Source organism: Eumetopias jubatus, unplaced genomic scaffold (genome assembly GCF_037043125.1).
Source record: "Eumetopias jubatus isolate StellerSeaLion01/CBP00866 unplaced genomic scaffold, mEumJub1_p1.0 scaffold_9, whole genome shotgun sequence".
Lineage (NCBI taxonomy): Eukaryota > Metazoa > Chordata > Mammalia > Carnivora > Otariidae > Eumetopias > Eumetopias jubatus.
In genome coordinates this window covers 57,227,998-57,289,176 of record NW_028274815.1, presented here as the reverse complement: position 1 = coordinate 57,289,176, position 61,179 = coordinate 57,227,998, and the positions used below count along the sequence as shown (strand labels likewise).

Genomic DNA, 61,179 nt, shown 5'->3' with positions numbered 1-61,179 from the left:
TTCACACATGTATGTTTATGTCGAATTTAAAAACTGTACATTTTAAATACATGCCGTTTATGTGGAAAGAGCCAAGATGTCCATCGACAGATGAATGGATAAAGAAGATGTGGTATAAATACACAATGGAATATTATGCAGCCATCAAAAGGAATGAGATCTTGCCATTTGCAACGATGTGGATGGAACTGGAGGGTGTTATGCTGAGTGAAATAAGTCAATCAGAGAAAGACATGTATCATATGACCTCACTGATATGAGGAATTCTTAATCTCAGGAAACAAACTGAGGGTTGCTGGAGTGGTGGGGGGTGGGAGGGATGGGGTGGCTGGGTGATAGACATTGGGGAGGGTATGTGCTATGGTGAGCGCTGTGAATTGTGCAAGACTGTTGAATCACAGATCTGTACCTCTGAAACAAATAATGCAACATATGTTAAGGAAAGAAAAGAAGAAGAAGAAGATAGCAGGAGGGGAAGAATGAAGGGGGGGAATCGGAGGGGGAGACGAATCATGAGAGACGATGGACTCTGAAAAACAAACTGAGGGTTCTTGGGGCGCCTGGGTGGCTCAGTTGGTTAAGCGACTGCCTTCGGCTCAGGTCATGATCCTGGAGTCCTGGGATCGAGTCCCACATCGGGCTCCCTGCTCAGCAGGGAGTCTGCTTCTCCCTCTGACCCTCTTTCCTCTCGTGCTCTCTATCTCTCATTCTCTCTCTCAAATAAATAAATAAAATCTTAAAAAAAAAAAACCTGAGGGTTCTAGAGGGGAGGCGGGTGGGGGGATGGGTTAGCCTGGTGAATGGGTATTAAAGAGGGCACGTTCTGTGTGGAGCACTGGGTGTTATGCACAAACAATGAATCATGGAACACTACATCAAAAACTAATGATGCAATGTATGGTGATTAACATAATAAAAAATTTTAAAAAACATAAATACATGCAGTTTATTGTAGGTCAATTATACATTCATAAAGTTCTTAAAAATAGTAATGCAACTCAACAATAACAAAACAATAGAACAAAAATGTGCAAAAGATTTATAAGACACTATACCCAAAAAGATGGCAAATTAAGGACACGAAACCATGTTCAACAGTAGGGAAATGCAAATTAAAACCACAATGATGGGGTGCCTGGGTGGCTCAGTAGTTAAGCGGTTAAGTGTCTGCCTTCGGCTCAGGTCATGATCCCAGGGTCCTGGTATCGAGCCTTGCATTGGGCTCCCTGCTCAGTGGGAGGCCTGCTTCTCCCTCTCCAACTCCCCCTGCTTGTGTTCCCTCTCTCACTGTGTCTCTCTCTGTCAAATAAATAAATAAAATCTATTTTTTTAAAGATTTTGTTTATTTATTTGAGAGAAAGAGAATGAGAGATAGAGAGCACGAGAGGGGGGAGGGTCAGAGGGAGAAGCAGACTCCCTGCTGAGCAGGGAGCCCGATGCGGGACTCGATCCCGGGACTCCAGGATCATGACCTGAGCTGAAGGCAGTCGCTTAACCAACTGAGCCACCCAGGCGCCCTAAATAAATAAAATCTTAAAAAAAAATAAAACCACAATGATGTATCACCACACACTTATCAGAATGACTGCAAAAACACTTACCATATCTAGTTCAAGTTCCGGAGAGGATGCAGAGCTGCTGGAGCGCTCAGATGTTATTTGGTTTTGGAAAGCAATTGACTATTTCTTATAAAGTTAAATGTACACCAAGGATATGACCCAGCAAGCCTATTCCTAGATATTTACCCCAAATAAGCTATGTTCATTTAAAAACCTGTATGTGAATGTGTATAGCTGCTTTCTTCATAACTGTCAAAAACCACAAACAACTCAAATGTTTTCCAAGGGGTGAGTAGATAAACCACAGACATCATACAATGGAGTACTGCTCAGCAGTAAAGGAATGAACTCCCGAAGCATGCAACAACACGAATGAATCTCAAACGAATGATGTCGAGTGAAAGAAGCCAGACTCAAAAGGCTACATACTGTAAGATTTCCATTTCTATGACATTCTGGAAAAGGCAGTCTAGCATGACGGAGAATAGCTCACTGGTTCCAAGGATTCGGATAGAGGGATATATGTTTTTTCTAGGTGATTGTGGTGATGGTTACACAATTCTGTACACTTGTCAAACCTTGCAGAACTCTACACCAAAAAGAGTGAATTTTACTAACTGTATGAAAATTAAAGAATGAATTTTAAAACAATAATTCACAGTGTTGTAGAAGTCTGAAACAATAAGGAAGTGTGGGCAGGAAAAAGTGTAAGGGCTCTTTACACAAACATGACACAGAGCCTTGAGCCTCCACATTGTTAGCTGTTTACCAAGCATCCTCTCATATTACTTCCTACGAATACAAATGAATTTATATAGAGCTTTCAGTTACACAGAAACAGATTATACCATACATATGGTTCTGCAGCTGCTTTTTCGTGCAAAGTTGAGAGGGTCTTAGAGCAGTAAATCTTAACTCCAATGTACAATTTGGTGTAACTTAAAACCACTGTACCATTTTCTAGTTTACATAAGTTATGGTGCTATTCCTGTGTCACCAGTCTGGGGAGAAATTAGGCTGGGCCTAAGCCAAGTCAGGAAATCCTTAAAGAAAATTTAGAGTTAAATACCCATCTCCCCCCCTTTATTAGATTCTCCATAGGGATGATAGTTGATGCGCTGTAGGGAAGGAGGCACAAACTTCTCTCCAGACTTGGGGATGGGGTGGGAGTGTCTTTAAAGAAGCCCGATGAGCATGGCAGGGGCTAACCGTGATCAGGGTGGGTAGAGCCAATGCCAATTTTCTAAGGTGAGAAAGAAAAAATAATTTTTTTTAAGATTTATTTATTTATGAGAGAGAGTGTGTGTGCACACACAGGTGCATGCACACTGGGGGAGGGGAGGAGGGGCGGAGGGAGAGAATCTCAAGCTGACTCCCCTCTGAGCACAGAGCTTGAGGTGGGGCTCTATCCCACAACCCATGAGATCATGACCTGAGCCAAAATCAAGAGTCAGACGCTCAACCAACTGTGCCACCCAGGCGCCCCGGGAAAGAAAGTTATTAACACAACTGAATGTTTTAAATCTGTTCTTTGAGAACCTAAGATATGCTCCCATTCCTTGATTCAGCGTCTAAATCACGTTCTTGTCCTCTTTGGGAACTGGCACTGTGGAAGGAACCAGGCTCTGTATTGGGGTAGGTGGGCTGGAATCACAGCTCTCAACTCTACCAGTTGGATAACCTTGGGCGACTCGTATGACCTTCCCCTGTTGGATTCACAAGCTTGTTGTGAAGATTACCAGGCAAATGCCTGGTAACCAGTAGCCACTCAGTAGGATCAGTAATTTTACTGCTGTTCTATCTGAATCCTGTGCCTTACCTCCTGTGGAGGCCACAGACCTCAGGTCTAAGAAAGATTAGGTGGCTGTCTCGTGGGGACTCCCCTCAGTGGCTACTAAATGGGTTTTGCCGGTAGCCTGCCCCTCCTTGCAAGGCAGCTGGGGCCCCTCTCAACTTTCCAGTTCGGCACCCACCAACAGCTGAAACTTGCTATGAAATCGTGGCTCATGCGGCCTGTATTGATTTCGTTCTCCAAGCCTTTCAAGGGGCCGCTGCCTCTACTCTCCCTGTCATGCCCGGTTACAAAACATGGCGGCTTCCCTCCACAGCTGCGGAGACTCGGATCTTTTGGGGAAGAAACCGGGCCGCTGCAGCCCTAGGGTCGGCCTTGTGTTCATCTTCAGACCGCAAGGTCTCGGAGCTCAGCACCTTCCACCAGGTTATGAAACAGCCACGCCGATAAGGGCTAATTGGTGTGGTCCAGGACTCGTGCCTCATCTCTACCTGCCTTCCCCCATCAGTTGGCAAATATTGATCTCACCCTGCTGTGTGCAAGTGGGGAACAAAACCCTACCCTACGCAGTGCTCTCAAGACCTTTTATGGCCCGGTGCTGCTCATTGGCTAGGTTAGCGGGAAACCAAGGGCCGACAACCTCAGCTGAGCCCCCTGCCCCATTCGTGCCAGTATTTAAACCAGGTCAATTCTTCTGGCCTAGCGCGCCAGTTAACTCTTGTGGTGGCTGAACTATTTGCTAGTCCTGACAGCTAAGTAAGGGCTTGGGAGGCCAGGAGGTTCTGGAAAGAAACCCAGACCTAGGGTTAGCCTTGTGCTCATCTTGAAACCACAAGGTCTCAGATCTCAGAACTGAACCTACGGAGATGAGGCATACCGCCCAGCTGGGAGCCTACAGCTGCCCTCACCCCCACCTCCCCGCCCACGCACTGCCAACCAGGTGTGTGGCCTTGAAGTCACATACCTCTCTGGGCTGCTTTCACTTGTCATTTTTCTAGTTTTTATTGAAATAAAGCAATAGGCTCAGAATATTTTCAAATGTGACTTGTGCTGTTTACAGTGAGGGGAAATAGCCACCAACCCAAAGGGGTAACTATGTTTTCTGTTTTTAACCTGGCATTTTATGGGTCCTCATTTGCATAAAAGATCCCCTCAAGGGGCGCCTGGGTGGCTCAGTCAGTTGGGTGTCTACTTTCAGCTCAGGTCACAATCCCAGGGTTCTGGGATTGAGCCCCACATTGGGCTCCCTGATCAGCTGGGGGGCCTGCTTCTCCCTCTCCCTCTGCCTCTGTCCCTCCCCCCACTCATGTGTGTGTGCGCACTCTCTCTCTCTCTCTCTCTGTCAGGTAAATAAAATCTTTAAAAAAAAAAAGAGGTCTCCTCAAGATCTCTCCATAGACACCTCCCACCCTGTCACACCCACTTTTACAGAAATGATATTGGGATTCACAGAAGAGGGAAGTCTTGTACTTACAAGTACACAAATTTTTATTATACACTTGAAAAATAATTCAAGTAGCTATTTTGAAAGCAGGTAGAGAGTCATAGTAAACAAAATAAAATACACTCTTGAAAAGAGATTCTATATAAAATAAGAATCTGCAAACAAGGCAAAGCAAACATCTGAAATAATTCAATTATACTATAAATTTAATTTTATAAAGGGGTCATGATCATTAAAGACTTGTAAATTAAAACGACAGCGAGGGGCGCCTGGGTGGCTCAGATGTTTAAGCATCTGCTTTCGGCTCAGGTCATGATCCCAGGGGCCTGGGATCGAGCCCCGCATTAGGCTCCCTGCTCAGTGCAGAGCCTGCCTTTCCCTCTCTCTCTGCCATTCCCCCTGCTTGTGCTCTCTGACTCTATCTCTCTGTCAAATAAATAAAATCTTTATTTATTTATTTTTTAAGATTTTATTTATTTGACAGAGGGAGACACAGCGAGAGAGGGAATACAAGCAGGGGGAGTGGGAGAGGGAGAAGCAGGCTTCCCACGGAGCAGGGAGCCCAATGTGGGGCTCGATCCCAGGGCCCTGGGACCATGACCTGAGCCGAAGGCAGACGCTTAACTACTGAGCCACCCAGGCGCCCCAATAAATAAAATCTTAAAAAAAAAAACGACAGCGAGATACCACTACATACCTATTAGAATGGCTAAAACCCAAAATACCAACAATACCAATTGCTGGCGAGGATGGGGAGCAATAGAAACTCTCATTCTTTGCTGGTAGGAATGCAAAATGTAACAGCTACCTTGGAAGACAGTTTGGAGGTTTCTTACAAAGCTAAGAATACGCTTACCATATGATCCAGAGATCACCTCATTAATATTTACCCAAATGAGTTAAAAACATACATCTACACAAAAACGGCACACGCATATTTATAGCAGCTTTATTCAGAATTGCCAAAACTTGGAAGCAACCAAGATGTCTTTCAGTAGATGAATGGATAAATCATAGTACATTCAGACATTGGACTATTTTTCGGTTCTAAAAAGAATTGAGCCATCAAGCCCTCAAAAGCCATGGAGGAACCTTAGAGGCATATTACTAAGTGAAAGAAGCCAGTCTGAAAACGCTGCATGACCGCTAAACCTCAGCAGCCTGGAGTACTGCTCTAGACTTCTAATAGGTTTTGGTTTTCATTTTCTACACTGTGGCCAAGTAATCCTTTTGACATGCAAGTGAGTACAATTACTCCCCCTGCACAAAACCATACCGTGGCACTGGCTGCCTCCAGGATAAAGCCCAACTCTGTCCATCTTCGATCTTCATGATCTAGCCCCTGCTCGGCTCTCCAGACTCATGTGTCCCCACTTCCTCCCTCACCCTCTCTGTTCGTTGGGCGGTCATGGAACTGTGCTGCTGAGATCTGCTGCTGCAGGGGGCAGAGTGGACTGATGGCCTCAGCTTCCATCCTTCTGGACACTTCAGTGCGTTCACACCAAGGCCACACGTCCCTTGAGCTACTCCCAGTCAGGGGTCAAGCACACCAGGGCTCTGGATCAGACCCATTGCCTATCGAATCTCTTCTTGGCTTCTGCTTCTCAGCAGACCCAGGCTAACACACACTTGCCATATTGAATTACTTTCTGTAATGTTCTGCTCCCCTTCCACCAGGCTTTGCCATGCTGTTCCCTCCATCTGGAAGATCTTCTCTTCCCTCCCTGATCCTTTCCTTGACCAACCCCTACCCGTCCTTCAGGATCCAGCCTAGAGGTCACTTCATTCATCAGAGACATTTATCCATGGCTCCCTGTGATCCAGGCATTGTTCTGTGCACCAGGGATACGTAAGGGCTAAAGAATGGTCAGTCCCTGCCTCATCAAGCTCACTGTATAGAAGATAAATCAGGATGCCTGGGTGGCTCAGTCGGTTGAGCAACTGCCATCGATTGAGCGTCTGCCTTCGGCTAGGTCATGATCCCAGGGTCCTGGGATCGAGCCCGGCATCAGGCTCCCTGCTCAGTGGGGAGTCTGCTTCTCCCTCTGTCTGCCCTTCCCCCTGTTTATGCTCTCTCTCTCTCTGACAAATAAATAAACAAAATCTTAAAAAAAAAAGTTAAGGTATTAGAATAACAAAGGGGGTGGCATGGGGGGAAGTTATTTCAGACAGAAAGATCAGGGAAGGCTCCTTGGGAGGAGGTGATATTTGATCAGAGTCTTATATGATACAAGGGAGTAGGTCATGCAGATGTCGGGGGGAAGATATTTCCGGGCAAGGAGAGAACACTCCAGACCACAAGAGGGAGGCTGCTGGGGCTGGAAACCCCAGCTCTGGGGAAGGTGTCCCTGGTATGTGCTCCTACCCCACCTCCTGCGTCCCTAGTGGAGTGAGTGTGTACTAGTTAATGTGTTATGGTTAACTTGCCTGCCTCCCCTCCACACAGTAAGTCTGAGGACAGGGACCCTGCTTGCCAGGCTCATAGGTAAGCACTGTATGCCCCAAGCCTAGCGCAGGGTGGGCACTCAGTACTGACGGCAAATGCTTAATTATGGTAATAGCCATCAGTTAATTGAGCGCTTACAGTGTGCCTGGCTCTGTGTTAAATGTTTAATGGGTCTTTTCTCAATATGCCTAAAAGCAAATTAGGTAGCATTATCATCCCCACTGTATAGGGCCACAGTGGGGCCCACCACGCTTTCTCCGCAGGCACGAGGAAACTGAGGCACAGAGAGTCCAAGTCACTTACCATGGCGATATAGCTGAAAGTGAATAAAAAGTGCATAGAAAGGGGTCAGGCTTTGAAGCCCACCAGGCCAAGGACTTAGCCACAGCACTCAAGAACCTCTTCCATTTCTAACACAAGGCAGGGCCTGAAAAACATATCAGGGGCTCAGCTCCAAGGCAGGGAGCACCCCGGCTCGGTGTGGGGTCTCCAAGGCAGGGTTCTCTGCCAGTAAGTCAAGGTCAGGGGGACCTTTAGGAGATCCACACCAGAACTTGCCTACAAGGAGATTGAGCTAGATGGCCAGAGTGATTTTGAAGCCAACTTACTGTTCACTCTTTCCTGCTCCCTAGTCCAAGGAGATAGGGATATTTCACCAGGGGTATTTCACCAGGGATATTTCACCTGGCACAAGGGGAATAATTGGCAGTAGGTACTCTGTGTTCTAACTGCTTAGTACCACATGTAGGTACTTGTGGTTTGACAGGCAAAAGCACTAGTTTCATGAATGCCTTTTACCACATTCGGAAGTGAGCAGCAAGCAGTGCCATAGCTGCAGGGGATGGCCTCTGTGAGCTTCACGCTGAAGGCAGATTCCAACCTGCCCTGAGAACCTGGAAGCCGTCGGTTCATTAGGATGTCTACTCACCCATCCGTCCATCCATCCTTGCATCCATCCATTTATCCAGAGTACATTAATTCTGCCTCTCTCTTGTTTATTACCAAATAAGACATTGTAGAAGAATACTATAGACTGAATGCTTGTGTCCCCCAAAAGTCATAGTTGAAGCCCCAGTCCCCAATGTGATGGTGTTTGGAGGTAAGGCCTTTGGGAGGTGATTACACTTAGATGGCCTCATGAAGGTAGAATCCTGATGGTGGGATTAGTGCCCTTATAAGAAGAGGACACAGGGGGCGCCTGGGTGGCTCAGTCGTTAAGTGTCTGCCTTTGGCTCAGGTCATGATCCCAGGGTCCTGGGATCGAGCCCCACGTCGGGCTCCCTGATCAGCAGGAAGCTGGCTTTTCTCCTTCTCCCACTCCCCCTGCTTGTGTTCCCTCTTTCTGTGTCTCTTTCTGTCAAATAAATAAATAAAATCTTAAAAAAAGAAGAGAGGATGCCAGGTGCCTGCCTGGCTTCCTCAGTTGGTTAAGTGTCTAACTCTTGGTTTGGGCTCAGCCCCCGTTGGGCTCTGTGCTGAGTGCGGAGTCTGCTTCAGATTCTTTCTCCCTTTCCCTCTACTCCTCCCTGCTTCTTGCTCACACTCGTACTCTCTCTCTCTCTAAAATAAATAAAAATAAAATCTTAAGAAGAGGATGCAATAGGATGGTGGCTGTCTGCAAAGCAGGAGGAGGACCCTCATCACACATGGATTTTTCTGGATTCTTCTGGCACCTGAAGATTTTGATTTTTAACTTGCCAGCCTCTAGACCCCTGAGGAAGAAATATTTGTTGTTTAAGCCACCCACTCTGTAGTATTTGGTTATAGTAGCCTGAAGTGACTGAGACAAAGGACAAGGAAAATCTGAAAAGCAGACTAGCTCTCCAAACTCATTGCGATCCTTCCTTCCACTCTTTCTGTTTCCTTCCCTGATTTCTTCTTTCCTGACGACGGGCAGGGAGTTGCTAAGATGATAAGTTACAAATAAGGTAAACTCAGGGGCGCCTGGGTGGCTCAGTTGGTTAAGCGACTGCCTTTGGCTCAGGTCATGATCTTGGAGTCCCGGGATCGAGTTCCGCATCGGGCTCCCTGCTCGGCGAGGAACCTGCTTCTCCCTCTGGCCCTCCCACCCCTTCTCATGTGCTCTCTCTGTCTCTGTCTCTCTCTCTCTCATTCTCACTCTCTCAAAATAAATAAATAAATCTTAAAAAAAAAAACAAATAAGGTAAACTCAGTCCTTTTCTCCCTTTATTGCAGCTAATCTTTTAGCTTATGAAGTGTTTCAAACATATGGAAAATTGGGGAGAATAATGTTAACAGTCACCCCGCTACCCATCACCCACTCTAATGAACATTCACCTTTTACCATATTTGCTTTGAGGTTTTGGTTTTTTTTTTTTTTAAAGAAACGAAATGTCATGGCTCAAAGTTGCCTCCTTCAATCCCACCGCACCCCCTTCCATGACAACTCTCCGCAGCTAGTATGTAGTGTTTGGGCAGGTTCGGAGCTTTTACTATGTAGGTAGAGCCCCATACACAATGCACAGTATTGTTTTTTGTAGTTTTGGATTTTATATACATGATATCATACCGTATGCAACCTTTTACAACTGGCTTTTTAATTTTATTGCATTTTTTTAAAATGGCATGTGTTGTGGATGCAGGTTGTAACAAGTCCAGCAACACAGAGGTGGGTGCAGGACAAGTTAATCGTCTCCATCTGCCCCCTCCCATCCCACCACTCAAGGGAACCACTGTTAACAGGTGACACAAGGATTTCTGCGCCTTTCCACTGCCCGCGCAAACACACAGAAGGGCTCCGCTGCTGAGGGAAGAGCCAGGGAAGGTTCTGGGCAGGCTGGAGCAGGGAGGGGTGGCCACATGAACAGATGTTGCCTCTCTGGTACCACAGCTGGAAGAGGAAGGGCAGTCAGAGGCTGTGTGTGTGTGTGGGGGGGGGGCGGTTTGTGTGCAACTTCCCTGCCGGCCGTTAGGCCACAGCCGGCGGGTTTCGCCACCCATAGCCCTCTGCCCACCGGCCCTGCCGTCTGAAGGCTGTCCAGGTCAGTTGATGAACGGTGTCTTTTCTATAAAGTGCCCCTGGGCTGGGACATGAACAGGGTCTGCCTCTGGACAGCTGGGTGACCATAGCAAGCCACGTAACCTCTAGAGTGAAGAGACCACAAGGCCTCTCCAGTCCTTTCCCATTGATGACTGTCTCCCAGATTGTCTTAGCTGGAAGCTGACCTGCCAGTGGGCCCGAGATGTTGGAGAAGCTTTGGGAGGCCAAGCTGGCTGTAGCTGTGACCGAGAAAGGGTTCACAGATGATATGTGTTTTCCGACCCATTCAGGAACCTGGAATGAGAACACAGAATGCCAAGAAAGTTTCCAAGTTTGGGGTTTTTGTTTTGTTTTGTTTTACTTTTTACAAGTGAATAGGATCAGACACGTCACGCTTAGAGCTGGACTGGAATGTTTTTGTTTTGTTTTTTTTCTTGCCTAAAAAGAGCCAACTAGAGCTTAATTTATTTGTCTTCAAAATGCAAAGCAATGAGAGAACATGAACAGGAGACCTGAGTTGCTCCATGGAGGAGGCCTGCCGGTGCCGGACTCCTGAGCCTACTGCGGTGTGAGGAGAAATATGAACCTTGCTAGGGCTTACAAATCGGGATCTGAGCTTGACCCTAGGACCCCTCCCGTTGTTAAATTCTATGATTCTATGTTTTTTCTTTTTCCCACTCATTCATTCAACAATTTTTTTGAGTGCCTATGATGTGTCAGTCATTGTGCTAAGAGCTGGGGATATCAGTGAAAAATCAGACAAACTCTCGCCCTTGTGGAATTCAGAACTTCTTACAAACAATCTCAAAACACAAAGACTTCTACTCTTTATCAAAATTCCAATAATTCATTCATTCATCTTTCAAATGAAATGATTTCCACAACACCCTTATGCCAATTAGATACAGGTATTCCTGGTCACATCTCCCCATTGGGCAGACCAAGAACTAATAAATATGAGAGAGAAGCATCAGCATGAACGTTGCAGACTTGAAGGAAACACACACAGAGCTGGAAAGGTCCAGATCTCACTTCCTGGAAACTCTATCAAGCTCCTCTCATGAGCTGGGAAAAAACTTGAATGTACGGATCTCCTGATTTAGTACCAAGAAGAAAGCTGAGTTTCCAGACCTGACTGAAGAAGCATGTGGCAAATTTGGAAAAATGTTACTGGGGTAAGACAGGTGAGGCTTCCTGACTCCTTGGGCAAATAAACATTCCCTAGCCTGCATTTCTCCAAAATGTTGAAATCCCTATCTGGCATCCCGAACAACACTGACCTGATGCCCCTCTCCAGGATGGGATACTGACACCTCCTCGGGTCCCACCGAGGGCCTGGCGGACATCCGGTCCCTTCCATTGACACCATCCAATAACAAGCTCCCTAACTTGCCCAGTGGGACTTTCGCAAGGCACTTAATAACTTACCCATGGCTCTGCTCCCCCAGCTCCAGGCTCCCAGCCCAGTTCTCCAAACTGTGTTCATTAGCAATGAAAGGGCTTTTTAGCCTTGCAGCAGAATGCGGGGGGCTTTTGTCTCTTTTCCTCACAGGGCTGTGAAATCCCTTTCAGGCTGCTCTTCTCTCCCAGCACAGCTCACCCATCAGAAGGTATCCAGTCCTGAATGTGGGCCTGCTGGGCCAGAAGGTGGCTCCCAACAAACTCCCCAGGTGGTCTCAAGTTGGCAGCACAGGAATAACAGATTATCTGAATCTAACCTGTTCCTAAAAATATGCTGGAGATTTTAGGATATCAAATGTCTATACTGCATTAGTTATAAGATGGGGAAAATAATAATGCATTCCCAAGCAAACAAAAAACCTCAACCAACATCCTCTCAATCACTAAAAACACTCAAACACTTATAAACAACCTACATGGAGCTCTAAATAATATGAATCAGTGGTTCCTAAAAGTGTGGTTCAGACCAGCAAGGATCAGCATCACGTGAGAACTTAAAAATGTAAATATTCAGACCCCAAACTAAACCTACTAAGTCAGAAACTCTGGAATAGCGTCCGGCAATTCCGAGTTTTAGCAAAACCCCCCAAGAGGTTTAGATGCAAGCTGAGGTCTAGAACCACTCATAGAAAGCATTTAACAATTACCTAATTATTTAACACTTAAAGAATTCCTTATGGGTGGCTTTGGGGGTATTTTTGTTTTTAAAATTTTATTTATTTTAATTTTTGTATTGTGGTATAATTAAACTACTATGTTCAGGGGTACAACATCGTAATTTAACATTCATAAACATTGCAAATAGTCACGGCAATCAGTTTAGTTACAACCTGCACCTTACAAAGCTGATACAATGTTACTGACTATATTCCATGTTCTGTATGTTCCATCCCCACGACTTATTTATTTCATGACTGGAAATTTGCACTTCTTTCACCCATTTTGCCCCCAACGCCCCTCCCCTCTGACAATCACTAATCTGTTCTCTGTATATATGTATCTGGGTTTTGTTTTGTTTGTTTTGTTTTTTAGATTTCATACTTAAGTGAAATTATGTGGTACTGTTTTTCTTTGTTGGACTTATTTCAGTTATCCTAATACCCTCAAGATTCATCCATATTGTCACAACCGACAAAATTTCATTCGTTTTTGCGGCTGAATAATATTCCAGTGTGTGTGTATATATACCACATCTTCTTTACTCATTCTTCCATCGAAGGGCACCTAGGTTGTTTATGTTGTTTCCATATCTTGGCTGTTGTAAATAATGCCACAGTGAACATAGGGGTGCATATATCTTTTTGAATTAGTGTTTTCATTTTCTTTGGGGAGATACCCAGTAATGGACCTACTGGATCATATGGTATTTCTATTTTTAATTTTTTGAGGAAACTCCACATAGTTTTCCATAATGGCTGCACCAATTTACATTCTCATCAAGAGTGCATGAGGGTTCCTTTTATTCCACATTCTCACCAATACTTATTTCTTGTCTTATTGATAGTAGCCATTCTGACAGGTGTAAGAGGATATCTCATTGTGATTTTTACTTGCATTTCCCTGGTGATTAGGGATGTTGAGTGTCTTTTCATATGCCTGTTGGCTATCTGTATATGTTCTTTGTAAAAATGTCTATTCAGATCCTCTGCCCATTTTTTAATCAGATTTTTTGTTTTTTGTTATTGAATTGTATGAACTCTTTATATATTTTGGATATTAAGCCCTTATCAGATGTATCATTTGCAAATCTTCTTCATTCAGTAGGTTGCCTTTTTGTTTTGTTGACTATTTCTTCATTGTGCAGAAACTTCTTAATTTGATGTAATCCCACTTGTTTATTTTTGCTTTTGTTTCCCTTGCATTTGGAGTCAGATCCAGAAAATCATGGCCAAGACCAATGTCAAGGAGCTTACTGTATATGTTTCATTCTAGGAGTTTTACATGCTTGAGCTTTACAAAACAAAGGCCTATTAATTGCCCCATGAGGCAAGAGAAGTTGCTAGTTCCAGGACATAGCATGGGGGTGGGGAGGCTCGCAGAAACGTGGATACAATTTATTCCTCAGTGAGCCTTAAAAAACAGACACCATTGATTTCTTCACCAGCAGAAGCTGCCAAAGCCACCCATTTGCACAGTACCTCACAGTTTTCCCACTCCAGAAAGGAGAGGAAGTTATCCATCCAGATCACAGACTACAGACTTGGAATGGGAAGATCCCGCCACCCTCCCCAAGCACACACACACACAGCCCCTTACCCCCCGAGGCCACCCGAAGCAGCAGTACCAAGGTACGGACTCCCTCACTATGCAGCTTCTTATGGGAAACAGTGAGCCCAAGAGTTTCCATTTTGTTTTTACAAAGAATGCAATGCATTCTTTATAATGATTATTTATAGTGATTATGCATTAAATCATAGTTATTATTTAACACATAATGAATGAGAGGTATTATGTGGTGAGTATAGCCTTCCCAGGAGACAAAAGGCTTGAGTCTTCAGAATTTCTCTTACGACTCCTCTAAACTGCAAGCCCTCAGAGGTCAGTGTCCCTAGTCTTAATCATTTCTGTTTTCCCACACTCAGATACTACTAGCCTCTGTAATGATTTAGTGAATTAACTCCTTTCTGTTGCTGGTTCTTCATGGAAGTGCCCAAGTGAAGATAAAAGATAAAGCCCTTGCGGACAATTCTCTGTGGACCTGTGAGTGAAAGCATTTGGGATGTCTGCATCTGAAATGAGACCACTGTGGCGTGACTGGCCAAACTCTGTGAGCGAAGGGGTTGGGAGTATCCATAATCCTTCCAGGGAGTAAGAGTTAGCCCCTGAAAAGAGCCCACTGTACGTGGCAGGTCCAGAATGGAGGCCAGCAGCTATCTATCCAATGGAGAAGCTTTGCTCAAAGAGGGAAACCATTGTTCCTCTTCATCATTATGTCCCCAGCACCATATGAACGCTCACTCTCCAAATGTTTGCTATAACAACTTGGCAACATCTTTACTAAAAATTCACTATGTGAATCAAAAGTCACTCCATTAGAGAATTGCTGTTGCTTCAACAACAATGTTGAGGTTTTGGTGATTCTTGGCAGAGGCTGTGCCATAGACCCATCTCTGCTCTCCTAGCAGTAGAAGCACCTCTCTGCCTATACATTCATACATATTGTGAACCTATCTTGTAAAAAGTTGAGAAGCCTGTAAATTAAGTAGTTAGCCTAAGAGGCCTAAAAATCCCATAACTTAGAAGAAGAAAAGTTGGGGGGCGCCTGGGTGGCTCAGTCGTTAAGCGTCTGCCTCCGGCTCAGGTCATGATTCCAGGTCCTGGGATCGAGCCCCACATCCGGCTCCCTGCTCCGCGGGAAGCCTGCTTCTCCCTCTTCCCACTCCCCCTGCTTGTGTTCCCTCTCTTCCGGTGTCTCTCTCTGTCAAATAAATAAATAAAATCTTAAAAAAAAAAAAAGAAGAAGAAGAAGAAAAGTTGGGAAGTGATAAAGTATATTGCAAGAGGTGAACACATGAGAGGCACAAATGTAGCCATGCACATATCCCATCTAACGTGTGTATTTCTGTGCCTTCTATGCATTAATTTTGGATCTTTAACAAATAATTTCATTATTTATTTATATTATATTATATAAAGGGACTGCCTATAAACTTCTTGAGGGAAGGTGTGATGTAAAATGGGGATCATATGAATGCAGGTCTAGGTGTAAAGCTATTTGTGATGTTTAGCAAAAAGATGAAATCAAAGCAAGTGTCCACTTGAATTTTATCAAACAGCCCAAATTTTTATAATGAGCATAGTTAACTGGAACCCTTCGGGAACCATATTTTTCTAAACTCTAAAATTATGAGGAAGAAGCAAGTTCCCTGACAATAAATTCAAATTAGGAATATAACTAAGATGAATGAGCCCCAAAGCCATCTCAAAGTGCTGGAATATGGCACCACCTTAGTTCATGCTCATAAACTACAATGAAGGATCTTACATCATGAAGGATCCTGATTAAGAAAATGGCAAGAAGAACTGGAGATGGATGGTAGTTGTAGAACAGTGAGAATGCCACAGAACTGTACCCTTAAAAAATGCCTAAAATGGTAAATTTTATGTCTGTATATTTTACCACAATAAAAAAAGAATATGGTGAGTCATTGACTTTCTTGGTTTTGTATGTATTATTACAGGTGTTTGTTAAGACTCTTGGGGAGTAAGACTCTGTGATTGCGAACAAGGAACATTATAAGGATTCAGGGGTATATCTCAGAACCCAAGGGCAGGAATGCTGACAGATCTCAGGGAGGAGGGGAATCAGGAACTGGAGAGCCGCTGGGACTCTTCGTCTCTGCATTTCTCTGTGATTCTGTTTCATCCTCATTCTCAGTACAGCTTGGTTTCTCTGTCTCTTGGGCTCACAAAATGGAATATGCTCATTGCCTTCCTCTCTCTGTGGCTCCCAAGTTCACTCACCATACTATACTCCCACGTTGAGAAACTTGCAGTCTCTCACTCCCGGCTCCACCTTTGGAAGAAAGGGAAGCTGATTGGCCCACCCTGGGTCAGGTGACCTCCCTGGTCCATTCAATCCTACATTAAGGGGTGATACAAACATGGCCAGTTTCTCTGGAGAACCTGGACTAATACACCATGTTATACACGTTTTTTCCATTTTGCTCCTTTCCTTCACAGTTAAATACAAAAGTCAACTACCATAAGCAAAACAAATATCCAAATTGAGGTTAACTATTCCTGGCATTCAGCATGCCTAATGATTTCCATCGTTGCCTTAGCTGAATCAAGTCTAAGCTCTTTATTTTTGATCACCAGGATGAGCATTCCCATTTTCCACTTTACATTTGTTTTATAAAAGAACCACTGCAAATATAATATTTAAATAATGATCCCCAAACTGTCACATTGACAAAAACGATAAAGCTAGAGAACAGAGCAGTTGGCTAGCAAGCAACTCTACTGCGTGATAGCTGGAAATGTTCATTTTTCTCAGCTGATGCATGAGAGTCTGAATTTGGTGTATAACCCTCCATTTAGGAGTGTCCATTAGAATGTAAAAAGGAAATTTAGGTTGTCTTAAAGCCCAACCATTGAAGTTGAGAACAACCTATGCTACGTAGCAGTGAGGTATAAGCACACAGCTCACTCTCAAGTCAAATTTGGCAAGTGACCACAAGTGAGGCAAGGACATTGAAGAGTCTAGAGCAAGGACAGATTGTGTCCGCTTTCAGGAGGAGGGGTACTAGGGATGGCATTTGGTCTGGGCCCAGGGATGGGGAATATTCTGACACATAGATAAAGATTATTAGGGTTTTAGGAGGTCAAAAATGTAATATCCTTTTTTTCCCCCTCCCTCCTGAGTTTTGAACGATTTGAGATGCAGACACAGGAGTCTGGCTGGTGGAAATGAAAATATCACTCTTATTGTCTGTAGAGCTGTTAAGATAACATGACTAAAGTCTGTGGCCAGTGGGTTTAGGAAGGCTTAACCTCTGAATTAGACACACTCCCCAGTCTGGGGCCCAGTTGGGTGAAGGCTTTATTCTGCACAGCAGAGATGTCAGAACACAGGTCTATTGCAAAAGAGGAAGGGGCTGGGGCCAGTGTGCCCAGATCTTAGAGCCACCTACCAGATACTACTTCTGAGATGAAGATTAAAGGGGGGTGGGTGGGAAGAGAGTTAACAGTTATCTATGAGAGGGAGCTTGTGCTAGCTAAGACATAAACGTGTGTTGTTTTTTTACAATGAGCATGTATTACTTTCATAACATGATTATTTCTATCTTAAAAATGAAGTCAGTCAGAATTAAGTGTAAGAAAGGAGGATCAGTTTCACTCAGGACAGGGACTAGTGTCAGTGGAAAGAGTAAAAGAAGACTTGTGACTTTAGCCAGGAGAATGTCAAAACCATGAAGCAGAGACTAAAAAAGATCCAGTTTATCAAGCACACATTACTGTTTTTAAAAGAGTTACCCAGGAAGTGAGCAATGTGTTACTATTTATCCATTGGGAATTTGGAAATGAAAATCTGTAGTCCTAGGGAGGATATAATAGGTTTGGTGCGGAGAAATAGAAATCAATTTTTAAATTTTAAACTAGGTTAAAATTTTAATCTAAGAGAGGATATACTTTAAAGAAATCTTGAGGTAAGTTTTCAGTTTTTTTAATGTAAACTGTATCTGTCATACAGAATAAGTTATTTCTGACTTAGGCCAGAATTTTCCTGAACCGTGCTCTGAAGAAATTTAATGATGTTCCATGAAAATAATTTATATTGATGCTATTTTCCTACCAAAATTTATTCTAGAAAAACATATACGTAAAAAATCAACTAAACAAATATCATTATTTAACGATCTGCCTTTAGCACACCCCGCTGGAGCCATCCCTGGAGGATATTTGCTCTTTGCTTTGAGGGAGGGGCAGCATTTTCCCACTGACATGTAAGCTCATGCTCGCATGCCCAGAAACTGCCTCCACAACACGCACTCTAAATGCCTTCCTTACCAGTAGAACCCTCGTGTTGTTGCCTCAGGCTATAAGACTCAATTTTTCTGAGCTCCTTCACAGTTAGTAGCAGCCACGTAAAAGAGTTTGGCGGATGCAGTGAAATGTAAGAATGTATCTACTAAATGGGCTTCTGGAAAGATGTTTTCCTGATGAAAGGGAAAGACTCAGCTGCTTTGCAACCTTTGCCTTTTGTCCTTGCCCTTTCTCCTGCCTGAGATCCAGACTTCACATCTGGAGCTGCAGCAGCCACCTTGTGACTATGAGGACAAAAGTCACATGCTAAGGATAGTGACCCAAGGAATGAGACACAGTTTCGGTCCTTCATGACATCATAGAGTCACTGTACCAGTTCTGGTCCGCTCACCTCCAGATTTCTTGGTATGGGGGAAAAAACAATTTAGTTAAACCATTGTAAGATTCTTGTTAAATGCAGGCAAACGCAATCCTACTGTATGCCCATGTACATCATTTATTGATTGATTACCATAAATGTCACATCCCTGGTCACATAATTTCAGCATATATTCATGTTATTAAGCACTGCTTATTCAATAGCAAACAATTATACAGTACTAACATGTTTAACTTTAATCTATGGCCAGAATAAGAGAGCTTTAAATGCAAAGAAGGGCCTTGGGGTTCTAAATGGTATCTGAACCTAACACAAATTGAGAATACTTTAAAGTGAAGATAAACAAACTGAGCTTGAACTTCCTAAAAGAAAAAAAAAATTTAGGTGTGTGTTGCCCGAGCTGAAACAAGGAACATGATCTGGAGTAGCCTAATTTAAGAGGACACAAATATCACACAACATATAGCTGACATCCTTTCTGCCTTTGCTCCAAAGTATTTGGCCAAGGTGGGGCTTTTCACAGCACGCTGCGCTGAAACCAGAGGCCGGGGGTTGCACCTGGTAGACCTCTCCACCACAGCAAGGCTGTTCCCAATAGAAAGAGAGGTGATTTTTAAAAGACATACAATACTTAAAACACAATATAAAAGACACAAAATATACAAAAAATTAAAACACAGAAAGGACACGACATATAATAAAATTATTTTACAAGTTTTACAAGAACATGAAAAATAGAAAGCCATTTTGCTTGAAGGTTTTTCCTTAAGGAAATTCCTCTGCGAGACTCTTTCCCCCTGCTTTCTGTAGTATCAGCTTGTATTACAGCGGATCCACGTCTGCTGCTATTCTGGCAATACATTATCCTTTTCAGTGTATTCCGCAGTCAAGGTTAAGGAAGTTTGGGAAACTCTATCCTAAACTGAAATCTTTCTAGTTTAACATAAAAAAAATGTATAAAAATCAATGTCCAAGGGGCACCTGGCTGGTTCAGTCAGAAGAGTGTGCGACTCTTGATCTCAGATCATGGGTTCAAACCCCACATTGGGTGTAGAGATTACTAGGAAAAATAAATAAACTTAAAAAAGAAAAAACATAGTCCAAGAATAAGAGTCAGTGTGGTCCAGAAAATCCAGGTTAATATTCATAAGGAGAACCTGCTAGTTGTCACTTTTATTCGGCTTCCTATTACATTTTTTTATTCACAAAAGATCAGATTATGAAAGTGGGTCATGTTCATTGAGAAAAATTCCAGCAATGCCAAAGTATACAAAGCCCTTCCCTGCCACACTGAACACTCTGCTAGGGCAGGACAACTGTTTTATCTACTCCAATCCCTAACCCTGCACATAGTAGGGCTTCAAAGTGGCAGCACCCCCTTTCCACAGTTAACGAGCTAAGGTGTTGCTTTGCAGACCTCTCCTTGGCAGGATTTTTAAAATGAACTTTTAATTTTAGAGTGGTCTTAGATTTACAGAAAAGACTGTGATGGTAATACAGAGTTCCCATATACCCACACCTGCTTTCCCCTATTTTTACCATCTTACTTTAGAATGGTACATTTGTTACAATTAACGAACCAATATTGACACTGTATTCAAATTTCCTTAGTTTTTACCTAATGTCATTTTCTGCTCAGGATCCCATCCAGGACACCACACTACATTTAGTCCTCATGTCTCTTTAAGCTCCTCTTTGGCTGTGATAATTTCTCAGACTGTCATTGTTTTTGATGACCCTGGCAGTTTTGAGTACCGGTTATGTATTTTGTAGGATGCCCCTCTTTTGGGATTTGTCTGATCTTCTTCACATGATTAGACAGGGGTTATGGATTTCAGGAAGGAAAACCATAGAAGTAAAGTGCATTAAATGTATATATTATTGGAGCACCTGGATGGCTCAGTCGGTTAAGCGTCTGCCTTGGTCTCAGGTCCTGATCTCAGGGTCCTGGGATCAAGCCCCGCAGGGGCTTGCTGCTCAGCTGGGGTCTGCTTCTCCCTCTCCTCCCTGCTCCTGCTCTCTCTCACTATCTCCGTCTCTCAAATAAATAAAATCTTTTTAAAAAGGTATATATTATCAATATGACTTACCACTGTTGATGTTGACCTTGACTCCTGTATAAATTTAACCATTCCTCATATACTACTAAATGGAAACTTCTGTCTCTCACATCAAAATGAACGTCTGGTTCCAGTTTAGAACAGTCAGTGTTCCCAGTTAGCTTGGACTTGGGCAACCTAAACACGGAGATGATTCAAAAGAGAGATGTGTGAGATGTGTGACCTTCACACAGGCCCTGGGCGTGGGAGGAGGTACAGGGTTGAGAGGAGTCAGGATGACCTGCCCACTTCTACAGCATGCCAAACCCATGGGGGAGGCTTGCCAAGGGCCAAGGTCAGCTGCCAAGCACGGCCAAGTGCCCAGTCTTCTTCCCGTTCACTGGAGATGACCTTTCATGGTACAGTTTGGATTTTCAACCCCCTCTCTTTTGCAAGTGACTTCCTGAGGGTGGTGAGTTACACCCCCCAGCACTCTCAGAGGCAATAAGAAAAAAGCAAAGGATTTACATTTGCCAAGTTCACCAGAAGATGTCTGCCTGCCTTTCTGTTACACTGCAAGGCTTTGCTGGATTCTTCCTTGCAATAATCAGACAAGAATTCAAATGCATTTTCCTTGGATGGAATTAGGATTTTGAGTGTTGTTTTTCCTTTTCTCTTTATTCTGATACATTAACTAGTTCAAGTAATTGCACTAGACCACACAAAATAGTAATAAAGATATGTTGTACAATTATTACTTTAGGCAACATTTATTAAGCATTTTACAATGTACCAGGAGCTATGCTAATTATTTTATGTATGTAGCTCATGCAATTCTCAGCAACACATTGTGGTTGTTAGCTCTATTTTCTAGATGATTATATGTGGCACAGGAAAGTTAAGTAACTTGCCCAAGATCACATAGCTAATAAATAGCCAGGAAAGACAGAAACACAGTCTGACTTCTCATTCCATATGCTATACCATTTAACCAACCAGAACTCCGTACTTCCACACAGTTCAGCAAGCCACCATACCACTGCTCCATGCTGCTGCACAGCTCAACAAGCCCCATACTGTATCGTAGTATCAATAATGCTCTCAGCAACCTGCAAGGTGCTGGGAAAAGGTGGATAAATAAAACACAGTCCTGGCCAAAAAGATCTCACTGTTGCTTCACTCTTTCCCAGAAGTGCAAGGGATCCAGAAGTCCCCACATGCTTATGAGCAGATTCAGGGGTGCTGGGAGAGTCGGCTCTCCAAAAGAGACCTCAGGTCAGGATAAAGAACTTCAGGCTGCGGTGACTTTGAGACCAAAGGAAATGGCCATGGAATTTGACCATGATCAAAAATAACTAACAATATTCAAAACGTTGACTAGTCAGTCCCAACCCGTTAGAAAAGACATACACCCATCAAGATAGAGGATAGGCCAATCAAAACAGTGGAAGCTATGAACAGGTAGGAGGGACTGGACATTAGCCCTGAGACAACCCTCAGAGATGGAGCAGTGCATGCCCAAGAGGCCCCTTTATCACCACAGGATCACTAGGTTCCCTCCAGCCATCACGAGGACAACCGAAGGAGGAAGAGGGTTGCTTGGGTTTTCAGCATCCACGGCTTTTTTCTGTCAAAAAGAACACTATGGGGGCGCCTGGGTGGCTCAGTTGGTTGAGCAACTGCCTTTGGCTCGGGTCAGGATCCTGGAGTCCCCGGATCGAGTCCCGCATCGGGCTCCCTGCTCGGCGGGGAGTCTGCTTCTCCCTCTGACCCTCCCCCCTCTCATGTGCTCTCTCTCTCTCAATCTCTCTGTCTCAAATAAATAAATAAAATCTTAAAAAAAAAAAAAGAACACTATGGGGCGCCTGGATGGCTCAGTCAGTTAAGCAGCTGCCTTCAGTTCTGGTCGTGGTCCCAGAGTCCCAGGATCAAGCCCGGTCATGGTCCCAGAGTTGGGCTCCCTGCTCAGTGGGGAGTCGGCTTCTCCCTCTGCCCCTCCCCAACCCATGCACGAGCCCACGCATGCGCACTCTCTTTCTCGCTCGCTCGCTCGCTCTCAAATGAATAAAAATAAAATCTTAAAAAAAAGAACACTGGATGTTACTTGTGTTTTCATTAATATTGTGTTAGCTTGTAAACCTATAAACCTATTTTTTTCCTAAAGACTCTAAGCCCAACATACAGATTTTTTTATTTATAAATTCCATACCTTTTGTGTTAAAATGAAAAAACACTCACTTTCACTTTTTCTTTGATTTATTCTCAATGAGTTTATACATGTGAAAGATTAATTTTTCCCTAAACATTGAACACATTTACAAACTTGAGTCCTTAAATTACTTTAGAGATGTCAAACCACAGTCACAAATATAACATGCCTGATTCTCTCAAGAACTTCAAACCCTAAACAGCAGACTGATAAATCTAAAAAGTAAAATCTTCCTAATTACTCAAGTGACTCATAAATTGAAGCAGATTTACAAATTTCATAAAGAAATCAGATTAACTTTGATCACTTTAAAGCATCAAAACCAACAAACCATACATTAGCCGCACAATAATTTAAAAACTTGGTGTTGTACTATTTAAGCTCAATTTACACTAAGGTATCAATGTTGTTGATTCATTACTTCATCCTATAGTAACAAATTACTCCTGTAACCAAGGAAAATTGCCATGTAAGGCTTGTTATATTGGCTGAAGTCAATGGGATCTGGGTATTGGTGGTCCTCAGAGCTCAGCCCTTGGACTTCTCATTTTCTCTATCTGTGATCACTTCCTGGCTGTCTCATCCAGTCCTCTGGCTTTAAATGCCAAGTTTGTGCCAATGACTCCCTATTGTGTACCTTCAGCTCTAGTTGGCATTAATGCTGCTCACCCATACTTCCGGGTCTTCTTTTTCCAGGAACACAAGAGAACTGCACTTCCTCACCCCTTTCAGGTGAACTGTGGCTACAGGACTTACACTGGCCAAGGAAATGTGAGTGGGAGGTAGGGACCACTTCAAGGTGGAAGCATTTCATTGCTAGTGTGAGGCTCTCCAGCTCTTTTTTCCCTCTGGCCACAGCAACAGCCCCAGTAGTGAGGCCTCTATTAGTCTGGATTCCAGGGTGAAAAGGACATGGAGCAGAGCCCTTCAGTGCAAGAAATCCACTTTTGTTGTGTTCATCTAGTGAGAGTTTGCAACTGTTTGTTACTGCGGCCTAGCCTTGCCCATCCTGACTAGTATTCATCAGCCCACCCCTCTCTCCTGAAATTTAGATACTGACTCAGCAGCTCCACTGGATATCCAGATAGATATTTCAAACCTAACAGGTCCACAACTGATTTTCCTATCTTCCTCCCTAAAAATCCTGCTGCTCTCAACCTTCCCCAGCTCAGGTGGATGTCAGTCCCATCTTTCTAATTGCTTAGGCCAGAAACTCAAGAGTCGTCCCTGTCTTTTCCCTTTCTCTCACATCCTGTGTCTAATCCATTAGCAAATGCCTTTGGCGCTACCTTCAAAAATACATTCAGATTTGAACCATTTCTCACCCCCTACTGTACCACTGCCCTGAACTAAGCCACCATCACCTCATGCTTGGGTAATTACAACAGCCTCCCAGCAAGCCTCGCTGCTTCTATTCTCGGTCCCCTGACGGTCTTATTCTTAACACAGCAGGTCATTTTAAACCAGCTGAATCATGCCCCCAAAGCTCTGCAGCCGCTCTCCATCTCCCAATAAAAGCCAAAGTCATAGTCATGCCCCGTGAGGCCCTGCCCGGGCAGCTCTCTCGACACCTCTCTGACCACAGCTCCTGTCACTTTCCCTTATTCATTTTACTCCAGCCGCACTGGCCTCCTTGCTGTTCCTTGAACACGCCAGGTACTTTCCCAAGTGAGGGAATGCTGCGGCCATTCTCCATGCCTGGAATGTTCTCTCCAGATACCCACTTGGTTAACTTCCTCATCTCCTCCGGTTTTTGCTCAGATCTCATGTTCACAACGAGGGCTTCCAGCTTCATACTGCAAATTGGCCACCTCTGCACCCTTTTCACCCTGTTCCACAGCGTTCACCGCACTCTAACCTACCGTGAGTCTACTGCTTTATTAGGCTTATTGCACACTGACCTCTGTTAGCTACAATGTAAGCTTCATGAGGACAGATGTTTTTGTGTTGTTTTTTTCTTCACTGTTGCATCCCAGCTGCCTAGAATAGTGCTTAGAATAATAGCCACCCAATAAATATTTGCTGAAATAATTGGTTGAATTACCAAATACCTGAATTAACGATTTGGGACTGAAACACAGGATCAAAGTTCTCTTTCCAGGGTGATCTTGTCCCAAGCAAGTATTTTGGGGGGCTAAGCTGAATTGCTACTTCCTGGATCTTCCTGATGGTGCTTAGTGGCTAACTAAATCTGATGCTACTGTGTATATGGTTTGCATTAGCATAAAGAGCATTTTCTACAAATACTATTTGAGACTCAGAATTGCCTTTTCCTTGAATATACTATATTTTAGTTGTTTCTTTTTTTTTAAGATTTTATTTATTTATTTGAGAGAGAGAGAGAAAGCAAAAGAGGGAACACAAGCGGGGGAGTGGGAGAGGGAGAAGCAGGCGTCCCCGCCAAGCAGGGGGCCCAAAGCAGGGCTCGAAGCAGGGATCATGACCTGAGCTGAAGGAAGCTGCTTAACCAACTGAGCCACCCAGACGCCCCTTAGTTGTGTCTTTTTGAGTATCATTATGTACTTTTGTTTTGCACAGAATTTTTTTTTTCTTTTCAATGCTCAAGTTGTTAGAGTCTGGCCAATGGAAGTCCCTGAAATCTCTGCAAGCATTTTTGCTTTTTCACAACAATGAGATTTTCCAACCCATTTCTACTTTCTGCTCCAAACAGAGTCATAAAGTCAGTCACTCTCCAAGGAGCCCCGATTCCTTTTAGTAGAAAATAATATTAGAGGGGCGTCTGGGAGGCTCAGTCGGTTAAGCACCCCACTCCTGGTTTCAGCTCAGGTCGTGATCTCAGGGTAGTGAGATCGAGCCCCATGTCAGGCCCTGCCCTGAGTGTGGAGCCTGGTTAGGATTCTCTCTCCCTCTCCCTCTGCCCCTCCCCACTCTCACTCGTTCTCTCTCTCTCTCTCAAAACAAACAAACAAACAAACAAACAACTTTGAAAATAGTATTAGAGTATTTGAAAATCTTGCTGCTCTAGGGATCCCTAGCAGACTGTTCCCTAGGAACACAGCATCACTAACAGATCACTTCACTGACAGACGTGGTACATCTTTCAAAGATTTCATCAGTCAGGATCCAGGCAGGAAAACAGCAATCACAGTAGGAATTCCTACTGGATGAAAGATAATGCAGGCAGTTGATTACAAAGGTGTTAGATAAGGGGGGTGGTAGTGAAAGCAAAAAGGGATGCTGAGGTAAACCAGAGATTAATAACCTAGCCACTACTGCTAGGCGGGGGAGCAAATGGGAAGAGGTGGTATTTCTAGAAACCAAGCCTTCCGAGGAGGGCTCAGCAGGGCTGACGGCCAGAGCTCTCTCTGCAGGTGCATGCTCCATCCTCCCTGAGGGGGTGCAGCTCCGAGGGAGCTCCAGTTGCTGAGAACCTGTGAGGGGCTGTGCAAGCCTGGGGACTGTGGTGGGGACCGTGGAGAGAAGCTAGAAGCTGGAGCTAGAGCTGTCTGCTGCTGCCAGTCATCTCCCAATGGGAGGGAGGAGCAGGAGAACCCCTTTTTCTTCTGCCCTTCCATTTCCCACCACTGCCTCCCAGAACCATAGGGAGCGGTCTGGGAATGTGGGAAATGTGGAAAATGTGGCTCAGCCCTGACACCCCCAGCAGCGGAGAAGGGTGGGCCTGATGTGGGCAACAATAGCTGGACAAATAGCACAAAGGTCATGAGGTCACCAGGACTTTCCAGTTCAATTCCAACTTCTTTCAGTAATTTTTAAAAAAATTTTGTTCTGGTATAAAATATTTCCTGAGTTACCAGTTCTCCATGTGTCATATTTCTTATCAATTTTGATATGCCATCGAATATATATGTATACACATTTACATGAAACTATGTATTTAAATATCAGTATAACATTAATGGACACTATCACAGGCTAGTGTCCATTTATAGTTTACTCAGGGTCTGACCTGGGGACTGGAATTACACTCCCTTTCTTTTTCTTTTCTTGTGGTAAAATATATGTAATATAAAATTTACCATCTTTAAGTTTAGTAGTGTTAAGTATATTCATACTGTTGTGCAACTGATCTCCAGAACTCTTTTCATGATGCAAAACTGAATCTCTGTACCCATGGAACAATAACTCACAATCTCCCTCTCCCCAACCAATGGTAGCCACCATTCTACTTCCTGTCTCTATGAATATGCCTACTCTAGGTAACTGGTTTTAGTAGAATCATACAATATCTGTCCTTTTGTGACTGGCTTATTTCACTTAGCATAATATCTTCAAGGTTCATCTCTGTTGTAGCCTATGTCAGAATTTCCTTCTCTCTCTCTCTCTCTTTTTTTTTTTTTTTAAGATTTTACTTTTAAGTAATCCCTGCACCCAAAGTGGGGTTTGAACTCACAATCCAAAGATCAAGAGTCACATGTTCTTCCGACTGAGCCATCCAGGCACCCCTTAACGCCTTTATAATATTCTGTTATGTATATGCGTATATACACCACATTTTATTTATCCATTCATGTGTCAATAGATACTTGGGTTGCTTCTACCTTTTTGGCTATTGTGAATAATGCTGCTATGAACATGGGTATATTTCCTTTCTCTTTGATAATTATTATAGAGCTTTTTGATCCTCATTCTACAGGAGTGGGTCTTAACCATGTCAGACCTGGCACTTTCTTTCATCCAAAAGTGAAGTTTGAAAATAGGGGTGCCTGGGTGGCTCAGTTGGCTAAGCATCTGACTCGATTTCAGCTCAGGTCATGATCTCAGGGTCGTGAGATCGAGGCCCATGTGGGGCTCTGCACTGGGCGTGGAACCTGCTTAAGATTCTCTCTCTCCTCCCTCTGCTCCTCCCCCCTTCTCTCTCTCATTCTAAAAATAAAAAAATAAAGTTCACCTACCACATAGTTTCCGGAAAAATCATTATAATGAAATAATATATATTTTATTGTGAGTAAATACCTGGGAATGATCACACAGAGAATGTAATGAAATAATCAAATGTTTGCATGTTGCACATGGTGGTCGCAGCCATAAATGTAGCCTGTCTCAGGAGCATTGTATTGGTGACTCAAATACCACAAGTAATGTTGCTTGGTGGCATGATTTACAATCCACAGTAATTGTAATCACAGAAACACAGTGCATATTTGTAGTGAGCAAAAAATATTTGATGTTTCTGTCTAAAACAGTATTGGGTTCTTGGCTCAGATCATTTTCAACAGCTTCTTCCCCTTGTGGATATCATATAGGACACCGAAACTTTGTGAAGGACACAGGATGATTGGTTGTGCAGGAAGGTCCAGGGATTTACGGGATATCAAGCATCTTTGGCCCATGCCCGCTAATTGCCAGTAGCACCCCCTCAACCATGATGACAGTCAGGAAATGCCCCCATTCACTTTCAGAACTCCCCCTAGGATGCAGTACCACCCACATTAGGAACTGCTCTTCTGCAAGTAAGTAAACTCTCCATGCCTCTATCTGTTAAGTCTTACCACAAGAATGCTGTGTAATTTTGGCAGCCACAAGAAAAAAACCTCGCAGACTTATTAGTCTAACTGGCCAATTAGTGTGCTCTGAAACCCACTGCCCATTTTGTGCCAAGGCCATGCTGCCCCCAGGTTTCTCCCAGCCAATGGCTGAGTATCGTGGGCATACTAAGGCAGACCTGTTCCTAGGAGGCTCGAGACTCCTCTGACAGCTGAGGCTGAACTTTCCTTAAACTGCATGGCAGACATGTCTACCCAACTTTCCTTCCCTCCTTCCTTCATTTGGGTCAGACTCGAATTGCCTTCTGACAGGTGTCCTGGCGCTCAGTTCCCTCCTCCCTTTTTTCTCTCGCATTGATATTCCCTGCATAGAATCCTTGTATGTTTTATTCCATCTCGGCATCTGCTTCTTGGTGGATTTGGACTAACACTGTAACAAAGAACCACAAAACCTCCATGGCACACAACAATGGTGTTTATTGCTCACATTTCTCAGAGTGGTGGGGGGCAGGAAACTAGACAGCTCTGCTGATTGGCTGGGTCCGCTTCCGTATTTGGGGTAGTCAGGCCAATAGTTGATCCAGGATGACCTCTGCTATGATGACTGGGGACTCAGCTGTGCTCCACGTGTCTCTGTCTCCCTGCAGGCATGTTCTGATGGCAATGGCACAAGAGAAAAGCCTAACGTGTAAGCGTATTTCAAACCTCTGCTTGCCTTGGGTCAGCTATACCCATTGGCTGAAGAAAGTCATATGGTTGAGTCCAGATTGAGTTGGAGGACCCTGAAAAGTAACATAACAAAAAATCAGGATACAGGGAAAGGTGAAGAATGGGGCTATTTTCAGAATCTACTACAATGTCTGTGCATTTTCCCTATTGGTGAAGCACTGCTATTTCCCAGTTTATAAAAAAATTGTAACCTCTCTTAAAATTTTCTATAACCACATCAGTGTAGAGTAACTTGATAGAGAAGTCTGAAATGCTAAGTATTTACCAGGAGACTCTGAGTTATCCACATGAAGCTATTTAAACTGGAGAAAAACTTCCATGACATTCATTACCAAGTTAAGGCCCATTTTCTCCCCGCCCCTGCCCCCCACCTCGATGACCCAGTGCTGATCTCCAGAACTCTTTTCATGATGCAAAACTGAATCTCTGTACCCATGGAACAAAAACTCACAATCTCCTTCTCCCCAGCCAATGGCAGCCACCATTCTACTTCCTGTCTCTATGAATATGCCTACTCTATGTAACTGGTCTTAGTAGAATCATACAATATTTGTCCTTTGTGCTGTGACTGCCCAGGACAAAGATTAGATCAGCTACAGATAGCAAATAATCTACATTTTCTTTGTGCGTTATAGTGATTGGTTGAATTTTCAAACCCCTTCCACACAAAAATAGAGAAGTTTGGGCATGATTATTTTTAAAATAAATTTGAATGAATTCGAAGTGATCCATATGACAACATCACTTACTTGCAGGCAATGTTCTTTCTTAAGTAGGAGAAAAATCTGTTGTGGTTCAGGTCAGTAGCCAGGAATTACATCTAAGCCTAGGTTCACCGTAGCTGTGGGCACTGAGTATAGGCATCATTTGTCATGTGTGTCCTAGAAGAAAATGAGTGGAGAACCTCAATTGTAGGCCACAGTGACCTCTCTCTCACTGCTTCAAGCTTCTATAACCCACACCTTCTGGTAATGTTCCTCAAATCTCTTGTGCAACAAAATCAAGAATGGAGCCTTCCAACCCCATGCACCATCCTCCCCCTCATTTATTCTCTCGTAAAAATAATTAATGTTTTATAATTTTGAAAATTTTTTAGCCTGAAGAACAGGCTCAAGAACAAAACAGTTAACATCCATATACCCCTCACCTACTTTTGTCAGCCAGTAACATCTTGCCTCCCTCACTGCGTTAGTCTCTGTGTATGTACACACATTTCCCCTTTGCCAAGCCATCCAAGAATGGTGTGCAGACATCTTGACGCTAGGCCATTGTCCTATTACCCAGAACACTGTTGCCACATCTAAGAAACTCAACATTAGGTTTAACACACATGAAATTTCCCCAGTGGTCTCAAAATTATACTTTGCTTTTCTCTTAATTCAGATCCCATTGGATTTGGTTGTTAGATCTGACTAATCTGTTAACTGGAAGAATAAAAAATATATTGATGACTGGGTCCCATCCCAGAGCTACAAAAATAAAATTTCCAGGGTTGGAGCCCTGGAATCTATTCTTTCTAAACTCTTTCTAGATGACTCTGATGAGAGTCAAGTTTGAGGACCACTGAGTTCTACTTGTAAGGTTAGTTATCTTTTCAGAAGGCCACCACTGTTTCCCAAACAGACCTCAGAGAATTCTAGGGCCAGGCTTAAATTAAATTAAACTAAATTCTCGGGGGAACCATAACCCATTCTAATTGATGTCCATTTCTTTTCTACCCTATCCAACCTCCCTCTCCCCTAATTCCCCCTGCTTCTCTTCTTAGCATTGTACAGGTGGTATGGCTTACGATTTTTTGACTTTACCATGGTATGAAATTGATGTGCATTCAGTAGTAACAGTACTTTGAATTTTAAATTTGGATATTTTTCCCAGGCTAGTGATATGCACTAAGATCCTCTCTCACGATGCTGGGCAGCGGCAGCTCCGGCTCCCAGTCAGCCACACAATCAACAGGGTCAACAACTGATACACTTACAACCAGTCTACACCCATAGAATCATTCCATTTTTTTTTTCACCTTCAGTACAGTACTCAATAAATGACATGGACACTCAACACTTTATTATAAAATAGGCTTTATGGTAGGGGATTTTGCCCAGCTGTAGGTTAATGCAAATGTTCTGAGTATGCTCAAGGTAGGCTAAGCTAAGCTATGTTGGGCCATAGTTTAGGTATATTAAATGTATTTTCAACTTACAATATTTTCAATTTTGGGACGTTAACCCTTTAAGTGGAGGAAGATCCCTCCTCAGGAAGAAGGATTTGATTGATAGGCTTCGAAGTCCTAGCCCTAGACCTTTTCTTGGATTTCTCTTTAGTTCAAACTCTGTTAACTCAATGCCCTTATAAATATTCTTTGATTGAATCGTGGGCTGGGGTAATGCAGGAGAGGAGGGTTGGCTTGTTGAAATGCAGGTTCCTAGGCCATCCACCAGGCTCAGGAATATGCACTTTGATCAGCTCCCCAAGTAATCCATACTCCTTTCTTTGTATTTCACTCAATGGACCTTGCAGAATGATTTACGTTCACTCAGCAACTCAGTAAACATCTGGTTGTGTCAATGAATTAAATTCCTACCCACAGAACCCTTGCCCACAAAACACAAGACACCAAACTAACTTATATTCCCATCTTGTACTCATCTCTTCTGATGCTCCCAGTTCACTGTCCTAAGAAGCACACGGCAGCTAACATAGCTTTAGCTCCTCTCTAAAACCATAGAAACAGACTTATTTCTGTTTCATTCTGCCTTTTACTCCCACTCTGACCAAATTCCCTTTTAGTGTTGACTCACAGTGTTTATCTCACTGTGCACCTGACCTTTTGGTTCTAGGGGCATCTTTATGGCCCTCTTTTTTCTTTTCCTTCTTTTTGGTGGGTAGAGATGATGCCTGAGAAAGGATCACAGATCACGAAGTCACCAGTGCTTTGATGCCACAATGCCCCTGCACACGAAGTTTGTCCACCATGCAAGGAAAATAACTTATTTATTATTTTGGATTTTCACCTCACTTGCTTTGTTTGCTAAGTAATCTGATCTATTTGAAAGGCAAATATTCTTTTTTAAAAATCACACTGCATTTTCTACAAAGCTGTGTTTTGCTGACATGGAAAGAATGAGGCTAAAGTTTAACTTTTTAAGTATAATTGTTAATTATAATTATTAAACTATCTGGTATCTCTCAGTAAAGGTAAAGAAGTACTCTAGAATCCAAATTGGCCTTTGTGGGATATGGTTTTCCTTTTTTAGTCCATTCATGGCAGAAAATAATTCCTGCTATGTGATTCTAGTGACACCATTATCATTCTAGTGAAATAATACGGAAAATCCTGAACCGGCATCAGATGTTAAATCAGAACTGAGAATATCTCTTTACTAGCAGAAGTCTGCAAGCATGTACTATACAAAGTATTCACCAATACATAAGCATATTAGGAGTGATAGACAGTCATTGTTGACAATATAGGAAAAACACCATTCTTACGACTTCTTAAAAAAGTCCATAGCATTGCTTTAGTGAGGGAAATGAATTCTTCTTCATGATAGATGATGCAGTCATGGCTTTAAGAACATGACTAAATGATCCCAAAGGAACTTTCTAACAGAGTCGTCCAAAGGGACCTCAGAGCAAGGGCACTTGTGGGAGCAATAACGTATGTGTGCAGATCTAGAATGCACGCACATGTAAGCTTTAAGGATGTTACTGTGGGTCAAAGATGGCAGCAAATTCTTTGCTACTCCCTTTTTTAGAGGTGGAGTCTAATTCTCCTCTGTTGAATCAGGGCTGGTCTTAGTGACTTGCTTGACCACCAGCGTGTGCAAGAAGGGACACTCTGAGGCGAGGTCAGAAGTCTTGCAGCTTCTACCTAGGTTTCTTAGAACACTCCCTCTGAGGGAAGTCAACCACTATAAGAAATTTGACTACACTGAGATCACTCTGTGGTGAGGAAGTCCACGCTAGCCACACTGAGAGACAGACAGACAGAAGAGAGAGAGATGCTCAGCCAGCCCCAGCTATTCCAGCTACAATAGCCCAGGCACCTGCGGTACGAATGAAAGAGCCATCTTGGACATTCCAGCCTCAGTAAACACAATGTGGAAAAGAACCGAGGATCCCAGCAGATGGCCAGGCATGTGGCTTTGGTTGAGTGCAGCCATGTCCAGTCATGAAGCCATCCCAGCTAAGGCTCCAGCCTGAATTTCTGGCCTACAGAATCATGAGCATAAGAAAATGGCTGTACTTTTATGCTGCTATGTTTTGGAGTAGTTTGTTCTATAAAAATAGATAACTGGAACAGATGTTGAAAAGAGGGTTTACATGACTCAGCTATTGCCACAATGATACAGCATAACACATGACTCCAAATCTCAGTAGGTTCAACAATAGCATTTTATTTTTCTCACTTAGGGGCCTGTGGGCTGCCTGGGATGTCTTCTTTAGGCAGCAAGGCAGTTGGCTTTGCAGGGGCAGGCTGGATTCAGACACGTTTCTCACCTTTGTTCTGTTGCCAAGCTAAAGGGACAGCATCTACCTGGGGCATGCTGACTCACATGTATGCAGGAGTCCAAGTACAACTCTGCAAAACATTTCGATGCCTCTGCTTGCTTCACATCCACTTATTTCATTGGCCAAGTACGTCATACGGTCAAGCTCAAAATCAAAAAGGTGAGTAAATATACTCCAATCCAAGTGGGAGAAACAAGAGAGGAAATACTTACTGAACAGTACTTACTCCAACCTACTGAGAGTTTCAAGCATCAAACGATGGTGGTGGTGGTGATGGCAAGTGGTATCAGACTGGACCACTTGTAAGGTATTTTGTAATTTGGTACTTATACATCTAAAATCCAGAGAAAACACATGTAAGTGTTGTAGGGGGAGGTGTCTAAATACAGGAATCAATGATTTTTTGTACTAAATACCAACAAGGAGGAGGCGTGTAAAATTATGAAAAGACAAAAGAAATGTAATGGAAGTGCAGAAGGAGAGGAATTAAGAAAAAAAAAAGGAGAGAAAAAGAAAGCAGAAAGTTAAACCCTTCAGCAACTGTTGCGGAGGCCAGGAGCAGATAACCTGCCTCTTGGTTTGCCTCACCTGCAGGGAGAGCAGCTCCAGGGCAGCCAGTCCCTGAAAGAAGCCCCCAGACACCAGCTCCTATTTAAAGAGAGGTGTTTCTAGTTCAAACATTAGGCGCAGCATAAGGCGCCCACAACACGGCTCTCCCACTCGACACCACACTTATGTCCAGGGAAAGCACCAGCAGGGCAGGTCGTTCGTCACTCCCAGCGGAGGGTTAACTATTAACACAGCTCTGGGCTGCACAAAGCTGTGGGAAGCAAGCACGGTGGAAGCAAGGGGGCTTCAGAAAGGCTTTGCAAGAGAAGTGAACTGGGACTGCATGGAGAGGTGAGAAAATGTGGAAGCAGCACACAGCCCCATGTTTGTAGCATGCCTAGAGGGTACAAGCTTGGAGAGGGAACGGACGCCAGATCCTGGTAGGTGTTGAATACCAGGATGAAAAGCATATTCTTAATTCAGTGGGAGCCACTGAAAGCTTTTGAACAAGAAGTAGTATGAAGGAGTTGTCCTAGAATACAATTCTTTCCTGCTTCTTTAGTAACAGAGCACCAATCTTTTGTTAAAAATTTAATTTAATTATTTATTGAAGTATAGCAGACACACAGTGTTACATTAGTTTCAAGTGTACAACATAGTGATTCAGCAAGTCTATATGTCAAGCTGCGCTCACCCCAAGGGTAGCTGCCATCTGTCACCATACACTATTACAATATCATTGACTATATTCCCTATGCTCTCCCTTTCATTCCCACAACTTATTCATCAGAAGCACCGATTTTTAACTAGGGATATGCCTGTGAAAAATAAAGATTACATTTCCTAACTTCTCTTGCAGCTAGGTAAGGTCATGTTGTAAATTCTGTTTAATGAAATATAAAGCACATAGCGTGAACAACTTTTAGGAAATATTCTTAAAGGGAGAGGACATTGCTCCTTCATTTTTTTCCTACTGGAAAAGTGGAACCTAATCCTAACATGTATATTATGCATTAGGAAGATTGGCCTAGGGCAAGGCAAAATATAGGATGGCTGGAACAAGAAGAGCATTGGAGATAGGAAGACTAATTAGGAGAACATTTTGGTAGCCAAGATAAGAAGTGAGGAAATAAGACCTGAGCCAGAATGGTAGCAGTGGGAATGGATGGGAGGGGTGGATGTGATAAATATTGCCAAAGGAGTGTCTGTGGGACTTGGCAATTGATCAGATGAGAAGAGACACTAGAGAAGGAAGAACCAAAGGTCACCTGAGGCTTCATACAGAGACAACTAGGTGGTCAATAATGTTAGGTCACCTGAGGCTTTATTATTTATTATTTAACATTATTGACTAGGTGGTCAATATGTTCATGTTAGTAATGTTAGCAGATATAGGGGGTCCAGAAGCCTTGAGAAATGCCACCATGAGTTTGATTTTGGAGGTGCTGTGGGTATGCTTGCAGGATATTCAGGTGGAGATATAAAGCAGGTAATTGAAAATTCATTTCTGGAGCATGATTTGAGAGTCCTTTGGGTAAAAGTGGTCATCAAAACAAAGGGAGGGGCTGGTTGGCAAAATAGAGTGTGTCTGTAGAAAATCCTTTCTTCAGTGCACACAGAGAAATAAACTGTGTTCTGAAAACATAAAAATATGTTAGCATGCTCCCCTCCTTCCATCAAAAAAAGCCTACAAACTCCAGCCAATGGCTGGCTGACTGGCTGGCTTCAAGCAAGGAAATCCTCCCAGGTCTCAAAATTTGGACAGCTCCTTAATGTTCCTTAGGAAGGCATTTCGATTTGTACAAATATCTGTCATGACACGTTTGAAGATGCCTCCTTTTCAGCAAGAGATCTAGAATAATTGCCTTCCTCCTTAACTCAGGTTAGCCACATGTAAGAAGACTCCCTTTTCCCAGAAGTCTTAAAAGACCAATTCCTTTCAAAAGCAGAATGAGAAAATATGAAAAAACTAATACATGTGACAGAGTAAAACGACTCTGCAGAGGTCTCTCATATATCCGCCATGACCAGAGCAGATATTACATAAAAGTTGAAATAAAAAGGAATTGAGGGCGCCTGGGTGGCTCAGTTGGTTAAGCGACTGCCTTCGGCTCAGGTCATGATCCTGGAGTCCGGGGATTGAGTCCCGCATAGGGCTCCCTGCTCAGCGGGGAGTCTGCTTCTCCCTCTCGCCCTCCCTCCTCTCATGTGCTCTCTCTCTCTCTCATTCTCGCTCTCTCAAATAAATAAATAAAATCTTTAAAAAAAAAAAAAAGGAACTGAATCGAACGTTAACATTAAGAAACCATCTTGGCAGGCTGGCTAAACCACTGTATATACAGTTTTCCTGCGACGGCTGGGGGCCGAGAGATGGAAGAGGTTAAAATCCAGTGGTTTGTGTACTACGTCGTAGAAATGCAACTGCAAGTGGTGGCGAGAGAGCTGTTGATTCTAGAAGAGTTTTGCGTCTTCAGGCTACATACAGCCCGCAGACAACTGTCGGGCAACCGAGGGCCTATCCGGAAGGCTTTAAGCCCCTGCCCTGGAGAGGGCTAGCACGCGCAGTGGCGAGCCCAGGCCCTGGGTTTGGTGCCACCCGGGTTTCACTTACAGGTGAAGCTTTGTCAGAGCCCTTATCGAACGTGGGATAAGACTTTTCTAATTCATCCACCCATCATCCATCTTCCGTCTCAGGGCCAGGCCTGCGGTGGGCACCCCGGCGTGCTTTATCCTACAGGACTCCTGGAGTAGGGGATTTAGGCAGGAGGACGACGCGGCCGGAGGACCTTCCGGGGTGGGGGTGGGGGTGGGGGTGCCTCACTGCGCTCAGCCCTTTTGCAAGAGAGGCGGGCGCGTTCTCGGACAGACCGCGGGGGCGAAGGCACCAACCTGGAGGGAACCCCTCCCCTAATCCCCAGGCCAGGGAACGCGGCTGGGTTCCACATTCTCCCGGGCCCTCTAACCACGAGGGCCCAGACCCCGGCTGGCCCGAGCGGCCCAGGCAGGTGCCAACGAGCCCGGGCCGTGCCTCAGGCCGCGCCCCGCCGCGGTCACCCGGAGCCCGCCCCAGTTAGCGGGGCCGGACGCGGCTGCGGGCGCCCGGATTGGCCGGCTCTGCCGGCGCCCCAGCGGCCCCGGCAGCGCCCCTGGCAGCGTCCCTGGCAGCGCCCCCAGCCCTGTCGCCCCTCCCCCCGCGCCGGCCGCCAGGGCGAGGGGCGCGCGGCGGCGGCTCCCGGGTGCTGATTGGCCGAAGCCGCGGGGGGCGGGGCGGCGGGTGTGAAGGGGGCGGGCTTGGGCTGCTCACGGCTCTCTCCCTTCTTCCCATCTGCGCCCTCTCTCGCGGCTCCCGCGTTGCATCATATCCAGCCCGTGGCCGCTGTGGGAAGGTTGGGCGCGGCGCGATCCACTCAGGCCGGGGCTCCAGCCTGCTCTCCCGCGCCTCTCCTGGCCCTTTCCACACCTGCTTCTGCACCCACGCCGGGAGCTCCCCGCGGGCCGGCTCTCAGAGCCCGCGGAACACGTCGCCAGCTCTGCCTGATCCGTTCATTGAGAGCCCGGCTTATCCCAGAGCCAAGTCTCCCGCCTCCTCCAGCTCGGGGCCGCGAGCAGCGCCATGGAGAAGAGTAGCGAAACCAACGGCTACCTGGACGGCGCCCAGACGGGGCCTGCAGCAGGGCCTGGCGCGCCCGGGTCCGCGGCGGGACACGCGCGGCGCTGCGCGGGCTTCCTACGGCGGCACGCGCTGGTGCTGTTCACCGTGTCGGGAGTGGTGGCGGGCGCGGGCCTGGGCGCGGCGCTGCGCGGGCTTGGCCTCACCCGCACGCAGGTCGCCTACCTGTCCTTCCCCGGCGAGATGCTGCTCCGCATGCTGCGCATGATCATCCTGCCCCTGGTAGTCTGCAGCCTGGTGTCGGGCGCCGCCTCCCTCGACGCCAGCTCTCTCGGGCGCCTGGGCGGCATCGCCATCGCCTACTTCGGCCTCACCACGCTTGGCGCCTCGGCGCTCGCTGTCGCTTTGGCGTTCATCATCAAGCCTGGGTCTGGCGCGCAGACCCTTCGGTCCAGCGACCTGGGGCTGGAGGAGTCGGGGTCCCCTCCGGTCCCCAAAGAGACAGTGGACTCTTTCCTCGACCTGGCCAGGTAACGCCCCTCCCCCCCAACCTCGCCAAGTGCACAGTGAGGGACACAAGCTCTCTAATGCACTCCAGTGCATGCGCCCCCCCCACCACATACACACAGACACACCACACTCATAAACTGCTAAGAGTTCATTCTTAATTGGCTGCTGGTGATGAACCAGCCCTCCCATTAGGTGGAAGTGTTAGGGAAGAGCAGCTGTCTCACCTGTACCGTACTCCTTATACCGTCTGGCCGCCCTTACCAGTAAAAACGTTCCAAACACACCCCATTATCTTCACCCTATTTTCTCGGCGCGGTCCCCGAAAGCTGTTGGGAGCATTAGTTAAATTTTGCCTGTATCATCCTCACCTGTAATCTCTGGCCTTCCCTGTTCCAGCCCTTTGGCTGAGAGGAAGGTGGCAATTTTTGAAGACTTGTCAGGGGGCCCAAGGATAACAGGGCTGGGGTTAGTTGTATGAGGCCCATTGCCCAGAAACATGGCTCTCCGGGGGGTTTGGGACAGGTTGCTGTCCACCCCCATAGTCAGGATCACTGTAGAGTATTGTTGGGTTTCAAGGAGCTTTATTTCTGGAAGGGTGAGTTCTAGAGGGGAAGGAGTTTTGCTTGCTCTTTGTGACTCTTAGAAGTTGCATTTTATCCCTTGAGATGCAAAGTTGTTTCTGGATTATCCAAAGCCTCAGCCTCTCTTGGTTTCTCCATTAGCCCAGAGTTCACAGATAGGAGAACTGCAGCCTGGAGGCATTTAAGGTCCTGGCCAGGTTCAGCTGAGTGAGGAGCTCAGCTGGCTCCTCCAGGTTTCTGAAAATTCTGGATTCGGAGCCTTGGAGGTATGTTTTGTCTTGAGTCACTGAGGCAAAGCTCCTCATGGCTGAGGCTGCAAAAAACAGCAAACCCTGGGCAAAGTGACTTGACTTCCTGCTATTTCCTTTTCTCCCTCTGGAAAATGTGATGACTGTCTGCCACCTGAGAGTGTGTTCGTTTGAAACTACAACAACAACAATAAAAAGTCCAAGGCTTTTGTATTGGAAAAAAAAAAAAAACAACCCAAAACCTCCGATGAGGGGGACCAAAAGGCAGATGGGGATGGCCTAAGAGGACTTTGATGTGATCACAGTCTTTGGTATCTGGCAACTTGATATTTGGTCTTCTGAGATCCTTAAAGTTTTAGGACTTTTAGGTGGGTGCTGAAAACAAAGTCTGCTGAGGCTGAGAATGCTTTTGGCTTATTACATTCAGTGTTATCAGTCAGCTTTCCCCAGGAGGGAAGGTAGTTATGGGGTTAAAGGATTTTTTGCAGGGATCAGTGGCCCAGGGAAGGGACTTTGGATGCCCAGCTCTGACCTGCTGGTGGTACCCCAGAGGGAGGCTCGGTAGCATTCTTTTATCTCCAAAAGAGGGACAGTAGCCCCCAAATGGCACAAGGTAAGGTGAGGGGTTACTTTATTACCACCTGTCTCAGAAGGGGCATCTTATTTCCTGATCGTGGTTTTCTAGTCTTAGATCCAAGCCCCTACAGCCGCTGCTTCTGAAGCGAATGGTGACCCAGCATCATGGCTTAGTGGTCTGTCTGGGTGCAGACTTTTCAGTGACTTGGGCTGCAGATGCAGGAAAGGACTAAGAGAACCTTTGTCGTGGCTTGTTGGGAATAGGCAGCATTTCATAATGCTTCCACAGCCAGCCTCCAGCTTCTCAAGGATAAAGGTAGGGCAGGTGCTATGATCCTGTTTTACGACTGAGGAAACTGAGACAGAGAGCGATTAAGTGATTTGCTCAAGGTCACAGAATGGTTTATTGAAAGAAGGATTCGCGAAACTATGGGTCTTGTGCCCCACAGTTTGGGGTTCTGCTTCTCCCACTCTTCCCTCCCCCAAGTCAATATGCCATAGTAATGGTGCATGCTGCTAGTCCAGTGCGACCGTCTCAGAAATGTTTGCTCTGGGCCAAAAGGGAATCAGGTAAGAATATGATTTGGGTCAGGGCAGATGCCCACTTCCTCTAAACAGAGGACCTGAGCCCCATCAGGGAAGGAAAGCCTGTGTACTGCTGCTCTGATTTGCCTTCACATTGAGCAGCTTGTGAGAGGGCACTGAGTTCTGAGCCATGTCTAAGTGCTTCCTGAGTCCCTGGGTCAAAGTTTTAAATTTGCTTCCTTCAAAGAAACCCCGCAGATGCTGATTTTATGGGACTCTGGGCACGTTCCTTGGCAAAGGCAGGGCGCAGTCCTTTCTGCCTGTGGGCACTGAATGAAGTGAGAACACGGGCAAACACCTCAGTTATCCAACAGGCCCTCGCCGGGTAACTGCCCAGAACCAAACACCCAAAAGGAGTGGGAGAAGTCTCTGATAATATAGTGTAGCTGCTGCTGGAGCTTTGCTGGTGGTGGAGTGCCTCAGGGTCTCTCTGCTACGGTTTCTAATTTTTCTCAAGATAGAACTACAAGTCAGAAAGAAATGAAGCTAACAGATACTCAGTATAACTTTTAGAAAATTTTCAGAATGCCGTTGCTGAGTGGTTTGATTTCCCAACACACAATGGATTAGAAATAACAAAGGCCAGGGAGTGTATGTGAGGCACAGGTGCTAGAAGCAGGCCCTTCGAGAGCTGAGAAGGGGTGATGGAGAGTGGCTAGCAGGTGGGAAAGTTCCAGTCTCCTACTGAGCAGCCCAGAGCTTTATGCCTGGAGACCCAGAACAGTACAGGACTCTCAGAACTGGGTATGACCCAAGTGATTGAGCTGTGACTGTTCATCTAAAATGAAATGGTTTCGGCACCAAAGAGACTGAAACAGGTTATGAGGAACTCAGTCGTTATGGAACTTCTTGGTCCCTAACAAGGCTTACTGATTGTGAGTCCTAGAGCATGTCCCTAATTTCTGTGTCTCAGCTTCCTCATCTCTGTAACGGGCATCATGAAAGTACTTACCTCGGAAGATTGTTCTGAGGATTACATGAGTTATGTCTGTAAAGCTGTTTGACCAGGGCTGGCACACTCTATGCTTACTCTGGTTATAAATGGAGCAGTATTACAGAGCTATCAGGAAGTTGTGTTTGTTTCACATGAACTTATGGGGATGGCCCTCTTTTCATAGTCTAAAAGAAAAGAGACTAAATTTGGGGGGGAATGTTTGGGGGAGCTCAGGATGACTTGAAGCTAATGTTTTTAGGTGTGTTGGGAACTATATGGAACTTGGAGAAAAAGAAGTGAACAGTTATGTTTTGGACTAATAGAATCAACACTGTGGGGAAAAAAGGGGGAGGGTGCCTGGGTGACTCATTCGGTTAAGCATCTGCCTTCGGCTCAGGTCATGATCTCAGGGTCCTGGGATCGAATCCCACGTCGGGCTCCCTGCTCAGCAGGGAGTCTTCTTCTATCTCTAACTTCCTTTATGCTCTCTCTCTCTCAAATAAATAAACAAAAATCTTTAAAAAAAAACCAACACGTGGGAATTTTGGAAAATGTAGAAAAGTCAAAACTGAACACAGAAGAGCCTTCCATTCTAAAAGGGAGCAGAAATCCTCACATACCCTCTCTGACATTCCAGTTTCCACATTCCTGCCCCCCGTATTACATGTTTGTGGTCTCCAAAGTTGACCAGTCGACCTAAGTGGAAGGGATTGAGACCACTGGCTTCTAACATTCCCTTGGGTGTTAAAATTTGTAGTTTTCAAATGGAAAAACCAGAGGCTTATCTGCAAAGGTGGCAGGTAGGGACAGCTCCTGGGTGGGGCCCAGGGCTCCGTCTGGCCCCAGGCCACTGTCTTTTGCAAAAGCTTAGCAGGGTGCAGCCCTGTGCCTGCCTGGGAGACACAAATGAGATTCTGCCTGTTGCCCAGTTTTCTAGACTTTTTATTTTTTTCTTGTGCTCATTTTCTCAACAGCGGACAGTGCTTTGAGACTTTCCCTTCACAGAGGGAGGCATGAGGGACTGACTTTCCTGGTCAAGGACTGGTGTGATTATGATGCCTCTCAACTTGCAAAGAACACATTTCTTGAATAGCTTCAAAGAAACCTATCAGAGGCCGAGCTCTAATATTAGCCCCTAGATCGTAGTCAAGGGAGTGAATAGTGAATAATTTCTTTTAGATGTTGGCCATGGCAGGCTGTTTGTCATATGCCTAAGTCTCTCTTCTATAGGCAAGACGAAGACTCTTAGCAAATCTAACAAGGATCCATTAACGGAGGTTTCTCGGTCTAATTAGTCACTAAAGGGAAAAAGTGGCAGCTTGTTATTTAAAAAAAAAAATGAAAGCTTTTACCTTGACACCTTTCCTTCTGCCACCCAGGAGACTATCTGAATAGTTCACAGAGACTGAAAAGAGCATACACCCAGTGAGGCGGCATGGGGGGTGATTAAAAGCAGACACTGGGGTCAACTACCTGAGTTCGAATCCTGCTCTACCACTTACTAGCTGTAGGGACAAGTCTTTAAGCCTCTCTATGCCTCGGTTTTCTTATCTGTAAAATGAGACTAATAATAGTGTCTATTACCTACATTTGTTATGAGGATTAAATGAGTTAATATTGGAGTATCTTGCTAATATTCTCAAGTGTCCCAGCCCCTCAGGGATAGCCCTCAGGCCACTTGTTACAGAGGATTGGTGCTGTTTTTAATCTTATTTCCCCAAAAATCCCCCACCCCAGGGGCCTGGCATTAACCTTTCCAGCTGGAATCTAAAACTAAAACTGGATATGGCCCTTAAAAAGAGGGTAGATTACTCCCCTGCCCCCCCACTGTCACCCCTTCCCCCCACTGTCACCAGAGTATAAGCCCACTACCCCCAGCCCTTCCTCTGCTCCCAGCCTTGTGGGGGGTACCAAGATCTGAAGGGGCATGTCCCTGTTAACCAACTCTATAACAATAAACACTAAGGATAATAAATATTTAGCAGGTGTACATACCGTGCCATATCCTGTTCTGAGCAGCCTTTGAAATTTTCATAAATTCAGTAAAGAATTTTTGAACTTAAATAAAAGGAAATATTTCTGGAACAAAAAAATATACCTAAGCAAAAGTAAATTGTTTTCCATTCTTCTCATATAGGACAGGGAAATGCATACCACCCTTGACATTTAAATAGGATCAGAAGAGAAAACAGTACCAGATGTATAAAGAAGGAACATTTTTGAAGTTTTTCATTGTGTGAGCTGCATGCTTGTATACCACCACTAACAGAAGTTCAGCCTCCTCTCATACCAGGTTTTCTGTTTAAGTAATGTACCCAAAGGTTCCTCTAGCACCGGAAAGCCTTGTCCATTCATTCTTTCCTAATTTGGTCTGACGTGGGTCTCTGAATTTAGTAGGGACTTGACATTTTTGCAGATGTTTTTGACTTAGACCTACTCTAAGAAATACATTTTAAATTATGGCTTCAGTCCACATATAGCCCCCCCCCGCCACATACACAACATGAAACAAGTGCCCAAACAGCATTTTAAATGTGATACATGCTGGTATTTTCAATTCTGTCTAATGTATTACATATTTTATGAAATGTTGGCTATAACTAATAAATTGCTTTCATGGCCTACTAATGTTAGAGAAACTCTGGTCCAATATAGATCTAGTATTATGTAATTTAGGTAAATTTCTAAGGATCAAATAAAAGAAAAATGAAATATTTGAGAGTTTGAATAAGATGAAGAGCTCAGTGGTTAGAAGCCCCCTAATACCCAGTGAAATTAGGTACTGTGTAGAGGTAAAGCATGGAAAGACCATTTGGTCCTTCTTATTCCCTCCAAGACTCTGGATCTCAAAACTCCAGATCTGCAATGTCCAGTATGATAGACACTAGCCACAAGTGTTTACATTTAAGTCATTTCAATGTAAGTAAAATAATTTAGATCCTCCGTAGCACCAGTCATATTTCAAGTATCCAACAACCACATGACTACCATATTGGACAGTGTTAGTCTAGGTGGAGCATGAATGGGAGATGTACCAGCTTAATATCTCTGGTGTCCCCATGTGCTAAATGAGGGTGTTGATCTTGACCACCTCTAAAATCTCTTCCAGCTCAAATGTTTCTTATTTTGAAAGCACACGGAGTTATTGTGTGAATGTGAGGAGTTAGGAAAAGTGCCTGAAGACAGAGCTCTGAGGGCAGGCAAACCTGCTTACATGACAAACAGCTGATCCCTGAACGCAGGAGAGCTCAGGAGTAAGGAAGCCAAAGTTCATTTACAGCAGCGTCTGTGTTTAAAAGCCAAAGGGAGAGGGGTAAGAAGCTTGCAGAGAGGAGATCAAAGTCAGAGGGCTGACACTACCCGACTATGTAAGACTTACCATAAAACAACAGTAGGCAAGACAGCGTGGTGTTGGCGAAGGAATAGTCAAATAGACCAATGGAATGGAATAGAGAGCCTGTGTAAATGTAGTCAACTGATCTTTGACAAAGAAGTAGAGGTGATACAATGGCACAAAGATAATCTTTTCAACAAATTGTGCTGGAACAGCTGGACATCTGACACCTAGACACAGACCTTGCACCATTCACAAGAATTGACTCAAAATGGGTCACAGACTTAAATATAAGATGGAAAACTCTAAAACTCCTGGAAGAAAACGTAGAAAACCTAAATGACCTTTAATATGGCAATGACTTTTTATTTTTTTAAATTTTATTTTATTATGTTAGTCACCGTATAATACATCATTAGCTTTTGATGTAGTGATCCATGATTCATTGTTTTCGTATAACACCCAGTGCTCCATGCAGAAAGTGCCCTCCCATCACCAGGCTAACCCATCCCCCCACCCCCCTCCCCTCTAGAACCCTCAGTTTGTTTCTCAGAGTCCATAGTGTCTCATGGTTCGTCTCCCCCTCTGACTTACTCCCCTTCATTCTTCCCCTCCTGCTATCTTCTTCTTTTTCTTGCTGCTTTTATTTTATTTTATTTTATTTTTTTAATTTAATTTTATTTTGTTATCTAAGTCACCATGCAATACATCATTAGTTTTTGATGTAGTGATCCACAATTCATTGTTTTTGTATAACACCCAGTGCTCCGTGCAGTATGTGCCCTCCTTAATACCCATCACCAGGCTAACCCATCCCCCCACCCCTCTCCCCTCTAGAACCCTCAAGTTTGTTTCTCAGAGTCCATAGTCTCTCATGGTTTGTCTCCCCCTCCGATATCCCCCCTTCATTTTTCCCTTCCTTCTCCTAATGTCCTCCATGCTGTTCCTTATGTTCCACAAATAAGTGAAACCATATGATAATTGACTTTCTCTGCTCGACTTATTTCACTTAGCATAATCTCCTCCAGTCCCATCCATGTTGATGTAAAAGTTGGGTATTCATCCTTTCTGATGGCTGAGTAATATTCCATTGTATATATGGACCACATCTTCTTTATCCATTCTTCTGTTGAAGGGCATCTCGGCTCTTTCCACAGTTTGGCTATTGCGGACATTGCTGCTATGAACATTGGGGTGCAGACGGCCCTTCTTTTCACTTCATGTGTGTTTTTGGGGTAAATACCCAGTAATGCAATTGCTGGGTCATAAGGTAGCTCTGTTAATTTTGGGGGGAACCTCCACACTGTTTTCCAAAGTGGCTATACCAACTTGCATTCCCACCAACAGTGTAAGAGGGTTCCCCTTCCTCCACAACCTCTCCAACATTTGTTGTTTCTTGCCTTGTCAATTTTTGCCATTCTAACTGGTGTAAGGTGGTATCTCAGTGTGGTTTTGATTTGAATTTCCCTGATGGCTAATGATGATGAACATTTTTTCATGTGTCTGTTAGCCAGTTTGTATGTCTTCTTCAGGAAAGTGTCTGTTCATGTCTTCTGCCCATTTTTTGACTTGATTATGACAATGACTTTTTAGATACAACACCAAAGGCACAGTCTGTGAAGGGTGCAGAGAAGTGTTTTTACTTTACTCCCACAGCCTCAGCTCCTTGCCATTGTATGTACGGGTAGGAGGAACAAGGGAAAGGAGAATGATTTTGTGGATGCATGAGCTATATCTCACTGCCCCCAGGTGGTGCCTTCCCAGGGATTAATATCTGAGAGCAGAGCTATAGAAAATTCAGTCATCCCTTTGAACGTATGTATTTTTTTTTGGTTGTAAATTCTTTGCAGTTAGTACTATATCCTATTTTTTAGCCTTTTATGCAGTTTTGAGATATTTAAATACAGTAAAATGCACCCATTTTAGGTGTACAGTTCAATGAGTTTTAATAAAGAATGAGTTGCAATAAAGAAAGTCTAATAGCGAGAAGGAAACCCCAATTTTATGTAACCTAATCATGAATATGACATCCATCACCTTTGCTGAATTCTGTTGGCTAGAAGCAAGTCATAGGCCCCACCCACACTCAAGGGGAAGGTATCGTACAAGGTGTAACTACCAGGAATCTGTCTTAGATGGCTTGCCAAGCTGGGTTGAAGTCAGACCTACCTACCTCTGAAACAAAAAGTGCTGCAAATGGTTGCCTAGAGATTCTAGTACTAGGTAAACAACTCAGCCACGGAAGTAAGTATTAATGGACAAGTTTGGCATAATTGTAAAGGATGATTCAGTCTTTTACAAATGGACCATCGCTGGGATTTTGTTACGTTATCAAGACCAGTGTCCTGCGTCGAGCCTGACCCAAAGGAGGCCCTCAATAAAAACTGTTCACATGAATAGATTTTGGTTTCAAAATCTAGCTTAACTTGACCAGCCCTATTGCCCTCCTTTTAGAACAAATACTTTATAAAATCCTTCATCCTGAAATGAAATCCATAAATAGAATTTCAGTTCATTTCAATTTCAAAGCATCAATATGACTCAACAGAAAGATAAAAGGAGAGTAATTTATAATAAAAAATAATGTGTTTCAATATGTAAAGATCCTAATTAGGTGTTTGCTTCTGAATTTACATTCACCATTTATGAGACAGCCGTAAATGCGGGCTGGTACTTGATACTAGTGTGTGCAGTTAAGGACCCGTAACCTACAATTTGCCATTGGTGATGTGATTTTCCAGAAAGATGAATAATCTTTGGAAACATTCTGAACAAACCAAAATAAAAACTTATTCCACGTTTTGCACAGTAACTGCATTCCTAGAAAATTCAGTGTATGTCCAAATTGTGCAAAAAAAAAATACCGTGTTTTGGAATGAGTTTAGGCTGAGGTAATTATAAATAAGGCTTTCATCTATAGGTATGTCATATAGGACATTTGGAAAGTGTGAGGGCCACACTCAGGAGAATGAATGGCTGGGACCTGGCACTCCCCCCTATACACACTCCCCAATGGTAGGAATGCTCCCCAATTATTTTGACAATGAAAACACTCCCTTGGATTTCACCAGTGGGCAATACCACTACTGTTGAAAACCACTGCAACAGGGTTTAACTTCTAGGGGAAGTGATGCAGTTTTTCTGGAGTGCCACGATGGAGATAAGGATAAAAATCGGTGTGCCCTGAGTATCTATTGTGGCCCAGCAGCCGAGGCCTAGCTGGGTGCTTGGATCAAGCAGCGACCACAGTAACTCCTAGACAGAGAGGGAACCCTGTGTTAGGCTGTCAGGAATGGGCATCCGAAAGTGGACACTTTGCTGAATTTTACGAACACTGACAAAGTGCTTTCTTTTCCAACAGAAACCTGTTTCCCTCAAATCTTGTGGTTGCCGCTTTCCGTACGGTAAGGCTTGATGCTTTCCAAAAAATAAGAAACGTTTATGGGGGTGGTGTATAAATGATGCTATGCAGTTAGGTAAGGTGGGTCAGAGAGGGGTAGTGTTGTTAACGAAACTTGGTAAGCCTCGCCTAAATTTTTGTAGAGGGGACCCTAGAGTAAGAACAAAATGAAATGACAAAAAACAAAAAGGTTTTCTAAAATATCCCACTGGCTCCACCATCCTTTCACATCACCTGAGAAGTACTCTTAAATAACATTTTGAGGATCTCTTAAATATTTTAGAATTTTTAAAAAATATACTTTTATCTTTTTTCTGATTATAAAGGTAATATATGCTCATGTAAAAAATAAAAAATAAAGTGCAAAAATATGGAAGAAATTAAAAATCACTCATAATCACTACCTAGAGATACCCATTAACATTTTGGTATACATCCTTCAGATATGTTTTTTCTCTGCATGTGCCACACACGTTTTAAAAATAAAAACAATTGTACATCTGCCTTCGGCTCAGATCATGATCCCAGGGTCCTGGGATCGAGCCCCACATTGGGCTCCCTGCTCGTGGGGAAGCCTGCTTCTCCCTCTCCTACTCCCTCTGCTTGTGTTCCCTCTCTCTCTGTGAAATAAATAAATAAAATCTTTAAAAATAAATAAATAAAAATAAAAATTGTACTACACATTTTGTTAGTATGTATACATGCTACACATACTGTTTTTAACCTCTTTTTTTAAGGCGGCATATTATAAACTTTTTTTCATGTCGGTAAATACCCTTCTGCATAATGTTAATGGCCCTATTCCAATGTGTGAGCATATCATAATTTTATTCTGTCAGTCCCTTATTGATAGACATTCAGATTGTTTCTAGTTTTTCCTAATTTTAGCAAGACTGCAAGTAACGTCCCTATAGCCATGCTATATGAGGAGAAGGAGTATAAAGGTCTAAATTAGATGGACTAATCTCATTGACTTTTAAGCAAAGACTTTTCTGTTTCTATTTACAGCCTCTCCCTCTCTGTCTTTCCAAAAAAAAAAAAAATGTGTGGGGCGCCTGGGTGGCTCAGTTGGTTAAGCGGCTTCCTTCAGCTCAGGTCATGATCTCAGGGTCCTGGGATCGAGCCTGGCGTCGGCATTGGGCTCCCTGCTCAGTGGGGAGCCTGCTTCTCCCTTTCCTTCTGCCCCTCCCCCCTGCTCATGCGCTCGCTCTCTTTCTCAAATAAATAAATAAAATCTTTTTTTAATCTGCATATAAGTACATCTGTGGCTTATATATATAATGTGAGGGTAGGAAAAAAACAAAAGGTTTATGGGGCTTTCAGTGCCTATCACAGAAGGCATGGGATGGGTTTTTTTCCCATCACCCGTGATCACAGGATAGCTGAACACCTCTGCTTGTCTGAAAGCTTGATAAATCAAAGGTGAGAGAGACCAGGCCGCATCAAAGGCAGGCACAAAGCAGTACCCCATAATGGGCTCCTCTTGACAGTTCAGAGCCAGGTGTCCTTAGAAGGGGTCGGGAAAGGCATTTTATAAGAAACTCCATCCAGTCGTGCATTTTGCCATAGGGAGACACCTGCATACATTGTGCAGAAGTATGTGAAGTCAGTAGGACCCAAATTTGGAGAGTCATGTTACTTCTGATAAGTGAGTCTCCCACAAGACTTAGCCAAAAAATGCCATCTTGCCTCACATCCTTTGCTTTGGAGAGCGGAGGCCAAGCCGATTAGAAGTAGATGCTGAGGGGCGCTGGGTGGTTCAGTAGGTTGTGTCTGCTTTTGGTTGAGGTCATGATCTTGGGGTCCTGGGATAGCCGCGCATTGGGCTCCCTGCTTAGCGGGGAGTCTGCTCCCTTTCCCTCTGCTCCTAACCCCTCCCCCACACCTGGTTCATGCTCTCACTCTCTCTCTCTCTCAAATAAATAAATAAAATCTTAAAAAAAAAGTAGATGCTGAAAAGCAGTCAAGCTGAAATAAGTTCTGGAACAAAGTGGAACATATGAATGAAAATAAAATGACACATTAAAAAGTGAACTTCAACATTATGAAATTAATACCAAAGTTCAAAGTGTCAGGTGTTTGAAATATCAAACTATCAGCATGAAATTTGTAGACCTTTTCCTCCAAATCATTGCCCCTAGTGGTGTGGGTCCCTAAATAACTCAGAGGCCTCTTGGGATGTATGCTGCCTTGGTCTTAAGTAACTTTTGTATGGTTCTCAGAGGCCCTCATTAGGCCAACCAAGTGAGGAATTCCCAGAACCCTCAGAGTGAATAAGAAGAGTAGTAAGAGGTCCAGCAGTCCTCTTAGAGTCTCTAGTCGGCCTTCACCTGTGAAGTGACAGCATCTTCTTCTTTCTCTTGTTCCCAGTATGCAACTGATTATAGAGAGGTGACCCACAACACGAGCTCTGGAAATGTAACCCGTGAGAAGGTAAGGCTCTTTCTAAGATCACTTGTGGCTAATAACTTATAAAGCAAATAATGCTTTTTAACTGAAGGAGCATACAAGAGGCATCCTCTCAGCAGGGCTGAAAACTCTGGGGTTTGAAGGAACTATTTGAAGAACATAATTAGGCTTGCTCCTTAGGTTATTTACCAACATGGCCCAAGGCCAGCCTCTGCAGCACTGCAATCTTTAGCAGATCCATTGCATCAAATTGGAACTGATGTCCCTTTCTTCAAAAAATATTTTGTAACACCCCTTCTGCTATCCTGAAATATAATAGCTGATTTAACCTATCTCGACACACAGAGCTTAACTCACTATAGCCATCATTCACTCACACGTATTTTTTGAGTAGCCATTATCGGTTGGACACTGGGTAAGGCCCCAGCCTTCATGATGGAGGTGGAAGGACAGGGAGAGGGGCCAAGGTAATCGAGGATTACTCGGTGCTGCTACAGAGCTGTCATGGGAAGAAGGAGGTGCTTTCACCCTTTCCCCATCCCCACACATAACAGCTTCTCAGGGCCGAGGGGCTCTGAGCTCTACCAGCCTTTCTTTGAGGAAAAGTTGTACTGAAAAAAAAAAAGTCGAAAGCTACTAGTTAGTCCAAATCACTTCCTCTTGCAGATGAAGGACTTGAAGGTCAGAGAAGTTACTTAATACCAGAGCTGGGACTAGAACTCAGGTCTATGGTAAAAATGTTCTTTCTCTTTTTACCATGCTGATAGATATTTCCCATTCAGAATTTCGTGTGTTTTGATGGAATAATATGTTTGTCCAATGTATGCTTGTAGTAGTGAGATTGAGCATTATGGAAAAAAATAAGGAATATAGTATATCCATATATTTTATTTTAAGTCAGTGACTCAGGAAAGAATATCCTGAAAATCTTTTGTGAAATTTGTCAGCTAGGAGGCCACAGTAACAGTCTAGCAACAAAAGATTTGTTGACATTTGGGAGGCACAGTTACAATCATTGACTCTCGATCTGAAGGAACTTTTCACCAACCAGCTCTTCTTTTATGTTTTTTAAAAAAAAATTTTTTTTATATTTATTACTGCAGTATAGTTGACATGCAGTGTCATATTAACCAGCTCTTCTTTTAAAAGCAACCTTTTGGGGGCGTCTGGGTGCCTCAGTCGGTGAAGCATCCAACTCTTGATCTCAGCTCAGGTCTTGATCTCAAGGTCATGAGTTCAAGTCCTGCGTTGAAAATGCTACTTGATAAAATAAAATAAAAGCAACCCTTTGAAGTGATTGTCCAACCGCTACTTGAATTCTCACTCATCTGTTGTAAACTTAGACCCTCTGTCCCCTCTGATCCCATAGATTCCCATTGGCACCGAGATCGAAGGGATGAACATTTTAGGATTGGTCCTCTTTGCTCTAGTGTTAGGAGTGGCCCTAAAGAAACTCGGCTCTGAAGGAGAAGAGCTCATCCGTTTCTTTAATGCCTTCAATGAGGCGACGATGGTGCTGGTGTCGTGGATTATGTGGTAAGTTTGCCCCGCCTGCTACTCTCCCTCTCATTTCTTTTGCCATCCAGAAAAGAACCCAAGTCTACTGTCCTAGGTCATCCCTGTGGGGCCGCCCAGCTAAGTGCTTCGCCTATGATTAATGCATCATAGGCCAAACCTGATACAGTGATACAGGGGGTCGTGGAGGTGGAGACAGTTTCTCCTCTTGTCCAGGACCTCAGAGAATCAGGCATGTGCCATAGTTACCAGTCCTTTCTTCAACACCCACAGGGACCCTTTATGGTTCTATCACTTGTGATTTATTTATGAGTTTCCCCCATTATCCATAGCATATGGGATGCCTATATCATCTTGTGGGGCAATGAACTCCATAAGTGTGCTACCTGCTGCATAAAATAAGGCTTATTTATCTTAAAACAGTAGACTTCAAGCTTCAAAGGGGCCCCTTCCTATAATATTTCACAGCATGGAAGATAAATTCATTTTCACCCCATGCATATATAAACTTGGAATGGTCTCTTTTCACATAAATGTTTCTTTATGTAACATCAATAAAAGCACAGTTGTTTAATAAAAACCATTGGATTGATTTCCGGCTAACAGGTAAAAATTTGACCAGAGGTCTCGAAGTGACTTCTCAGAAATCATACCAATTCCAGTGCCTATCCCTCATTAGCTTTATCTTGCTGTTTTACTTGAGCCAAACTTCTGTGGGTTTTAGCTTCTACTCGTACGTTGTCCAGAAATGTAGTTTATCCTTTCATACATGAAGCATTTTCCTTATCGTCAACCCTTAACTATCCCACAACTTCTCTATCTCAGATGGCATGGGGGTGGCAGATCTTAGGAGAGAAGACTGGAATTTGGTAGTAAAGTTTGGAATTGAAGGGGAGGCCAAGTCCAGAGCTCCCACTGGTGGTGTTTATCTTCCTCAATCAAAAATTCCAGAGTCTGACTCTTTCATTGCAAACACGACTATTCATATGACTGTTGTTGTTCTGGGGAGAAAAATATTTTCAGAAAGGAAAAAGTGTTTTCATCACATGTCAGGTTCTTTCCCTTTCCCTTATTTTTTTTTAGTCTAAAATCCTCCCAAAGTTTGGATTAAAGGAAATTATGCAAGAAAGTGGTGTTGCAATGTTAAGACATTTGTTTTCAATCTGAAAACCAATTTATAGTCATTCCTTCAATTCGATGTACTAGTTATATAAGCGGGTGTTCAGTAAGGCAGATCCTGCTGTGTGTTTGACTGCAGTGGGAGATCTGTTGCCCAGCAAGTGCATCTCACACAAAATTCGGGTTTAAAATGCCTTACCTGGTTAAAGGATCTCAACCAGGTTTGAAAGGGATCTCCAGTAGCAGCTCTTTCTGCTATCTTTCCTTTGCTAATTACTTACTGTAATGTCAAAGCACCTGCCTGTCCTGCACTATTCACAGAAATAATGCCTCAGTTGATTAAATACAGGCTCAGCAAACTTGGCAGACCATATGGTCTCTGTCACAACTACCAACTCTGCCATTATAGGATGAAAGCAACTGTAAACTATTTATAAACGAATGAATGTGGTTGTTCCAATAAAATTCAGGGTGCTAACCCATGCATTAAACCATCCAAGGAGGAAGGAAGAAAGGAGGAGGGGGGTCCCCTAAAAGTATTAGAAGAAAACATAGAGGTATGGAAACTCTGCCTAAATGGAATGCAAAAAGCCATAAAAAGCTGCTAAATTTGACTAGATCAAAATATAAAATGTTTGTATACAAAAGATACCTTGAACAAAAGAAGACACTGAAAATAATTTATATATATTTACCTATAATGTATATATGAACACACACACACGCACATCTCAAAGCATTAGTTTCCAGAGGACTGGTACCAATTCACAAACTGTTTATCTGTCTGCAATGAGATTTATAGGGAAATTGAGGATAAGTGTTTAGAAACTTTTGTAGCAATTTCATATTGCTGCAACATCCAAGCACATGATCACTTTTCTAATATTTTATTTCTGTTGTCTTTTATAAGAATATGGTCCATGACCAACTGGATCTTTGGATACACCAAAGATCATTTGAGAAGCACTAATGCAAAGAGTTCTGGTCGTTGGGAAAAAGAAAAAAGACTAAATATACTATTAGAAAGTAGACAAAGTATGTGAGCAGGCAATTCATAGAAGAGGAAACCTGAATGACCAATAAACATTTTAAGGGATGCCCAACTTACTAGGATTAGGAAAATGAGAAGTTTGGTTTTATTAGGCGTTGATAAGAGTGAGGATAGTTTTGAGCAAACATTGGGGTGTTTAGCAGCATCCCTGGCCTCTAGATGCCAGTGCCACCCCTCCCCAAAGCTATGACAACCAAAAATATCTCCAGACATTGCCAAATGACCCACAGGGGCAGAATCATCCCTGGGGCAGAATCATCCCTGTGGCAGAACCAGTGGTTCAGGGAAAAGATTATTCTCCTGGACAGCTGGTGGGAATATGAATTGGAACAGCTACTTTAAAGAACGATTTGTTGATATCTACTAAAATTTAAAATATGCACACCCCATAATTCAGCAGTTCTACTTCTTGATGTCTCTACCTGGAGAACACAGGCAGGTACACACACAGAGGCTGCTTGCAGCATTGTTTATGATGATGAAAACCTGGGGATAGTCTGGAGGTCCGTCAGCAGAACAATGGCAAGATAATCTACAGTATTTCAGTTTTGAGGCTCATATTTAAGAAGAATAAGGTAAAGGTGGAAACAAACTGAGTACTTGGGGGTCAGATGTGGAAGGGAGACTTTATTCGCCCTTTTGAACCCTTTCAAATTTGAACTATGTGATATTATTATCTATGTAATTGAAACTTACAAATAAAGTCAATGGTTATAAAATTCTTCCTAAATTTATTTTCATTTAAAACAGCTGACTTTGGGGTTTTGTAGCTTCCATAGTTCATTCCTTCCCTTTCTTCTTCCCGTCTCGCCATTAAAAAAATCTTCACGTTCGAGGAGTGTTCCCTAAGGGTCATTGTTAATGACTTTTTCCCATGGAGTCATGTTTTCCAAACCACAAAGAATTTAAAACTTAACAAAAGTCCCAGCTCTGGCTCAATTCTGTATCACAGCAATTCTGCAAAATAGGTGTTAGTCTTTTGTGTTTCTAAGTTCTCAGAACAAGTCTGACCAAGGCTGAAAGTCAAGTTCTCAGTCCCAGAGGCTTTGATCTTGAGGAGTTCCTCGGCTTTTCATTTTGGAGCCCATGGGTTGGTAGCATCCCTCTGTTAAGAACATAATATATCCAAGGAGAAAGAAATCTGGATTCTGGTCCTGACTCTATTACTCATGGTGATTTATCATGTTAATTCTACTCAGTTTCACAGCCTATAAAATGGGCCCATCCTTTTCAATTCCTCAGGATCATTCTAGGGAGAGCTTCTTTTTTTTTTTTTTTTTTTAAGTAGGCTTCATGCCCAATTTGGGGCTCGAACTCACCACCCTGAGATCAGGAGTTGCATGCTGTACTGACTGAACCAACCAGGTGCCCTTAGCCTCATCGTAGGGAGAAATGAAGACCACTTAGTTGAAAGTCCCTGTGTTGTGTATTCAAGAAGGGCCTGCATCTCCCGGTTCCATCATCCCATCACTCTTACTGACGGGGACCTATGCTCACGCCCTAGGTATGTACCCGTGGGCATCATGTTCCTGGTTGGAAGCAAGATTTTGGAAATGAAGGATATCATCGTGCTGGTGACCAGCCTTGGAAAATATATCTTCACATCTATATTGGGCCATTTTATTCATGGAGGAATTGTTCTGCCACTTATTTATTTTGTTTTCACGCGAAAAAACCCATTCAGGTTCCTCCTGGGCCTCGTCACGCCATTTGCAACAGCGTTTGCTACCTGTTCTAGGTGAGTCGGTTTCAGGCGCCCTCGGCTGCTCTGAGCCATAGTCCTGTGGAACCAGCTGAGTTCAGTCGTAGATGCACAACCAGCGTTTGGTGTATTTTGATTTATTGAAAACTATAAATTGGTCTTGTCTGGTTTTTTTAATTACCAGCCCCACACTTTTATGGAAGTGGGTTTCTGGGATTGCCAGAATGAGGGATTGTCTCATTCCCTTCTCCTTCTTGCTCCTTAGAGGTCAGATCGTTATTTAACCTCATTGTGGGTCCTCACCCTAATTAGTAAAAGAAGGCAACCACCTACCTCAAAATGCATTGCAGGGAAGTTTCTAGAATGATGCTTGCCCAATTCTCCCTCTGGATACATGGATTAGAAAATAAGACCAAGGTGAGGAATGGGTGCTTAGCTCTCTGGGAGTCCACAGTATTGTGGGATTATCTAATTTAGTACAAAAGATGCACCTTGTCATTATTGGAAATGCTTCCAAAGAATTGGGCTTTCCGAGTATGTTAAAGAAAACTTTCAAAGGATGGCTGCACATTGCATTCATACGTTTGGTTTTTGCCTCTCTGCTGCATGTTTCCTCCCATCCTGAATGGCTATTTCTATGATAAGGTGGTGATGGTAAAAAGAATTAAGGAGGAAAGTTTCTCTGGCTTAGAAACAAATCTGCTTCTCAGCTGTGGCAGCCACCTGCGGGGCTAGCTGGAGAGAGCAGGGCTTCTTCTTCCAGTTATCCAGGAACATAGTCCTCTCCAGGCTCTCACAGCCCTTGCTATTCTTGGCCTAAAAGGAAAAAAAAGTCATAGTTTGCCTTTGACTTCTGGGGGGAACATTTCAAGAGCGGAGATACGCATGTAGAGTAAATAGTTCTCTGCTGTCTTGAGACCATTTTGCACCATGAGGTAATGTGGGGTTTCTTGAAATATTTGGAACAGGTGTATCCAGGTAAATAACATAACAGGTCCATCTAGGGAGTTGGATTTTGAATACTTTGGGAATTGACATTACCGCACGTTGTGACAGAAGCTTTGAAACAATTCCAATTTTTCTCTTCCTTCAAGGGAAGAAAACCAGATCCTGGGCTGGTGCTAATTGCCCTGCTCCTGGGCCTGAGCTGAGCAGTCTCTTAGCCAGGCTGGGAAGGACTCTTGTCATGGTTGGCCGTTTCTCCCTTTCCAGCTCAGCGACCCTCCCCTCCATGATGAAGTGCATTGAGGAGAACAACGGTGTGGATAAGAGGGTCAGCAGGTTCATCCTCCCCATCGGGGCCACTGTGAACATGGACGGGGCAGCCATCTTCCAGTGTGTGGCCGCGGTGTTCATCGCCCAGCTCAACAACATTGAGCTCAAAGCAGGACAGATTTTCACGATTCTGTAAGTTCATTATTCTTCATCTTCAGGTCTGGGTCAAAACTTCAGAGGTTTTTCGTTATGTGTGTGATTTCCTTTGAAATACCTCATGAATACCAATCTCACCGTGACTTGGTGGGGGGCGGTTCCCATTTGGAAAATGACAACGTGAATTCATTACTTGAAGAGAGTGGATCCTCTCTGAAGGGCTCAGCCAGCAGCATCTAGGGTTGTGTGGTTTTCGGTTTCTAAGCCATGGCCGCCATATTGCATTTCTCTGTGCTCACACCATGTTCTGTGTCAATGGCTAGTCTTCTTTGCCATCCCGTAGAGTGACAGCCACGGCATCCAGTGTCGGCGCAGCCGGCGTGCCAGCTGGAGGGGTCCTCACCATCGCCATCATCCTGGAGGCCATCGGGCTGCCCACTCATGACCTTTCTCTGATCCTGGCTGTGGACTGGATTGTGTAAGTAGCAAGTCCTAAGGACACTGAAAAAAAGAAAGTCTGTGTCGACTTTCCTAGGAGCTTGACACCCTGCTGGGTCTGGGGGATGTGGAGAAACTTCAGACATGCCTTGTGAAGGAGCCTACAGTTGAGCTGGCAAGACAGAATTTTTTTTTGAGATTTTATTTATTTATTTGTCAGAGAGAGAGCATGAGCACAAACAGGGGGAGTGGCGGGCAGAGGGAGAAGCAGGCTCCCCGCTGAGCAGGGAGCCCGATGCAGGACTCGATCCCAGGAACCCTGGGATCATGACCTGAGCCAAAGGCAGACGCTTAACTGACTGAGCCACCCAGGTGTCCCAGGCAAGAAAAAATTTAGAGCTAGGAAAAATTAAATAGTGTAAGAGTCAAAGGCCCATGAATGACCATGAAATGTCATTACTGAGAACTTGGTTTGAGCATCCAGGGAAATGGGGTCCAAGACCCAGGCTGGGCCCCCAGGGCAGGCACAGGCGGGACAAGGGTCTAATGGAGATGGTTGGCTGCACAGGGGTCATAGCCATTGGAGCAGTGAGCCTTTGGGAATGATTGTCCTTGGCCTGGAACATGCAAGGAGTGATTTTGGCGAGGGAAGTGAAGATGAACCCAGCTGATGTGAGTGGATTGGGGAAGAGGAGTTAGGAAGGAGGTGTGATTCAGGCCACCATCACCAGGGCTCCTGTAAGGGCATAGGACAGTGAGTGTTGATTCTGAGTGTGGATTCCTTGAGTTGTGTGATACCTTCTTTAGGTGTAAACAATACTTGTTATATAGGGAAGGTCACCTGAGGTACTAATGTTGGACAGTAGAGCACATGGATAAGAAAATGAAACCCTGGAGCCCTGGAGCCCAGGTACCTGGGTTCAAATCCCAGCTTTACTAGTTGTGTGATAGGGAACTGTTCTGTGCTTTAATCTGCTCACCTGTCAAATGGGAATAATAATAGAAGCTACACCAGAGCTGTGTTGGAGATGAACTAAGTTAGCATATCCACAGTGCATAGAAGAGTTCCAGGCTTGTGGTAAAGCGTTCAGTAAACATTAGTGAAGAAAGACACTGCCGGCCAGGCTAGCCAGAGCCAGGCACGGCATAACCTAAACACTGGAGTCTGGCACTGGGCTCGTGGCTCTGCCCACTGTGGTTGGGAATGGTGGTTTCCAACCTTTTGTGTAAGCCCTGGAAATTTGAAAGGACTTCTCAGAATCCTTACAGTTCCTCAGAACAAGGAGGGTGAAATGTGCAGCAGAGACCCACATTGTCCACACAGCTCATCAGAGGGAACTCAGTCCCTGAGCTGGTGAGTTGGACAGGACCAGAGCAGAGTGTCAGAGGCCCCGTCTGCTTCCTCAGCCAGCTGCCTCTGCATGAGGAAGGCATGCATTTAAGAGGCAGTTAGTCAGGAACAGGGACAGGGCACCAGGCAGACTGCCCAGGAGAGACCTGAAGTCACATGAGCCACCCACCACCCCGCGGCCTCTGTTTGCACAGCCCTCAGCTTCTCCGGTGCGTGCAGGTGAGTTCACTTCTTGCCCCAAAACGGTGCTCTGAGCCCCAGGAGAGAGGGGGTGGTTATTGGACTAATCTGTGGGAAGACCAGCTCCTGGAAAGGACAATGCTATGAGATGGTGTTTGCCAACTGCCATGGAATACATGTGAAGTTGAACATTGAGCAGAGACACGGTGTTGAGGCAAGAAAAAGAAGGGGCGTTCTCACAGTGTACTGCTGAGCAGGAGAGAAGCTGGGTCTGAAACCCTGTCTACACTCTCCGTCCCAGCTACGTGGGACTCTCATACCATGGTGTCTACTCAATATAAAATACATACCTAGAAAGATGTTACTAGATTCACTGGGAGTTGTGAAGTGTGGGTGGGTGACCTTTGTTTTCTTCTTTATACTTCTCTTCTTTCCAGGTTTTCCACAGTCAGGGTCTATTACTTTCCTGAGAATAAGAAATACTGAAAGAAGCTCAGTTTAGAGTAAAGTGAGGCCTGTGCCCTGGGCAGCACGACGAGGGTGCACGCAGGCTGCTGTGGCGGCAGGGCCCAGCGGCACCTGCGGCAAGGCCTGCCTTTTCTCCCCCCTCAGGGACCGCACCACCACCGTGGTGAACGTGGAAGGGGACGCGCTGGGTGCGGGCATTCTCCACCACCTCAATCAGAAGACCATGAAGAAAGGGGAGCAGGAGCTGAGCGAAGTGAAGGTGGAGGCCATCCCCAACTGCAAATCGGAGGAGGAGACGTCGCCCCTGGTGACGCACCAGAACCCCGCTGGCCCCACAGCCAGCGCCCCCGAACTGGAATCCAAGGAGTCCGTTCTGTGAGGGGGCTGGCTCCGGGCTGGCCCCCCTGGGTGGTGGTGCCCCGCTGTGGGAGGGCGGCCAGCGGGCATGGGCACTGTGCTCACCGACTTTTAGCCCTAAGCAATGCTTTGGCCCAGTCACCTGTTCGAGGATTGCGTCTCCGTGCTGGCATTGGGCTTCCCAGCGGGACTGGTTACCGGAGACCAGGACGCTCTGCCATATGGCTTGATCCATGTCCAGGTGCAGCTGCGTGTGCTTTGGAAACCCGTCCTGGAGCTGCAGGCTGGGGGCGGAATGGGCTCCCAGGGACCGGGTGGGTTAGCACTTGGAAAAATGTACATGTGCCCTTCACTCTGCCCTCGGGGGCTTTCTGGGCAGACGTAGGGGGTTTACAGTCCTCTGTCACGCTGCCTTGTGAGCCAGAGTAATTGGAAAAATTCCCAAATTCTTACCCTTGGCTGGAATTCACTGAGCTGGGACTTGAGGTATTGAGATTTCGAACTTTGAGGTGTGGCTGTTTCTGATTCACTGGTTGCTCGTAGGCTTGGAGGCGCTGCACGTGGTCCAGTTAGAAATACTCCAGATGGCGTTAGTACTGTGGGGGTCTCTGGTCAATGGCATGAAATAAACAGTTTAAATGCTGAGGTCAGAGAAAGGAGGGGGGGTTTAGCTGGCAAGGGTAAGGAAAGCACCCTATCAGGACAGACAGACACACACGCAGAGGTACACACAGGCGTCCTCAATCTCATCCCAGCCCCACGGAAGTTTTCTGCTTCCAGGACCTGGCCTCTGACAACACTGTAGCTTTATCCCATCCACTCTGATCTGGCAACAGGCCAGAGAGGGGCCTCTTCCTCCATGATCATCACATTCAGTACCTGCTGGTTTATCAATCCATTCTTAGAATTCAGCTAGCCCCCTAAAATGCTGCACTGTGCAAAACAAAAACAAACAAAAAAACACATAAAGCCACTCACTAATTGGGGTGGGGTGGGCTGCCCCCATTCCCAGGTGCCCAGGTCCCCTGGCTTTGGCTGATTGCTGTGGGCTTGGTTTCTTTTCCTGCCAGTAGATCAAGAGTTTAAAACTGTAAGCTAAATGTTCCCGTTCCTGCAAATACCTGCTGACTTGGTCTGAATCTAGGTGAGGGGGCTTTTTCAAGAAGACCGGTGTTGCCAGGGACAGGGAGACCGAAAGGCACAAGAATGCTCTTTTGCCGTGGCTGTCGCTGTGTCTCCACGGTGTGACCTGCAGCGAGTCCTGGGCCTCACTTTACCCCATTTGTAAAATGGGCTGTTGTCACCTGCCTCTTACCTACCTCAGAGGGATTTGGTGAGGCAAACTGAGTGAATCCATGAAAATACC

The 61,179-nt window shown here is 44.5% G+C and overlaps 1 protein-coding gene across 1 annotated transcript; it reads left to right on the top strand.

Annotated features, from left to right (window-relative positions):
* The first annotated feature begins 37,687 nt into the window (after positions 1-37,687).
* On the top strand, positions 37,688-59,856 carry SLC1A4 (solute carrier family 1 member 4). The gene is made up of 8 exons (XM_028093863.2): positions 37,688-38,214; positions 47,814-47,856; positions 50,223-50,285; positions 51,631-51,797; positions 55,451-55,684; positions 56,861-57,055; positions 57,363-57,497; positions 59,601-59,856. Exons 1-8 carry the CDS (start codon positions 37,688-37,690, stop codon positions 59,833-59,835), a joined length of 1,599 nt encoding a protein of 532 aa, XP_027949664.2. The 3' UTR covers positions 59,836-59,856.
* Positions 59,857-61,179: the final 1,323 nt, after the last annotated feature.

Coding starts and splice junctions, on each gene's coding strand:
- SLC1A4 (XM_028093863.2), top strand. CDS start 37,688: ATGGAGAAGAGTAGCGAAACCAACGGCTACCTGGACGGCGCCCAGACG. Junction 38,215..47,813: donor TCTTTCCTCGACCTGGCCAG/GTAACGCCCCTC, acceptor CTTTTCCAACAG/AAACCTGTTTCCCTCAAATC. Junction 55,685..56,860: donor GCGTTTGCTACCTGTTCTAG/GTGAGTCGGTTT, acceptor CTCCCTTTCCAG/CTCAGCGACCCTCCCCTCCA.